Here is a 72,089-nt window from a genome sequence, read left to right as displayed (position 1 = left end):
GTTCCAGATGTCTTTGGCAGGTTCAGAGACGAACAGGGGAGTTTTGCAGCAAACAATCCAAGGGGTCTACTGAACCTTTACAATGCTGCTTGTCTCAGGACGCATGGAGAGATAATACTTGATGAGGCTATTTCCTTCACGACGAAGTGTTTAAAGTCAATAGCACCCTACATGGAAACATCATTAGCAAGTGAAATAAAGCGTGCGCTTGAGATCCCCGTTCCTAGAAGTGTAAGAATTTATGAAGCCAAAACTCATATAGCTGAATATGGAAAAGAGACTGAAGCTAATGAACTGGTATTGGAACTAGCAAAGCTCAACTATAATCTTGTGCAGCTCCAACATCAAGAAGAGCTAAAAATCATAACAAGGTGAAGTGACAGTCTATCCATTCAAAATTAGAGTAGGTCACTTAACAATGTCGTTAGTCAAACTTCTCTAACTTTGACCAAGTTTATAGAAAAAGCACCAGCATTTAGAACATCAAACTAGTTTTATTAAATTCTCCATAGAATTAATATATTTTGATAGTGCATAGGTGTTAGTATATTTTTTTTCTAAAAACTTAGTCAATATTAGAGAAGTTTAGCTTATAATAAAACTAAAGTAACATATAATTTAGAACTGAGGGACTTTCTCTTTAAAATAATTACTATCGTGAAGCACAATTATATATATGGATGAGTGACACCAATAGATAGTTCTAGCTCAGGTAGTTCAGGTATACCCAATTTCTTTACTTTATATCTGTAGAAGTTCAATTTCATGCGCCGTGGGTCACCTAATGGTCTACAAAACAGAAGTTGCATTCCTAGTCACAACAGAAAATATGGAGACAACCATGATATCAATTTTTTTGTGGGCATTATTAAACATTTCATATTTGAAGTTGTGGTTTAATTAAGAATTAGCAGGTGGTGGAATGATCTAGAACTTCAGTCAAGGCTATCATTTGCTCGAGACAGAGTTGTGGAGTGCTACTTTTGGATGGTGGGAGTATACTTTGAACCAAGTTACTCACGAGCTCGAATAATATTGTCAAAAGTTCTTGCTATTGTGTCCTTATTGGACGACACTTATGATGTCTATGGAACTTCACAAGAGTGTGAGTTATTTACCAAGTGTATAGAAAGGTTTGTGTTCTTGTCTTGATGATTGAAATTGAACTCTTTATCTACTCTGAATAATACTAGAAGAAAATAACGTAGCTAATACATGATGAAAATTGCTTTGGTCCAGCTGGGACCCTGCAGTCACCGAAGATCTCCCAGAGAACATGAAGTTCATTTTAGGGAAAATTTTGGATACTTGCCAAAGCATTGAGGATGAGCTAGCACTGGAGGAGAAATACCGCATGCACTACCTAAAAATTTTTGTGGGTGAAATTTTCCCATATTGTCTGTATCTTTAGTACTTAGATTTTTTTTTGCGAGTATCTTTAGTACTTAGTTTACATCTCCTATGCTGTCAATTAATTGACTACAAGCCATATATTCGTTATCAACACAAAAGCCCAGTTTTCATTCATGTCAGCTGCCCCATACATGGTTTACCTACATCCTTCATACTAAGGGTGCGAATGTGCAGATGTTTCTGGACCACTGGACCACTCAGATAGTGATTCAGAGCTCTTTTTTTTAATATCTAGATATTTTCTAGAATATTGGACACAAATTAAGATAGTATCACCTCAGATATCGTTCAAATATAAGAACAATTAACAATATCTGTCAAATATCAGATATCTAGTTGGACAATTTAGATAGTTAGGTCGGATATTTCATTCGAATAATTTGTATCGGATGGCCATGGTTGTATGCCCAATTTTAATAAATCCTAAGATGAATTTCAGCCCAAAAGGATAAGTAAAATAGAGTTTCTTATTTTTTTTCCTTATGTATTTATATGTACGAGGTATAATTAATTATGAGGTATCACTTACCGACGTTTATTTGTCCCATAATATGCAGATTGTAGATCTAGTAAGAGCCTATAATAAGGAGGTAAAATGGCGAGAGCAAGGGTATGTCCCTGCAACCATTGAGGAACACTTGCAGGTTTCAGCAAGAAGTGGTGCTTGTCACCTCTTGTCGTGCACATCATTTGTTGGAATGGGAGATGTGGCAGCTCAAGAAGCTTTCGAATGGGTATGTAGTGTGCCAAAAATAGTACAGGCGCTCTGCATTATTCTCAGGCTTTCTGATGATCTCAAGTCATATGAGGTAATATTTATTTTGGTTTTGCAACCTATATGATCTCATTGTTTCAGACTTCAAGTTATAACAGAAATGGGTTTACTCTTTACTGTACCATATCGTAAAGCTACATTTTTTTGGTACTGACTATTGTTAGAAATTAAAAAGAATAGGAGACATTATTGCACATGCATACTGCCTAATATAATATTTACAGCTGCTGCCTTCCCGGAAGTATAACCAAGCAATTGCATATATATGTGTGCAGCGAGAGAAAATGACCTCACATGTTGCTTCGACAATAGAAAGCTGCATGAAAGAGCACCAAGTCCCACTTGAAGTGGCACGTGTGAAGATACAAGAAATGATAGATGAAACCTGGAAAGATTTTAACGAGGAATGGCTGAACATGAACAATCACCAGCCGACAGAGTTACTGGAGAGGATCTTCAACCTGACAAGAACAATGGTGTATATGTACCAACAAGATGACGCGTACACAAATTGTCATGTCATCAAAGACACTATAAACTCGTTGTTTGTCGAGCCTGTTTCGATAGCATAGGACATTCACTGAATAATTGTGAAGCGCCATGGTTGTGAGGACGTGACTATTGCATTCCTTGTGTTCACGTACTTCAGACGACAAAATTTGAGGGGGTCTTTGCCGCTAAGGAGTGTTTGTTTTTAGCTACTAGTCGTGTTTCATCTTTAGTTGCTTCTCTTTTTTTTATGCTTGGTTTTATCTAGTCACTAAACTTCCTCATGTAATTAATTAGCTGCTATTGAACTTTGTTGGTGATTCTCTTGTAAGATTCGCCTTGCAAGGATCGTGTTGAGCTTGGTATATAACCCTGTCCTTATTAAGATATGTGTTGTAAACTTTCTCTTTCTCCGAATAAAAAGCGTGCTCAGACACGGTTGCAAAAAAATGATATAGCCATATGCATTTTATGATTTGGTTAGTTGAGGACCATAAAGTTCATACATGTTGTATGAAAAATATTCTTGTTATAAGTACAAAACCTTTTAAGAAATGTTATTTTGTCAATCTTGGAGAGGTAACTTCCAGAAAACAGAAGGTCCTTCATGCTTTCTGACAGATGTCACAGTTGGTGACAAGGAATACACATCCTTTTTCATGCCTTTCCAAAAAATAGTTTCTTCAACTTGGACACCTAGGGGCGAAGAAGAGCAGCCATTTGTCACGTAAAGGGCCTATGCTGTGCATTTGTGATTTGGACTACACTAGCTGGATCAAGGCTCGTAAGTCGGCCTGCGAGCCGCAGGGTTGTATCGCTGGGCTTTGGCCCATTTACTTGTGCACTGACTAAAACCAGCTGTGTGGGAGGTTGGGCGGACAACTAAGAACAATCAAAACATATTGCCTTCTTCCTCTGCCTTGCTCCGAGACGGCACCGCCGTGCTGCTCTGCCGCGCGCATACGCCGGCAAGCCCTCCAGTTACCTCAGATCGTAACATTTGATATCAAGAGCCTCCCAATCCGCTGCCGATCTTGGATTTGTAAAATCTCGCAGCCTGCGGTTGAATCCAGAGACGCTTCGTGGTTGAACGCGATCCAATCCACCACCGCCGCCGCCACCCAAACCATTAGCCACCACCTTTCCTCAGCCTCCACCAGCACAAACTCGATTGGCACCCTGTCGATCCGCTTTTCTCTCGTTTCGATCGATCCGCCACCACCACCACCACCTCCGGTCCATCAGCCTCTGCCACCACCACCACCTCCGGTCCACCCGCCACCACCACCACCACCTCCGCCTCCCCTTCCACTGGCGCACAAACCCAAACCCCCAACCCTAACTGCTCGTATGGCGACCGCTGAAGAGAAGCTCGATGCGCTCGCTGCGCAGATGAAGTCCATGCTCCTGCTCATGGAGACCTTCAACCGTTGGCGCCCCGAGGTCGACCACTTCTCCACGGAGCTTAGCAAGGACCTCAAGACCCTAACATCGCACGTGGAGGCGTTGGAAGCAAACACCGCTCCGCCATCGGCCCCAAAGCACGAGGAAGAGGTTCAGGCCATGGGCCACGGCGTCGAATCACCACCATAGGGGACTGATGGGGGGACCGTGGTCCTCCCTCAACCCCTGGCCAATGGTCAGTCAAATGCATCCCCCATCCACATCCCTGACTCTCATGCTCTAGTTCACTATCACCCTGCTCACACACACCATGAATGTCGTTTGCCTAAAGCCCAGTTCCCAAAATTTGATGGTTCTCACCCCAAAGTTTGGAAGGAAAAAGCTGAGAAATATTTTGACATGTTCAATGTGCCTGTTCACCGTTGGGCTTAGTACGCCACACTTCACTTCAAGGGTCATGCAGCGTTATGGTTGCAGACTTATGAAGCACAGCACGGGGTTGATAATTGGGTAGAGTTATGTATTGCTGTTGAGTCTAAATTTAGCAAAGATCTCTATCACAATTTCATGCAAGAGCTCCTTAGCATAAAACAAACCTCAGATGTCCAGGATTACTATGATAGATTCCAAACCACCATGCATAAAGTGCTTGTGCATAACAATCATCTAGATGATGTTTTCTTTGTCAGCAAATTCCTACAAGGGCTGAATCCTGATATTAGGTTTGCTATTGTGTTACACAAACTGAGAACGGTTGATGTGGTGTTTTCATTGGCACTCATGCAGGCCGACGTGTTGGAGTCACAACCCAAGACATATGGCAAGCGTCCTTACCGGGAGTTCAATAAGTACCACGGGAAGCTAACTCAAGCTGCTCCAACAGGTCTGTTGGGAGCACCACCAACTGAAGACACAAAACCAAAATGGGAAGATAAGCTTGTCTCTCTACGTGCTCAACGTCGTGCTCAGGGCTTGTGTATGAAGTGTGGTGAAAAATGGGGAAGAAACCACAAATGTCCTGACAAAATGTCCTTACATGTATTGGAAGAGTTCATGGAGATTATTTCTGATGACAATTCTCCAGACCAGGACAGTTCTGACTCAAGCGATGAAGATGAGGCATTATTCTCATTATCTCAGGTAGCAATAGTGGGAGTCCAAGGGAAGAAAACAGCCAAGTTACATGGCATTGTCAAGAATCAAGAACTCCTCATTCTAATTGACTTGGGTAGCTCTAGTACATTCATCTATGAAAAGACTGCCAAAGCCTTGAACTGCACACTTACTCCAGCTCCTGTGATACAAGTTACTGTGGCCAGTGGTGGTAAATTGCGAAGCAATCAGCAGGTGCTTAATTTCACTTGGTGGTCTTAGGGTAATACTTTCACCACAACTGCTCATGTTTTGCCACTACCATATTATGACCTGGTTCTGGGTATGGACTAGTTGGAACTCCACAGTCCCATGTGGATACACTGGAAAAGGAGATTGTTGAGGTTTACATATGAAGGCAAGAGAATCAGTCTCAAAGGCATGAAGGACAGTTTGTCTAGCTGTCACAAGGTCAAAGCTCAAAAGCTGAAAGGGCTTCTCCGGAAGGGGGGCGTAGCTCAACTGATTCATCTTTGCCAAGCCTTAGAACCAAAAGCTCCAGAACACATACCTAACACGGTCCAACAGTTGGTTCAGCAACATGCCCATCTGTTCAAAGACCTTGACTCTCTTCCACCGCAACGAGAGTTTGATCATAGCATTCCTTTGCTCCCTGAAGTCAAGCCGGTCAATGTCAAGCCCTATCGATATTCTCCAACTCAGAAGGACGAAATTGAGCGTCAAATCCAAGAAATGTTAACCAATGGCATAATTCGACCTAGTTAGAGCCCGTTTGCCTCTCCAGTGCTACTGGCTAAGAAGAAGGATGGTAGTTGGTGTTTCTGTGTTGACTACAGGTAGCTCAACAACATTACCATGAAGAACAAATATCCACTTCCTGTTGTTGATGAACTGTTAGATGAGTTACATGGTGCTGCCTACTTCACGAAGCTTGACATGCGTTCTGGTTATCATCGGATTCGTGTACTGCCTGCTGATGAGGCCAAAACGACATTTCAGACACACAGTGGACATTGGGAATTCAGGATTACGCCTTTTGGGCTCACCAACGCCCCGTATACATTTCAAGCATTAATGAATACAATATTTTAGCCTCTCCTGCGCCACTGTGTGTTAGTCTTTGTGGACGACATATTAATCTACAACCCAACATTGGAATCCCATCTGGAGCATCTTTGGCAAGTTTTTACTATCCTCAGTGAGCATCAGTTGCTGCTTAAATGGTCCAAATGTTCATTTGCTTAGCAAAGTCTCGAGTACCTCGGTCACATAATTAGTCGTCAAGGGGTGTCTATAGATCCTAAGAAGATTGAAGCAATGGCGAATTGGCCCTCACCAACTGATGCTCGGCAGCTTAGGGGATTCCTCGAACTCTTCGAGTACTATCGGAAATTTATCAAGAATTATGGACTGCTTAGCCGGCCTCTCACTGATCTCCTCAAGAAAGATACACTGTTTCATTGGACACCGCAGCTTTAGATCAGTTTTGATACATTGACGCAAGCTCTAGTTTCTGCTCCTGTATTGGTACTGCCGGATTTCACCAAGTCTTTCACTATTGAGACTGATGCCTCCTCTACAGGCATTGGCGCGGTATTATCCCAGGATCAACATCCAGTGGCTTATATCAGCAAGGCATTAGGACCCAAAGCACATGCTCTATCCACACATGAGAAGGAATGCATGGTAGTGATTCTGGCGATCAGCAAATGGAAATCCTACCTACAACACAAGGAATTTACTATTCTAGCCTATCACAAAAGCCTCATCCATCTCGGGGAACAGAGACCGTATGAAGGGATGCAGCAAAAGGCTTTCATGATTCTTATCTCCAAGAAACAAAAAGGATTTTTTTGATAATAACTTTATCAGAAATTTTTGCCCAAGTGGCTTCGATTCCTTTGCTTTCAAAGCTTCAGTTGGTGCTTCAGGAGGGATGTTGACAATTTGGAAAAGTGCATTGTTTAGTGGAACTGAAAATTTTCAGAATTAATATGCTTTATCAGTTCAATTCACCTCAAAGCTCAATAATGATTGCTGGGTTCTTACTAATATCTATGCCCCATGCACCCCAAATGGAAAGAGGAGCTTCTTGGAATGGTTTGGAAATATCCAAATGCCTCCTCACATTGATTGGTTAATTGTAGGTGATTTCAATTTGATCAGAAAGCCAGAAGATAGAAACAGGGAGGGAGGGGATATCAATGAAATGTACCTGTTTAATGAAGCAATTAGTGCCCTTGGAATTGTTGAACTGCCTCTTCTGGGTAGACATTTTACATGGACCAACAAGCAGACACCACCACTGATGGAGAGACTGGACTAGTTTTTCTCCTCAACTTCCTGGACAGTCAAGTATCCAAAGTCAGTAGTGAAATCCCTAGTCATGGAGACATCTAATCATTGGCCATGTATTGTTGAGATAGACACTAAAATTCCAAGAGGAGGAATCTTTAGGTTTGAAAATCATTGGCTGGATAGAGAGGATTTTATTCCTATTCTACTACAGGGTTGGTCCTTGGAACAGGAAAATCTAGACCCAGCAAAACCTATCACTGCAAAATTTAAGAATCTCAGGAGAATGTTAAAATCATGGCAATAAAAAAATTCAAGTTTAGCTTCTTCCATTGCTAATGTCAAGGCAGTTCTGCACCTCCTAGATGCCATAGAATGCTTTAGAGATCTTTCTCTTTTGGAATGGAACTTCAGAGATATCATAAGCACCAAGCCCATTTCTCTCCTTAAAAAGCAGAGAACTTATTGGAAACAAAGAGAAAAGATAAACTGGGTAAAAGAAGGGGATGCTGGTACCAGATATTTTCACGCTCATGCCACCATCACTCGTAGGAAAAATACCATCGCATCTGTTCAAGCCAATGCTGGTAGTGTGTTGACTCAACATGAGGAAAAGGCTAATCATTTTTGGGAGGCTTTCAAAGAAAGGCTGGGAAAGTCAGAATTCAGCGGTGTGCTATTCAATCTAAACAATCTTCTTAATAATACTAAAGACCTAAGGGGGCTGGAGACACCCTTTGATAAAATAGAGATTGATCAAGTGATTGCAGAACTCCCAAACAATAAATCCCCAGGCCTAGATGGTTTCAATAATGAATTTTTGAAAGGTTGTTGGCCTCTTATAGCAGATGATTTCTATAGGCTTTGTCATGACTTTTGCAACAACAACATATGCCTAAGAAGCCTGAATTCTTCTTACATAACCCTGATTTCCAAGAAAGAAGGGCCAACCACTGCCTCAGATTACAGACCAATATCTTTTCTAAATTCTTCTCTTAAGCTCTTGACAAAGGTCCTGGCCAACAGATTGCAAAAGGTAATAAAGAAATTGATTCACAGAAACCAATATGGCTTCATCAAGAGTAGAACAATTTAGGATTGTGTAGCTTGGGCCCTTGAGTACTTACACCTTTGCCACAAGTCCAAGAGAAATCTAATAATACTCAAGTTGGATTTTGAAAAGGCATTTGACAAGGTGGAACATGAAGCTATCATCCAAATCTTAACAGCAAAAGGCTTTGGGGGCAAGGTGGATACAGTGGATTAAAGATATCCTCTCCTCTGGGACTTCTTCTGTACTCCAAAATGGAGCACCTAGCAAAACAGTCCACTGTAGAAGAGGTGTAAGACAAGGGGACCCTCTCTCACCCCTTCTTTTTGTGCTAGTGGCTGACCTACTGCAGTCAATTCTCAACAAGGCAAAAGACTCAAATCTTCTAAATCTCCCTTTACCTCTAAAACATTCTCCTAACTTTCCAATAATCCAATATGCTGATGATACTTTAATAGTAATGGAGGCTTGTAGTAGGCAATTGATCACCTTGAAAGCCATTCTTCATTCATTTGGAGAGTCCACATGTCTAAAGGTAAACTATAGTAAATCTGTCATGGTACCAATAAATATTTCTGAGGAATGACTTGATCACCTTGCAAGAACCTTCAACTGTGAAAAGGGAAAGTTGCCTTTCACCTACCTTGGATTGCCCCTTAGCTTGACAAAGCCTAGAGTAATTGATTTCTCCCCCCTAGTAAATAGATGTGAGAGAAAATTAGCAGTCACCTCATCCTTCTGAACCAGGCAGGTAGACTAAAATTAACAAACTCTGTGTTTTCAGCTTTTCCAACATTCTGCATGGGAACTTTTGCCATCCATAACACAGTCATTAATTAGATAGATAAATTTAGAAAACACTGTCTTTGGAGGGAAGCTGATATAAATGCACAACAGAGACCAAAGGCTGCTTGGACAGGTATTTGTAGATCAAAGGAAGAAGGAGGTTTGGGGGTTTTAAATTTAAAAACACAGAATGAAGCTCTACTGCTCAAGCACTTTTTCAAATTCTTCAACAAGGAAGACATTCTATGGGTTTCTCTGGTTTGGGAAAGCTACTGTAGCTCTGGAATCCTGCCACCACAATAAAAAAGGGCTCTTTTTTGGTGGAGGGATATCTTAAAGCTGCTAGACAAGTTCAAGGGATTGGCCATGCCGAATGTGAAAAATGGAGGCTCATGCTATCTTTAGTTAGATCTTTGGAACAACAAGGTGCCTATGCAAGCCTACCCTGAGTTGTTCTCTTTTACAAAATCTAAAACAATCACTCTAGCAGCTGGAAAGGATTGCCTAGATTTGCTATCCCTTTTTCACCTTCCATTATCAAAACAAAGCTTATTCACAACTAGCTCAGCTTAGCTCAGATATCCAAATTTTGACCCTAACCGAAGAACCAGACGTTTGGACCTGCATATGGCAATCAGGTAGCTACTCAGTCTCTAAAGCTTACATGCACCTCAGTGGTCATGCTGTAGTTCATCCTGCTTTTAAGAGAATTTGGAAGAGCTCTTGTCAGAGCAAACACAAGGTCTTTCAGTTGGCTGATGCTAAAAGATAGATTAAGCACCAGGGAGCTTTAAAGAAGGAAAAATATGGAGCTTTAGGACTACAATTGCGTCTTATGCAATGTGCTAATAGAGGAATCTCTGTGTTGGGTTCATAAACCCGGGGTCCCTCATGGACCGGCTTCCACGCTAGGGCTCGGCCCAGGAGGACGACTTCTTTTCTTCTAGACCAGCCCGAGAGTGTAAATTCGACAGACCGAAGCACTCGCTTTGGGCCCTGGCCGCCTTCGGCCCATCTTACAGACTGGAGCACTCGCTTTAGGCCCTGGCCGCCTTCGGCCCATCTTTCCGACTGGAGCACTAGCTCAGGCTCAGGCCAACTCCGAACGGCCTCCCTGACCGGAGCGCTAGCGTTAGGCCCCAGTCGCCTTCGCATGGCCTCCGCTTGGAAAGCCTGACCCAAGGACTGCCTCTGACTCTGACCCCATGCCTCCAACCAGGGTTCATAGAAAACCCTACCCATCGCTATTTTTTGACTAGCGTTCCAGAACCAACTAGGGCCATCTAACCGGGGATGCTCGTTCGGAAAGAACCAGAAGGCGTACGAAGGAAGGCAAAACGGGGCTCGCAAGTCAAAACACGGCACCAGGGACCATACCCTGCGAAACAATACTTTACAACCGCCCTGCCACAAATAGTATTGTAGGCGCCGGTCAAAACACCCGTACGGTAAGACCCCCCATGTGCCTCTAGGCATCAACAGTATTGTGGGCGCCGGAATTCACCATACTAGGTGAACATGGTAAAGCCATGCCCCCAGTCGGCGAGACAACATTTTTGCAGGTACCAACGTCCTCCAGTCTTGAAGAAAGCAGCTCAACCTCCCACATGTACCTGACATTCTGCGGTGACATCAACATTATCGCGGGCACCCACCATTGTCCCGTCCCCATCGGCGTGGGCAACAAGGCTTAGAAATGTCCGTACTCTCTCTCCCTCTCATTTGTAAAGCCATCCCCTTCTTCTATAAAAGGGGATGTGCTCCCTCCAAGCACAGGCAGTTCACCCAAGTCGACCTCTTCAAGTTCAAGTTTAGGGTTGGACACTTCATTCATAGCATAGCTCCTATCGATTTCGGCCCTTCCGACTGGACCGACCGGACACCCCCATCTCTCTCTCTCTCGTTTGTACCCCCACTATAGACTTCGAGCGCCTGGACTCAGGAATAAAGTCACCGACCGACCCCGACTGGACGTAGGGCACGTTGTCCGAACCAGTATAAATCCTATGTCATTGAGCGTTAGGCCACCTCCGATCACAACGTACAACAAAACTACAAATATTTACTAGTTGGTCACTTTCTGCACCGATAGTTGGCGCCGTCCGTGGGGAAGACGCTGTACGTTCAACACTTTTTTGGTAATCGGATGGCCCATTTCTCTACCACCCTCGCCGTGGTGGGTTCGGGCGATACGATTCGCTTCAGCTCGATGGAATTTTCTACACTCTCGCCCATCGCGATGCGGGTTCCACCTGTCTTCGAGCCTTCCCAGGCCTTCTGCTTCGGAAGCCTGGACTTCACCGCCGACCGGCTCGGCATACTCCACCTCCTCGAGGAGACTCGCGATCCGGCACCCATCGGAGGGACGTCCTCCATCGACTTCGGGATGCGCGACTCCAATGGCTCGGCATCTGCGCTTCATTCTGAGCAAACTCTCTGCTCAAACCCCGCTATGAGTAATATACATGCTATTATTTACTTACTACGTTCTATCTTCCGCCAAATATTTGGTGGGTTACCGTTGTCCCCGTCGTAGCCGCCATACGGCCGGTCCCCCTATGGCCTCATGTCTCCCACGGACGTGTACACCCGGGGGCTCCAGCGGATGCCGACGCCGCCCCCTCTCATGTCTGAACTCATGGGGATGGCGGACTATGGTCCCAGCTATCTCGACTTCATGGACGACGATGTCGGGAGTGACGACTCCAGCATCGATGACGTGGCACCAAGCCACCGCCCGTCCCACGAGTGCGCTATGATGGACGCTCTAGAATGGCCGCTAGGGGTAACAGAGTCCGCACGGACTCACGCCCCCCTAGGCCCTCATGCGGAGACCCCTGGGCTCACGCGCGAGCACGGGGAGGATCTACGACGACAATGGCCGCATCAGCCACCAACTATACTAGCGCGCTCGGCGCACCAAACTACGCCCCATGTGCATAGACCGGCGAATGGCGCTTAGGGTCACGCCCGTCGGCCCCAGCGCAATGCCCTGGTTCGGGGGACCAATCCCCCACAGTTCGCTCGGGCCAGTCAGAACATTGCCGCCGCGATAATGCTCCTACGTGACCCTCGCGAACGGGCGATCCACCAGAACCTCCGGGCACTGCTGGAAACCACCGCCGTTCAACAAGCGGAGTCCTCCATATTGCGACGCCGACTCGTGACCTCACTCCCCATCCGAGGAATAGGGATGCAGCAGATGGGGCACTACACCCCATCACCGCCACAACCGACGAATGCAGCACAGGAAGCTGTAGCCGCACCTCGCCTTGACTTGACGACCGCCCTGTGCCGACCACCTATCTATGCGTGGCTCGGGCCGAACCAAGACGTGCGCAGCATCGACCGGAGTCCCAGCCCTAACCGCCTGGGACCACGGACATTTGTCCAACCACTCCAGCAAGCGCCGTTCCTACCGCGCTTCAATGGAGGCCGCGACAAAGGTAAGGCCAAGCGCCAGGGTCAAGACGAGGGCCCCTCCACACTGAGGGGAAAAAAGAATAGAAAGGATCGCCACCGACCGGCCAACTCCATGTTGGCCACCACGGTAGATTATGCGGGCACTCAGCCCCAGCAAGACCCTCCGGACCACTTTCATGAGCTCATGGAGAGCTCGTGCACCAACCACAACTATCCCATCAACCATCTCTACAAGGACTGCCAGCTCCTCAAGCGCCTACAGAGGTAGGCTGGCAGGCCAAAGGAGGAAGAAGACGGGGAAGCAGCAACCGAAGAAGGGGGCAGAACGGGCAAGGATCCAGACGACTAAAGTGATCCGACCGAAAGCCTACCGACTGAAGAATGACAACGACGACGCTCTCTCCGTGGACCTTGGAACAACTATGTCTTTTACTCTTTTCCTAAGTTTCAGTCTTACCTGTACTTAGCGAACGCTCCTATAAGAGCACCCCGACCTGAACACTTTTTGGCTCGGGGCGCTCGGGGGCTCCACTAGGGGGCTCTACTACCCCTCTGTTTTTGCTTTTACCTCAAGTACTCTTTTACTTTCGTATGGACAAACTCATTGCTAACCAAATGAAAGGGCAGTTCGTTCCTTTGTTTTACCTTACGTAGCTTAGCTTTGAAACATTCTGACTGATTGCACCCCACCTTTTCCGATGGTTACGACCAGCCGAGCCTCGCGGGCCACGCCCCGGGCTCGCAAAGTTGCAGCCTACGGAACAAATGGGCAGGTACGAGAAAGAAAGAAATTTAAAACAAAATTATGCTAACGGAAAACTAAGGAACGAAAGGGAACAAGCTTCCCTAAACAGAGCAACTCCATCACAAGAACAAAAACCAATTGTAGTCATTAAAACACACCACGAACGTCTTACACAGGGGCTCCCCCATGAACTTAAAACTTTTTACGTTTACTAACTACTTATATTCTGCAAGCTATTAAACTGACCCGACAGCATCTGCTGGCGGCGCGACCGACGAAGGCGTAGGCTGCTCACCCCCTAGCGACACAATGTTCGGCTCGACTAAGGCCGAGGTGACATTTCCCCTCGAACCAGGCTCCGGGCTATCCGCAGGCTCGGAAGCATTCTCTCCACGCATGCTTTGGGCCATGTCTTGACGGTGAACGTCCATCACCCACTCGGCGGAGACTTGCTCTGACACCGACCGCGCGTGCGGCAGCAAGCTCACCCCGATGGATTGGATGTCCTCCATGCTCAGACATTCAGCATACCCACTACAAATAGCGTCAAAGTCCAGGTTCGGGTGGTGTGTCGCCACCGAGGTCAGCACCCCCGACGCTCCATAAAATAGCCCGCTCCTGATGAGGTCCTTGACCGCGTCCGGGACCTCCGCCAGCTGGACCGTAGGCACGCTAGTACCTAGCGCAGACCCAAAGATTTCTGAGATGACGAGCTGGGCAACATTGCGGATCTGGTCGAGATCCCCTTCGAGAGCACGTCGCTGTTCATGGGACTTGGCCAGCTCCTCGGCATTTTAGCTGAAGCCTGCCTTGGATGTCTCCAGGTCTCGCTCCAGCACCTTCACCTTTTCACCCAGCTCTGGAGGAAGGGCGACAAACTCAGAAACAGGCTGAGGGAAAAATCAATACCATGAGAAAATAAAAGGGTACGCACCGATGCGAGAGGACTCAAGGGTGGAGAAATCCTCTGCCTGCCGAGCCACCTGCTCGTGTAGCCGGGCACTCGCGTCCTCCATCCCCATCACATGGCTTTGGAGCACGAGCACTTCCTCATCCGCCTCCGACTAGGCCCTCTGCTCCGCCTCTAGGGCCTCCTATGCCCTCTCCAGGGTGGCCTGCTCTGGCTCAAGGGCCACCAAGGCCTCTTGAAGCGCCGCCTCAGTATTGGCCAAGGATGTCCGTAGCCCCGCCTCGATCTCCTCATGGTGGGCCTTCGCCGCCTCGAGCCCTTGCTTGGCAGCAGTCGCTCGCTCCACCGCACGCTGCCCCTCTGCCCATGCCACGACTGCCTCAGCCGTCTGGACTTGGGACTCGCGGCAAGCGGACTCTGCCCGGTGCTCTAGCTCGGCCATCCCGGGCGTGTTCCGTCCAGAGGAAGTATGACTTGCGGGACGACACCTTCCTTATTTCCTGTGGAGAACAAGCATGCTAAAAACAACTGACGAAAAGATTCAAAGGGCAAGGATAAGTACCGGAAACTCACCTCTGTGGAGAGCTGTAGGTCGACCTCAACCAGCTACCGGGCAAACTGAGCCTGCTTCCGGGCGCTCTCAAGCTTTGCGGATAGCTCAGTGAGCTCAGACACCGCGGCATGCCCTTGCCCCCCAAAAATGTCCCAGAACTGGCGCTCCCAGAAATCCCGGAGGACGAACCTCGCCTTCGACGGGTCCTTAGGAAAGGACCACTCTAGGTCACCCTCTGATGAACCGCTGGAGGGCCCAGCCTCCGACTGGACCACCACCAGCTCCCGTGGTGACACCACCAGTTCTGCCATGGTATCCGCCTCGTCGTCAGACGGGATTTCCACCACCACGTTCGCATGGGACACCGCCGGGCGTCCCAACTCCGTCCCGGCCACGCTTCCCTCCGGCGCCTTCGGCTCCAATGGCAAGGATAGGTTGTGTAGCCCTCCACCCGGCGAGATAGGGAGTTCGCACTCCCTCGTCTCCTCCACCGCGACCGCCGAAGAAGGGGCCACGAGCATCACCTCCGCCGTCGACACCGGGATTACCGCCAACACCGACGCCGCTGCTGCCGCCTTATCAGCAGCCCCCCTAGGGGGCAACACCCCCAGGAGGGAAGGCCTTGCTGCCACCACCCCGCTACCACCTTCACTCACCACCACACGCTGCAGTGTGGGCCTCCAAACCTCCTGCACGGGGACCGAGGCGATGCTCAACCCCGGCATCTCCCGACCACTGACAAAAATCATGGGTAAGCCACACTCCAAAATACCTCAACCAGCAAGAATCAAAGAAGCAACTAAAGGAAATGTATCGGGTGGCAAGCGGCATGACCTAGAAGGCAGACTCCGACGACCATGGACCTACGGGCCGAGGACCGCTCCTAGGCTGCGACCCGTGCCCCCTCGCTTTGAACAGGGTCGGAGTCATCCTGACCGGCTCCTGCCCGGCCTTCGGGTCGCTGCGACCTCTGGCCCAGGACTCCCCGATCGAAGTAGCAGACGGGGCGTCCTCCGATTGCAAGTCGCGTATCGACCGGGCGCCAGTCTGCCCCTCAGACCGCCTGGACTGCTCGACTATAGCCGCAACAGGCAAGGCCTCTTTCGGCTGCAAGTCCGTCGTTGGCATCGGTTCCATTGCCGCACGAGCGCCCGTCCGCTCCTCGGACCGCCTGGCTCGCTCAGCCGTGCCTGCCATAGATGACGACGGGCACGGTGACCATGGCCACTTCATCGCTCGCTCACCAACAACGTCCTCACTTGCTACGTGCTTCCTTGATGCAGGAACCGCCGCACGCCATGCGGCCTCCTGCTCACCACCAGCAGACGTCGCCGCAGGGCCGCAACGATCCACTGAGGTCACATCGGCCACACCCTCTCCACCAACGTCATGGCCCGGCGGCGATACATGGTGTGAAACACCCGCACCCCATTGAGACCGCTCTTCACGAGCTTCTGGAGCTCTGCCTCGATGACTCCCACCTTGTGCTTCTCCTTTTTGGCGCAGCCTCATGCCGGTCAACACCGGGAATGGCGCTGCTACCGGATTCCTAATGTAGAACCACTCCCCATGCCACCCCTGATTGGAGTCATAGGGGAGGTACCCAGGATATGAGTCTCCTATGCCTGGCTTCCTCTGCAGGGCGAATCCTCCCACTGGCGCGATCTCAGCCAAGTCCCCCGTCGTCAAGGCTCTTGGGGAGAAGAGCCGCTGGAAGAAATCCGCGTGCAGCTCCATCCCAAGAAAAGCCTCGCAGATAGTAACGTAACCGGCGAGGTGCAGCACCCCCGTCGGATTGAGACACTACAGCTCCAGGCCCCACTCGTTGAGAAGCCCGCACAGGAACCAATGCGCGGGGTATCCCAAACCTCGCTCATGGAAGGTAAGGAATGAAACCACCTCATCGGAACGAGGTTGCGGGAACTCCTCCTTTCCAGGGACCCTCCAGTGCGCCACCTCCTGTGGCGATAGAAACCCCTTCTAGACAAAGGCCTCCAGCACCGACTTCCTCACGGTGGACGACTTCTAGTCGGACATCCTCACTCCAGATTGCAAAAAGAATCAGTAAGTTCTTCTCTTCCGCTCTCACCCTCTGCCTTCTCTTTCCTAGAGACCACCATGACTCTCAGGAATGCTCACGGTAAGAATAGCTGGAGGGCGATAGAAGAAGAAGAACAGGCAAAAGAACGGAGCAAAAACCTCTCCCTGCTCCTACTTAAAAGAAAAGGGACAACGGTTAGGGAAGGATGCGCCAATCGGGGAAGGCAGAACGACGGAGCGAGAATTTCTCTCTCTTTCCCATTTAATGCAGATGGGACGCCATCTGACCGACAGGACGTACCTAGCGCGACAAAACGGCTCCTGATCAGGCGGGACATGACCGGGACATGGCCCACCACTACCGCACGACCAACCACTACCACACGTCAAGCACAAAAACCGAAGCGCCACCACACGCGGATGACTCCCCGTCTCCCTAGGCCAGACCTAGAGAGATCCAACAGTGAAATCTCTGTTGGGAGAGATCAACCAGCCTCCTGAGTCGATTGATTCACTCAGGATAAACACCTGAGATACAGGTCTCGGTCGGACACTTCCGACTAAAGCTATCCGAACCCCGTCTCTCAGGTCACCAAGGTCCCGATCAGACGTCTTCGACTGGAGCTCTTCGAACCCCATCACTCCAAGTCACCATGGCCAGACCTAGAGAGATCCAACAGTGAGATCTCCACCAAGAGAGATCAACCGGCCTCCTGAGTCGATCGATTCACTCAGGATAAGCACCGGGACACAGGTAGGAAGTGAAGGGACGCCCCATGTGGGCCACGCCAACTCCATCACGAATGACGAGCGCGGGTCCCGGTCGAACATTTCCGATTGAAGCTCTCCAAGCCCTGTCACTCAAAACTATCAAAGGTAAACACTCCATACGAGCATTTCATACCATACGCCTGAACCCTCCGGACGGTTAGGGCATGAACCGCCCAGGGGCTCAGGAACTAAGCATCGCACATGCAGCGAAATGCATCAGAATGTTCCATGATTGCGTCACGAAGCGGCGGTTGCCTCATTCGATATGAGCAACCAAAACTGAGCCAGGGGAGAAAACCGTAGATGAGCTCCGTGCGACCCTCGCCCGGTCTAACAGACTTGGTCATCTCAACCTTCTTGTTCGATCCTGAACCTCTTGCCAAGCCCACAGAATCTCCATCGAGGGGAGGCCAAAAGGCCACCCAGGTTGGTCTCCGGAACGACCTAGGCATCTCTCAAGTTGCATGTAAAGGAGTAGTGGAATGTCACAAGAGGGCTATGCCGACCCCGTCATGAACGACGAATCCGGATTCCACTCGATCACACCCGTTAACAACTCACCGAGCTAGTCTTTCGAGCCCGAGTGATCGGGACAGGAGACGAAACTCAGCCCCTCTGGTTGTGAGGAACCGAGGATGGGGTAAACGTACATAAACTCACATCGACCCCTATGAAGGCCCGACAGGGCTCGGGGGCTCAAGAAAAATGCCAAGGACGGCAACCTCGAACTCGCCAGATCCACGACTATGACTCGCCTGGTCCCCGGCGCGCACCGATGCCTGGACCCACGAGCACCGCCTCATCTGATCTTTAACTAAACTAACAACGTCTTCGTAATGGCTTCAAACGGCTTCACTATGCTCCAAAGAAACCCTGGGACCGCGACCCTGAACTCGCGTCGACAGGATCGGCGATATCCAGCTACGGCTCCTGGGACCGCGACTCCTAAACTCGCGTAACGGCTTCACTAACTAAAACTAACTCTCTTGATCCACGGCGCGCACCGACGCCTAGGTCTACTCGCAATTCCACCTCGATCCTATCCACGGCACACACCAACGCCATGGTCCGTTCACGACTCTGACTCACCCGATCCCACAGCGCGCAACGACACCGTGGTTAAACAAAAATCCGTCTAAAAAAACACGCACACACACCCGCGGGTGCGCTCGTGCGCACCCGCCGAACAAAAAACCTCCCCCGCTGGCAACGCAGAAAAACCGCCCAGCCGGTTCTGCCCGAACCGCCCGGGGGCTCGGGGGCTCCTGTCGAGTTCATAAACCCGGGGTCTCTCGTGGACCGGCTTCTACGCCAGGGCTCGGCCTAGGAGGACGACTTCTTTTCTTCTGGACCGGCCCGAGAGTCTAAATTCGACAGACCGAAGCACTCACTTCGGGCCCTGGCCGCCTTCGGCCCATCTTATAGACCGGAGCACTCGCTTTAGGCCCTGACCGCATTCGGCCCATCTTTCTGACTAGAGCACTAGCTCAGGCTCAGGCCAACTCCGAACGGCCTCCCCGATCGGAGCGCTAGCGTCAGGCCCCAGCCGCCTTCGCACGGCCTCCGCTCGGAAAGCCTGACCCAAGGACCGCCTCCGACTCCGACCCCGTGTCTCCGACCGGGGTTCATAGAAAACCCTGCCCATCGCTATTTTCTGACTGGCGCGCCAGAACCAACTAGGGCCATCTGACCGGGGACGCCCGCTCGGGAAGAACCAGAAGGCGTACGAAGGAAGGCAAAACGGGGCTCGCAAGTCAAAACACGGCACCAGGGACCATACCCTACGAAATAGTACTTTACAACCGCCCTGCCACAAACAGTATTGTAGGCGCCAACATTTACCTCTACAGTATTGTAGGCGCCGGTCAAAACACCCGTACGGTAAGACCCCCCATGTGCCTCTGGGCATCAACAGTATTGTGGGCGCCGGAATTCACCTACCAGGTGAACGTGGTAAAGCCATGCCTCCAGTCGGCGAGACAGCATTTTTGCAGGTACCAACGTCCTCCAGTCTTGAAGAAAGCAGCTCAACCTCCCACATGTACCTGACATTCTGCGGTGACATCAACATTATCGCGGGCACCCACCATTGTCCCGTCCCCGTCGGCGTGGGCAACAAGGCTTAGAAACGTCCGTACTCTCTCTCCCTCTCATTTGTAAAGCCATCCCCTTCTTCTATAAAAGGGGATGTGCTCCCTCCAAGCACAGGCAGTTCACCCAAGTCGACCTCTTCAAGTTCAAGTTTAGGGTTGGACACTTCATTCATAGCATAGCTCCCGTCGATCTCGGCCCTTCCGACTGGACCGACCGGACACCCCCATCTCTCTCTCGTTTGTACCCCCACTACAGACTTCGAGCGCCTGGACTCAGGAATAAAGTCACCGACCGACCCCGACTGGACGTAGGGCACGTTGTCCGAACCAGTATAAATCCTGTGTCATTGAGCGTTAGGCCACCTCCGATCACAACGTACAACAAAACTACAAATATTTACTAGTTGGTCACTTTCTGCACCGACACTCTGTGTCATCTTTTCATCCACTGTCCTTTTGCAACTTCCTGCTGGAATTGGTTGCAGGTTCAAACAGATCAGCAGGATGGATTTTCTTCGGAATATAGAGTTGTTCAGAAGGCAGCTCCAAGTGCCTTTCTTCACATAGATCATAATAATCATATGTTGGACAATTTGGAAGGCAAGAAATGGACTGATTTTCAACCAAATCCAACCTTCAATTCAAGCATCCAAGAGAGAGTTCAAAGATGAGTTCACGCTGCTTCTTTTGCGCGCCAAAAAGAAATTCTTTCCCTCGATAGAATTATGGTTAAACAATCTAGTCTAATTTCTCTAGCTTGGTTGATCTTTTTTTCTTTTTCTTTTTGTTTCTTGAACTCTCCATTTCTCTCTGTATCTGCTTGTTTTAAAATTTCTTAATAAAATTCAGTAGGGGCAAGCCCCTCCTGTTCCCCTAAAAAAAAGGCTTTCATCAAATTATTGGGACTCCAATACAAAATACAGTACAAAAAGGGCTTGGAGAATAAGGCTGCCAATGCACTTTCTCGGCAGCCCGAACCTACCCAATTGACTGCAATATCCACAAGCACGCCCAAGTGGCTGGAAACCATCATAGAAGGATATACCAAGGATGATGCCACCAAACAACTGCTAACTGAGCTCAGCATCACCGGATCCAGTGACAAGGGATTTTCATTAACCGATGGCTTAATCAAGTACAAGAACAGAATATGGTTGGGTAACCACACTGAAGCTCATCACGCCGTCTTATTGGCTCTACACTCAAGTGGATTGGGTGGACACGGTGGCATTACTGCTACATACAACAAGGTTAAAGCTCTATTTGCTTGGCCTCACATGAAGAAATCAGTCCAGGAGTACATTGCTGCTTGTGAGGTATGTGCCCAGGCTAAACCTGAACATTGTCGATTACCTGGACTCCTTCAGCCCCTCCCGGTTCCAACTCATGCTTGGCATATCATTAGTCTTGATTTCACTGAGGGCCTTCTTAAATCTAAAACCTTTGACACAATACTAGTCATTGTGGACAAACTCACAAAATATGCCAATTTCCTGTGTCTATCTCACCCATACACTGCCTTATCCATAGCTCAATTATTCTTGTCCCATGTCTACAAACTCCGTGGCATGCCATCTGTCATTATTTCCGATAGGGACCGTATCTTCACGAGCTCATTATGGCAGGAACTCTTTAAACTCACTGAAACCACACTTGACATGAGTCATGCCTATCATCCCCAAACCGATGGCCAAACCGAGCGCCTCAACCAATGCCTTGAAACCTATCTACGCTGCATGGTTCACTCCTGTCCTCAGAAATGGGCACAATGGACACCATTAGCCAAAATTGGTATAATACCACATATCATTAAGCTCACGGCCACACCCCATTTGAGGCTCTCTATGGCTATCCACCCAAACATTTTGGCATTACAGCTTCCGATGCTTGCCAAGCTATGCAGCACGGATACAGATACGTGTATCGGTATCGGAAGGATACGGATACGCAGATACGACAATTTTCTAAAAAACCCGATATGCAGATACGTTTTACTATTTAAAAAAATAAATAAATAATGGCACATATTAAAATTGTGAAGTAGTTCAGTAACCACTAATTAGTAAAGTAGCAGTTCAGGTAGAAAAGAGAGGAAGAGGACAAAGGAGCACAGGACAGCCACAGGCCCACAGCCCACAGGAACAACCGTACAGGACATCAAATTCTCAAATTAGCGCGTGTTTAGGTGGGTGAAAGTTGGAAATTTGGCTACTGTAGCACTTTCGTTTTTATTTGACAAATAGTGTTCAATCATAGACTAATTAGGCTCAAAACGTTCGTCTCGTAATTTCCAACTAAACTGTGCAATTAGTTTTTTTTTCGTCTACATTTAATGCTCCATGCATGTATCGTAAGATTCGATGTGATGGCTACTGTAGCACTTTTTTGGAATTGGGGGTGGGAACTAAACACGCGCTTAAGTGTCCTGGTTGCCCCACTCTGCCGTCGACCTTATCCTCGTCCCAGCCTCCCAACGAGAGCGCACGTCTCCCCCGTCCTCCCTCCCAATCTAGACACTTCTCCCGTACCTAGGTCCCTAGACATCTCCGCTGCTCCCACCACGCCGCCCACCCTCCTCCCCTTCGTATATCTCTCGCGACGTCAGGGCGCAGCGGGTGGCCGCCTCTTGGCACCGCGCTGTGCGGGCGAGCAGGCCTCGTCGCCGGCGAGCAGAGGCTCGTCGCAGGTGGCCGGCGGCCGGCGAGCGGGGATGCGGCATCACTGCGCGGGGATGCGGCGCAAGGCGCGGGCGTGCGGAAGTGCGGGCATCCGAGGCTAGGGCGTCGGGGACAGAGGGATAAGGGAGTCTACTGTTATTGGGTTGGGTTGTATCCACAAGCCAGATACGTATCGACTGCCGTATCCAATATTCGCGAAAAAAAACAAAAAATCAGATACTCCGAGGATACGTACCGGAGGAGTATCGGACACGTATCCGCGCTCCCAGTGACGTATCCGTGTAACATTGCCAAGTGTCGGATTTGGAAGAGTGGATTCAGTCCCGGAATACCATGATTCAGCACATCCAACAGAATTTAACCCGTGCACAGCAGCGTATGAAGCACCAAGCTGACAAGAATCGTCAGGAAAGAACATTTCAGGTTGGCGACTGGGTGTATGTCAAGTTGCAACCTCATGTTCAACAATCCGTCACTCGCCGAACTAACCAGAAGCTGAGTTATAAGTATTTTGGGCCATATCTCATCCTTCAGACTGTGGGTAAGGTTGCTTACAAACTACAGTTACCAGCTTCTAGCTAGATTCACTCTGTTTTACATGTTTCTCAGTTGAAAAAAGGCCCTTCCTCCGAATGCTGCCCTGTCGACTGACGACGATTTGCAGCTACTCTTCATGCTGGACTCTCTGCCGCCGACACAGGTATTGGCTCAACGCTTGCATCTGGTTGGTCATCGAGTGGTACCTTCAGTTCTTGTGCAGCGGGAGTCTTGTCCTCCTCATTGGGCGGTTTGGCAAGCTGCGTCTACTGTACCTCGTCTGTTGCCGGCGTCATCCTCTGCATCAGCATCGCGAGGGTGCGCTGCAACTTAAGGGGGGAGGGAATGTCACGTAAAGGGCCTATGCTGTGCATTTGTGATTTGGACTACACTAGCTGGATCAAGGCTCGTAAGCCGGCCTGCGAGCCGCAGGGGTGTATCGCTGAGCTTTGGCCCATTTACTTGTGCACTGACTAAAACTAGCTGTGTGGGAGGTTGGGCGGACAGCTAAGAACAATCAAAACATATTGCCTTCTTCCTCTGCTTTGCTCCGAGACGGCGCCGCCGTGCTCCTCCGCCGCGCGCATACGCCGGCAAGCCCTCCAGTTACCTCGGATCGTAACACCATTGACTTGTGATGAACAGTAGTGTTGTTGCCAAGCCAATTTCTGTTCTTGAAGCAAAGTAGTCCATCTTTCAGAGTCTAACCCAGCATAACTGAAGGAGAGATAACCAATTAGGATAAAAGATCACAAGCCATAGAATCCTTGATGTAGCTGTGCATGACCTCGGTGCACCACTAAGGAGTGTTAGAAGAAACAACCAAGCAATGGAGCTGATCATGTGACCGGTGGGACAGAGCATCAACGACACGGTTATCACACCCTTTTTTGTAGACAATGCGATAGCGAAAACCAAGAATCTTTAGTAAAGACTTTCTGTTGCCAATTGGTGTGAAGGAACTACTCGTTGAGGTGAATCAAACTTTTCTGATCCGTGTAGAGGATAAACTCGGAATGTTGCAAGTAAAAGCGACATTGTTCGATGGCAAAGATGATTCCCATGTGTTCCTTTTCATCTGTTGATAGGCCTTGAGTTTTGGGGCCATGGGGCTTGCTGATGTAGGCCAAAGGGTGACCACATTGCATAAAAATGATGCCAATACCATTTTTACTTGCATCTGTCTCCAAGAAGAAGGCCAGAGCAAAATCAGGCACCCCTAAGTCTAGGGCAGCCGACAATGCATCTTTTAGAAGCTGGGAAGTAGTTGCATGCTCATCTGTCCATGGAAACAGCTAGTGCATTTTTTAGCAAATTAGCCAATGGTTTAGCAATGACTACAAAGTGACACACGAAGCAACAATAATAGCCGGCAATACCTAGGAAACAATGCAGTTATTTGATATCAGTCAGATTAGGCCAAGTCGAAATGGCCTGCACTTTGGCAGGATTAGTGGCAATGTCGTCGTTGGAAATTAGATGGCCCAAATAGTGAATATTTTTTGCTGAGCAAATGTACACTTGGACAATTTGAAACTCCACCCCTCTATTTGTAATAATTTTGAATTGATGCCTTATCTAGAACGAGGTTGAAGCCTAAATTTACTCCATTATATCTTAAAAAATAGATATCAATAATTTTTTTACCTTAAAAAAGTACAAGCTACAGTATTGCTGCCTACTTTTCCAAACCCACCAAGCTCCTCCATTTCCAACTTCTGCAATACGACATTCAGCCCAATAAGGTATGCAGCCCAACAATGCTGTATCTTTTGTTTTTGTTTTTTCTTCTTTCTTTTCCATGGTTCAAGCCCACGGGCCCGCTAAGTGGCCGACGGGCCAATAAGAAGCGGCCAAGAAGGTTTTTATCTAAAGTAAAAAAATATTTTATTGCGAGGAAAGTACCTTTTCATTTATATTCTGTCTTTCTGGTTCTGTTTTTTTTGAATAAGGGATTTCATTACTCATTGGACTCAGCCAAATCGCTGGTCACCAAATTCTCGACAAAGCGAAGTATATCCCCCCAAGTGATTTGATCATCACTTGGACATTTACACCCAAATGCTGCTAAAGCATCAGCAACTTTATTACATAGTACACACTTGTACTCTAGCCTCAGAAAACTCCAACATCAGCAGTAAGCGGAGCTCAGTGATAACCCCCATCCAACACCGAAAATCTATGTTCATCGCCCTCTACTGCAGTCTTTTTACCAATTTGTAGAACTCAACAATATAGTAAGAAAGCTATCCTAATTTCTTACATCATATTTTTATTCGATTACAACATTTTTTGGATGAAATAGTAATTATTTTAATTAGGTACAAGAGGAACAATTCTGCTAAATCATTTAAACATTCTTTTTCATTCTTGAGCAAATGAACTGAAAGAAGTCAAAGAACTAGCGAACTGGCCCATACAAACTACGCATGTACCATGATATTCAACGTTTTTATCGCAGTAGGTGTCCCACCATCAACAGTTTGGTATAATTTTGTACATAATGGTCGTAGTGGTGAGTAATTTTATCAACATGCGTATGTGTAATTAATTTCCCCCAATTGATGTGTTAATTCGAGGCCTTAAGAATTAAAGTGGAGATCCTTTTGTTGACCAATACTAGTATAGCAGATAAACAATGCGTAGAATCAAAATATTGTACTATAATTTTGAAAAACAAAACTTTGTTATTTCTATTAATAACCTAGATGGCTATACATACATAACATGGTGGAAGACGGTGGGTGGTGTGTACGTAATTAGCTACTCTCTCAGTCAGGATAAGCAGCATGCAATTCTAGAGTTTGCATTGGAGCGTCTCCTAGAAAGATTACAACTTTAGGGATGTGAGGTAATTGTGAAGTAACTAGGGTAGGGCTCACTGAGTAAAAAAAGAAAAGAAATCAACTCCATCTGTTCTCTCTCCTGCCCTCCCCCATTCATGTTCTCTTTGGCGCTCCTCCCATTCATTTTCTCTATCATGCACTCATTTGCTCGTGTGTGTGTGAATAAGAAGTTGTGGCTGTAGACTTGGAGTGGACATGAATCCAGGGACACTTGCGTCATTTCCTCTCTTGTGCACTTCTATGCATATGTGTGAAAAGAAGTTGTGATTGCATAGACTTGTAGTGGATAGAAATCTAGGGACACGTGCGTCATTTTCCATCTCCACCAACTTGTCCTCGGTAACCTGGCTAGACTTGCGTTCTTTCACGAACGGGGTTTATTTTTTCATGGACCGAGGGAGTCATGTACGTACTAGGTGTGAATGCTAGAGCCTGAAGTGTGAATATATAGGGCCTATATACTACTGGAGGCGCCCTCTTTGCCGAGGGCCCAGGGCACTCGGCAAAGGCCCAAAAGCCCTCGGCAAAGGCTTTGCCGAGTGCCGTCCTCGGCAAAGAGCCCTCGGAAAAAAATTTAACGGCAAAGAGGCTTTTTGCCGAGGGCCATTTGTCGGGCACTCGGCAAAGCCTTTTTCGAGTGCCAACGGCGGCACTCGGCAAAGAAAAGCAGCCGTCAACGGCGCTGCTCCATTGATGGCGCCTTTGCCGAGTGCCGACAGTTAGGGCACTCGGCAAAGACATTTTTTATTTTTTTTCAAAAACTCTTTGCCGAGTGCCGCGGCGGCAAGGCACTCGGCAAAGACATTTTTTTTAAAAAAAAACTCTTTCCCGAGTGCCACGGCGGCGCGCACTCGGCAAAGCCATTTTTTAATTTTTTTAAAAAGCTCTTTGCCGAGTGCCTCCCCAGCTTGGCACTCGCCAAAGATTTTTTGCTTTTTAAAAAAAAAATCTTTGCCGAGTGCAATGTCCTGGCACTCGGCAAAGTTTCCCAGCTTTGCCGAGTGCCATGACCATTGCACTCGGCAAATCAACCGAAATTGCAATTTTTTTTTGTTTTTTGCATTCCACTGACACAAACCGTTCAAATATATATCACATGTCACATATATATCACAAACATCACAATAATCACATATATATCACAACGAAACCATTTTCACACATTATATCACAACCACAACTCAAATAACAACATATCACAACCACAAGTCAAATATCACAACCACAAGTCACAAATTCACAACCACAGTCCATCAAGTCCAAGCACAAGTCACAACCACAAGTGAAGCTCAAGTCCAAGCACATGACGAAGCACAACTCCTCAAAAAGGCGGTCTATGACACGATGGTGAAGCAAAGGCTCCATCATTCGGTGACGCATGAGCGGGGTTATTCGAACCCGCCGACAGAAGCTGCAAAAAGGATAAGAGGTTGTATGTGTGAGATTCATCTAGTAAGTTTCTATGTGAAGCATTGGTGTATGTCATAGCTAGTGCAATCATCTAGTAAGTTTCTATGTCAAGCATCTAGTAAATTGAGAATGTCAAGCATGGTTGTATGTCATAGCTAGTGCAAGCATGTAGTAAGTTTCTATGTCAAGCATCTAGTAAGTTTCTATGTCAAGCATCTAGTAAGTTTGTATGTCAACCATGGTTGTATGTCAAGGAAGCATCTAGTAAGAGTGAACTTTCATACTTACAGGAGTGGCTGTAGGAGTAGGCGGTGGAGGAACTGCCAACGGCAAAGGTACACCCCCTTGATGGACACTCCACATGAAGGCCTCCATTTCTTGCATCCTCCTCTCCTAGGCCATGAACGCTTCCCTCTAGGCCTGCAGCTGTGCGCTCTGAGCCTCGACCACGAGCTTCTGGGCCTGCAGCTCGGCCTGCAATACAAACTTCAATGTTTTAGTAATGCAAATGTAACTTAGGTGTGCAAAGATAAACGTACGACGAGTAAAACAGGACGTACCTCGAGAGCGTCGACTCGCTGCAGTGACGGAGTAGGCCGTGGGCATATGGGCTAGCTGGAGCTTGTGCTCCGTGCTCGGAGCACGTCGAGAGAGGGAACAGTGGTGGAGTTGATGGCGCCATCTGCAATCCACAGCCACCCATGCTTCTTGCCTCTTCCTAGCCTCATGATGGTCTCTGCATCAATGGGCTCAGTGCGCACATCGTAATCTTCCCCATGGACCTCCCTCACCTTTGAGGTGTACTCTTGGACCTTAGTGTGCACGGTCAGGTCGGAGTACACCTCGCGTGGGGCAGACAGGTCGAAGGAGATAGAGGAAGACGCCCTGCCCATGTGGGACATAGCCCACGCAGAGAACTCCGAGACCTCCACGCCCGGGTGTGCAGCCTCCTACGAGTAAGACGGCAAGATGGTGAGAAATAAGGCAGAACTCAGCGTCAAATAAGATAAAAGAAATCACTTACATATGCTTGTTTATAGGCGGGGAGGTTGCGGCTGCCTTGATGGTGAGTAGCACCTCGCCTCAGCAGACGCTGGTCCTGCTGCCTCGCGTGGTTCTCAACGAAGTCGTTGGACAACCACCTGTCCATGATCATCTCCCAGCACACGGAGTGGGATCGGCACCACCAGGGAATCACCTACAAGTCATCGATTATTTGACATAGAAAAAGATAAAATTAAACTGACTTAATCTCAAAACGAATCATTATTAATATTTTTCGTCTACCTCAAGGTACTGGGCCCAGGACAGCTCCACCTGTCTTGCATCAGGCTTGCTGATGGACTGCTTCAACACCACGGCATAGTAGTCTATGTGGGCCTGCACGCGCGCCTCGTGGTGCATGTCGGTGATGTACTTCCTACAGGCGGCGGCAGCCGCCTGATCCGTCCGGGCCTCAAGTCCTTCTTCTGGCTTGAAATACCTCTGCATACAAAACCGATGTATCCATTCATTATTTCAATAAAAGACTTGCCCAATGAAAATGTTGTGCGAGAGAGACTTACCCAAAACTCCGCCAGTACCCGCTCCTGCTTGTTGCGGTACCTGTCGTCAGGGGCCAACTGGTACCTGTCCCACGTGTAGGCCGGCTCCCGCACGTCCTCGGACATGTTCACAAGGCCGGGGTACCATTTCCTGCACAAAACACTAAGGATCCTCGCGGGGGAGCGTGCAGGAGTACCCGACAAAACCAACCAGGCCCTGCACAAGTGATTAAGAAAATTTACCAGTTCCTCTTTTGATTTCCAACATTATCATATGAAGTAGTTGTGATAACATCTATAGTTACTTACCTCTTTGCCATAGGGCGAATCAGTGCCCAGTTGTGAGGAAGCGGAGGCTGAGGGAGGCTCGCGGGACCTTGCTGGTAGACAGTCGAGGGTAGCGGAACTGTCGCCCTCGGCGGCCTCGTCCTCGGCTGCCTCGTCCTCTGTCTGTCGGACGTCCTCATCCTCGGGCGTGGCCGTCACGTGCTCCTCCTCTATCACCTCATCTGAAGGTGGCGGGGAAGGAGTCCGCTGCCTCCTGTTGACCCTGGTCCTCCTCCTCTAACCTCCTGTGGATGCTACCCCTGACCCGACCCCTCGTCTAAAACAGGAGGGCATGGTCTCCCGTAAAGGGAGACCGTCTCATGTCGTGGACGGCTGCTCGCCATCACCTGTAATCACAAAGAATGAACAAGACTTATTAGTATATATATTAGAAATAGATTCAAAATAAATAAAGAAAACACAAACTAAAACAAACGTAGTATTACATGTATTAGGAATAATCTTCATGATTAGGATCATAGGTGTCGTCATCACTGTCAAAATTGTCCAAATGGGCAACACTATCTGAAGGTTCTATGTTGTCTTCGTCGTCATTGCCTAGCCTTAATCGGTCAAGCATTTGTATGTCCTTGGCATTTTGCACCACATCTCCATCAACCTCGTCATCCTCCATTTCGTTGTCTACATCCATTTCGATCGCTTCGGGTAAGACTATCTCAAATGTGCCTGGTAGCCCATCTTCTTGATAGAACTGTCCATCAAATGTGTTTGCGTTGAAGTTGTAATCATCATCGTTTGGGGCAGGTAGTTTACCGTGTGGAGACACCTGGTCCACAATAGCCCAACCCTTAAGATCCGCTTTGTCTTGGTTGGCATATCGCGTATAGTACACCTGCATGGCCTGTTGAGCCACAATGTAGACATCTTTTCCTAGATAGACGGAATCTTCTCGAATCTCGACTAGCCCAAGATGAGGGGTTCGTCTCGTTTCTCGAGGATTAAACCAGTGGCATTTGAACACGACAGGTTTATGTTTGTAAACATGAAATGAGAGTTCATAGATTTCCTCAACTCTACCATGATAGTCGAGGCCATCAGTGCCGGGCGTACAAACTCCGCTATTTGTGGTTTTCCGTTTGGGCTGAGTCTGCTCATATCTTGTTGTGTGGAAGTGATATATGTTCACGTCATAACCGGTAAATGACTGCACCCTAACGTCATAGCCGCCTGCAACCTGTCTCAACTCCTCACTCATGGACGAGTCAGTCTGGGCCTGCAAGCTCAAGCATGATAGGTCGTTATATTAATCGAATGAACGAGAAACTTGGAATATGGAATGTGGGAGCTAAATTGGACATTACCTTTTGTTTGAACCAAGAAATGAAATCAGACCTCCCCGCACCCGCACCCCGAGAAAGAAGGGTGTCATGTTCCTGCGAGGTAGGATCCCTTGATTGATGCCAGGACTCATGAACAAATTCCCTGTCCGAACGAGAATCAGTGGGGTTGCATGAAGAATATTTAGGGCGTATTGAAATAAGTTCGTTGAGAACTTACTCGACGAACGGCTGCACCTTGGGAAGGTTGGTCAACACATATAGCATGACACTTCACCACTCTTCATTTCCCAATATCTTATTGGTCGATCCACTTGCGCTGCCGAGTTGGCCTTGGAACAGGCTAATGGTCCATTCATTTTCGCCAACATTGTAACGAGGGAGTGGATTATGATTGCTAGGAAGTTTCGGCTTGTAGTATAGTGTTGTGAAGTTTGCCACCTCCTCCCTTAGACTTGCCTCTGCAATGGAAGCCTCAATTCTAGCTTTATTTGTATATTTCTTGCGAAGAGTCTTTAGACATCTCTCGATTGGATAGCACCACCGGGCTTGCACGACCCCCCAAACGTGCCTCGGACGGGAGGTGCACAATCAGATGCTGCATGGGCAAGAAGAAGCCGGGTGGAAAGATCTTCTCTAGCTTACAAAGCAACACAGGTGTCGCTTTTTCTAAGTCCCGAGCGACGGTCCGAGATATCTCCTTGGCACAAAGCTGATGGAAGAAAAAGCTCAACTCTGCCAGCACTTGCCAGACATGGTCAGGGACATAGCCTCGGACCATCGCCAGAAGAAGCCGCTCAATCCATATGTAGTAGTCATGACTCTTCATCCCGTTGACTCGTAAAGTGCCTAAGTTCACTTCCCTGCTCAGATTCGCTGCATATCCATCTAGGAACATTAACGTCTTGATCCATTTTAGTACTTCCCTCCTTTGATTGGGTTCCAAGATGAAATCGACCTTAGGTCTTTTCCATTGTTTGTTTCGGCCACTAGGAGGCTGCATCTCTTGCTTCGGTCTATCACACAATGTCGCTAGGTCCACTCTAGCCTTAACGTTGTCCTTAGACTTGTCAGTGTTCATGAGAGTTCCCTAAAGTGCCTCGGTGATATTCTTTTCGGTGTGCATTACATCAATGTTATGTGGTAGAAGAAGGTCATTGAAATAGGGGAGCCTCATCAAGCCAGGACTTATGAGTCCATATATGTTCCTCACAATATCCCACAAAACCACCTCCTTCATTGGGCACGAGTGCATCTATCTGAGCACGCACCTCAACACCACTCTTCATGCGCGGTTTAGGGTCTATCACTGCAACACCTTTCGTAAAGTTCTTGATGTCTTGTCTGAATGGATGGTTAGAAGGGAGGAATTGACGATGCTTGTCGAACGACGAATACTTGCCACCCTTCTTCAACCAAATGAACCTCACAGCTTCCTTGCATATTGGGCACGGGAACTTCCCATGGACACACCAGACGGTGAATAACCCATACGCTAGGAAGTCATGCAGGGAGTAGTGGTACCAAACATGCATCTTGAAGGATGATTTTTAGCTCGGTCGTATGTCCATACCCCCTTCTCCCAAGCGTCGATCCAATTCATCAATCATAGGCTCCATGTACACACCCATATTACTCCCCGGGTGTCCAGGAATTATCAACGACAAGAAGACGTTATGCCATTGAAAGGAGATGCCGGGGGGGAGACTCAGGGGGATAACAAACACGGGCCAACATGTGTATGGGGCAGACAACTGTCCATAAGGATTGAACCCATCTGTTGCCAGCGCGACACGTACATTACGAGCCTCAGCTGCTTTGTCAGGATGTTTGTCATTAAAGTATGTCCATGCTTCGGCATCGGACGGATGCACCATCGTCCATGGCTTGTACCATACACCTTCTTTATGCCATGTCATCTGTTTCGCGGATTCCTCGGTCATGAAAAGCCATTGGATCCTCGGCACAAACGGAAGGTGCCATAGGACTTTCGCGGGGATCATAAGCTGCCTCTTCTGGCCATCTCTAGAGTCTACCTCTAGGTACCTTGAGGATTTACACTTCGGATAGTACTTTGCATCCTTGTGATCTTTCCTAAATAAGACGCACCCCTTCGGACAAACATGTATCTTGTCATATGGCATCTTAAGCATATGAAGTAGTTTCTATGACTCGTGCAAGTTCTTTGGCAGAATGTGCTTCTCCGGTAGCATGCTGCCAAACACGGCCAACATCTTATCAAAGCCTTCGTGACTCAGATTTAACTCGGCCTTCAACCCCATAACACGTCTAATGGCATCCAGCTGAGAAACCGTTGTACTCTCATGAAGGGGTTTCTATGCTGAGTCCAACATTTCGTAGAAGGCCTTAGCGGCTTCCTCCATCTCCTCCTTCTCACGTCCTTCTGCGAAGTGAGCTTGGTGAGTGTCATCTAGCATGTCTGCTACTCCAGCATCACCATCAAAAGCCTCGAGGCGTGGTCTCACCACCTCCGCTCTTATACGATCTGCTTCACCATGGTGGATCCACCGGTGGTAGTTAGCCGTATAACCATTGTACACAATATGTTTACCCATGGTCACCTTGTCTACCCTTCTGTTGTTGTCACATTTGCTACAGGGACACCAAAGTTTAGAATGTCCTTTAGCTACACCCGAGCTCCATGCATGTTCCAAGAAAGCATCTGTCCCATTCACCCACTCAATGTCAAAGTCACTCCTGCTTCTCCGGCCCGTGTACATCCACTGACGGTCTTCCATCCTTCTACATATATAGCACATAGTAATGTAACCACCAATTGCATCTACGCGGTGTTCCTACTCTCTAATAGGTGAGGATAGGTCCTAATCCCACCCACGGATGCATAGATGAGGTTAGTTTCCATGCTCCGCTCCCTATCCAAGATAGAATTTCGGCAGCACCTCCCCGCCATTCTCCCGATACATGTCCTGCAAGGGAGAGTGTGTATCCAGAGAACAACAAGGAGGTGATGCCGAAAGTCTGCCTCGGACCGGAACGGACCATGGAAACTAACCTCATCTACGCATCCGCAGGCTGTCCAAAAAATGTGGACAATCCGAAACAGATACGGTCGCAGATATGCAAAGATCCGCATACCTCCGACCGTATCTGTTCGGACGGGAGACGCCTAACTGGGTTACGCGACCTACGACCATGATATGGATAGAGGCATTATACCTAAGGTGCCGGTGAGGTTAGGCTAGTGGGGGCGGTGTCGAGTCGATGCAGTGGCGAGGCGACACGGTGCAGGCAGACCCGCAACGCCCACGAAGACGATCGGGGTCCTCTGGTCCCCTCCGACGGATCCTCTGCAATATAAAAAGGCAACATGTTAGTATTTGTTAAAAAATTCGGCAGCACCTCCCCTACACGGTGAGGTTTCCATAACCTGCAAAAAAGAACGGCACGAAGGCCGACATTCACAACGGCACGAAGGCCGACAACGACAACGGCACGAAGGCCCTCATATCGACATACAGCACGAAGGCCCACACAACCACATGGCACGAAGGCCAATTACGAGAGTTTTACCTAGTGTTGCGGCGGAGTCGGGCGTCGCGGTGCGAGGTTCAGTTATTCTCCGGTGAGGTCGAGGGCGCCGGAGTACTCCTCTCCCCCTTCCCTTCTCTCTTCTCCGCTTCTCCTCCTCCTCCTCCTCTCCTTCCTCTTCTCCTTCTCCTCTCCTTTTCCTCTTCTTCTCCTTCTCTTCCTCTTCCTCCTCCTCTTTTCCTTCTCTTCTTCCTCCTAATTCACCTCTGCCTCCTCCCCTCCAACACCAGCCGGCGACCAGGCCGAGCTGAGGGCTGGCCTTCGGGGTGGCGGGTGGGGACGGGGCGGCCAGGCGCAGGGGGCCACCGATGGGGGCCGGCGCGGGGCAGGAGGGCCGGCACAGGGGGAGGAGGGCCGACCGGGGCGCGGGGCGGCCGCCGGTGGAGCCGGGCGGCCGGGCGCAGGGGCCACCGGTGGTGGCCGGCGCGGAGGGAGGAGGGCCGGCCGGGCGCGGGGCGGCCGCCGGTGGAGCCGGGGGCGGCCGGGCGCAGCTACAGGGGGCCACCGGCGGTGGTGGCTGGGGTGGAAGAGGGGGCCGGCGTGGGGAGTGGGGCGGCCGCCGGTGGGAGCTGAGGTCGGGGGAGGGGCCGGCCAGGTGCGGGGCGGCGCGGAGGCGGGGCGGGCGGGGCGGCTAGCGGCGTGGCGGGGCGGGCGGCGAGGTGAGCGGGCGGTGGGGGTGCAGAACCGAGCGCGGGCGCGGGCCGGAGGGAAAAAGATAGGGATTTTGGGGATTTTGGGCCGACCCCGGTTTTTTAGGTTTTGGGCCTTTGCCGAAGGCCCAGATCTAGGGCCCTCGGCAAAGATGTTTTTATTTTTTTTAAAAAAATTCTTTGCCGAGTACCCCTGGCCCAGCACTCGGCAAAGACAGTCTTTGCCGAGTGCCAAGCTGGCACTCGGCAAATTTTCAAATTTTTTTGTTTTTTTGACCCCAAATTTTTTGTTGGGCCCGCCTACATTGTTTACAACTTCATGTTTAAATTTGGTGCTTTTTCTAGTTTTTTTGTTATATTTGGTTGATTAATTTGATTATGTTGAATTTTTATATATAATTCAAATTTGAATTGCAAGTGCATGGAATATTGTAATCTAGTGCTTCGAAAAATGTTATTCATGGTATTTGGTGTATGTTGAGTCTCTATCCACGAACTCACATCAAATTTCGCGCATCCTCTTCACGTAACATGACGAGCCATTTGCCAGACTTCGTATGGACTTTATATAATTTTAAAACACTTTTCCGGCAAGTGGCTCGTCATGTTACGTGAAGAAGATGCGCGAAATTTGATGCGAGTTCGTGGATAGAGACTCAACATACACCAAATACCATGAATAACATTTTTCGAAGCACTAGATTACAATATTCCATGCACTTGCAGTTCAAATTTGAATTATATATAAAAATTCAACATAATCAAATTAATCAACCAAATATAACAAAAAAACTAGAAAAAGCACCAAATTTGAACATGAAGTTGTAAACAATGTAGGCGGGCCCAACAAAAAATTTGGGGTCAAAAAAAACAAAAAAAAATTGAAAATTTGCCGAGTGCCAGCTTGGCACTCGGCAAAGACTGTCTTTGCCGGGTGCTGGGCCAAGGGTACTCGGCAAAGAATTTTTTAAAAGAAAATTTTCAAAAACGGTTAAAAAGTCTTTGCCGAAGGCCTAACGATGATGCCCTCGGCAAAGATTGACGACAGGGGATGGACGTCGTGTCAGGCGGTGTTGCCGAGGGCCGGTCCTTTGCCGAGGGCTTAGCCCTCGGTAAAGATGCTCTGTCCGGTAGTGATACCGTGTACATACCATCCATGAGCATATAGCTAGGTGTGAATGCTTGAGTGCGAAGTGTGATGGGCTATATCGTGTACCATGTGTGCAGCAGCATGCATGTGAATGTGTGATGGATCGATGCATCCACCCGGCACCAGCTGCGGCAACGGAAAAGGTTTGCATTGCAGCTTGTTATTTTCTGCAGGGAGACGAGGCAGTGGCAGACAACTCTAGTGCGAGACGTGGGTCATGGCTCACCCTCTCCTATCCAAATTTTGGCAAAGATGGAGATGGTTGAGCACAGAGCATACACTGTATGAATTGCACTGCACATGCATGCATGTTACTAGTTGGCAAATGCTTCGTGCCTTCGTGGCTGGGTAAGGTGCATGCATGGTAACACATATAGTAGTTAGTAACAAGTTGGATGTGGTAGCTCCGATCCTACATACTACTCCAGTTATAATTTTTTGGAGGAAATTAAACTATAGATTGATTAAATTAGATTAATTACAGTATATTGTATTCATACGTACATATATACCAAATTACAAGCAGAAATGCAAAGTAGTACAGGAAAAAGCGTGCAATTTTCTCTCTGAAAATTGAAGTGAATGGAGAGAGAAAAGATAAAAAGTGTAAATATGCTATCACAACAAAAAAGTTGAATGCGTATACGTAGGTGCTTTTTGCTTTGCTCTCTGCAAACCGGCCAGGCATGCAAGGGCGAACTTGTAATGCTAGCTGATGCATGAATAATGGAAGAAGAGCAGGTAGACACAGTAACAATTCATATAATGCAAAGTAGTAAGGGATTTACTTGAGATTTCAGGATTGCACTTGGAGCCAGCTTAGTTATACCTAGCTCGGGCTGCTCGGCTAGCAGGGAAAGTGATGGATCATACTGGCGTTCGTCTCGCACCGACGCGTACTACGCGTGTCGACCAGTGTAAGGCCATAGCAGCCACAGTGCTTCATCTTGATTCTTGAAGCAGCAGTCGATTCCGGCGATCTATATTCCAAGCAACGAAAGGCGCCTCCGATCGAGCTAGTCGCGGCCCTGCAGCCGCCGGTGAGTCCCTTCCCTTCCGGCTTTGCATGCATGCATCATTTTCCGTCCCGGCCGTCGTCCCTCTGAAAACTCCCGCCGGTCCTCACGTGTCCGGCTGCATGCAGGGTGAACGATCGACAACAAGCAGCAAGAGCGGTGACCATGGCCGACTACCAGGTGAGCAACAAGCTGGCTGCGGCTGCCGCAGCTGCTTCGCTCCCAGTGTCCAAGGACGACAAGGAGGAGGTGTTGCCTCCGCTGCCGGCCATGCACGACGTCGTCGAGCAGAAGATCAAGCCACCGCAGCGTCCTCTGCGGCCGGCAGCAGCCGTGGTCGTGGAAGTGAAAGAGCCGCCGCCTGCTTCTCCTCCTCCGGTGGCCGCCGTCTTGCCGGCAGACGCCGACGACAACAAGATCAACAACAAGAAGAAGAAGACTCTCCTACTCACGGTCTGCCTGTGGGCCCTCGTCCACGCACTCGCCTTCGTCGTCGCCATACTCATCGCCGACGGCACCCCCTGCACCAAGGTAGAGCAGTACATTCATCATGCATAAATTCGTCAGTGCTGCACTGCATGCCCTCCTCGTCACCATATATATACGTGCGTGCACTTGCACGCATGCAGTTGACGTGGCTACTCCCCCCATGCGTGGCGCTGACCGACGCGGCGGCCGCAGAGCTGAGCGGTGAGCGCCCTGCTGCACGGGGAGATATGGTGCATCGCGGCCGTGGCGCTGGCGGCGCCGCCGCTGCACAAGCTGCTGACGGGGAGGACGACAACGACGGGCCGCTGGCCCACCGGCGCCGTCGACGCCCTGGCCTGGGTGACGCTCGCGGCCACGGCGGGCATCCACTACTTGCAAGTCGCCTCCGAGCGCATTTACCTCGCCGCCGACCCCGGGGAGAGCTACTTCTTCGTCAACGTCGTTGTCGTTGTCGTCTCCGGTTGTTTGTGTAACAACCCAAAAATACCGACTTTCAAAATTTTTCCTAAACTATCCCCTGAGTGATGAGTGGCATGTGCATTTATATATAATCAACTTGCACCTAGATTAAATAGTATCTTTTGCAACATGTGCTAAAGTTTAATCACATATAATAATTGTTAAACTTGATTTAACCTTGCTAGAGAGAATCTTAGGAATGAAATATTATTGCAAATAATATTGTTATCCCATGCATGCATTTTAAAGTATGAGTTGGATTTTACCTTGATTTATGTGTTGCTAAATGAAAACAACCAAGTAAAAATAAATTATAATAAATTATAATTTTATTTCTAGACACCACATAAGTAAGTGGGAGATACAAGTATATTTTGAACCGCATCAGCAAACTTGAACCAGATTCAGATTCAAATGCCATTTGAATTTGGAATTGAAAAACAGATGAGAGAATAAAAAGAAAAAGGAAAAGAGGACCAGGCCTCGCAGCCCAGTGGCCTGCTCGGCCCAAGCCAGCGCGCCAGCCCAGCACCGCGGCCCGTCCACGCGCGCGCGCCCCGCACCCGCACGGCCGGTCTGTCAGCCACATGCCCGCGCCACAGCAGCTGACCGGCGGGGCCCGCCTGTCATCCCCGACCTCCGGTCCCCCCCCCCCACGCGAGCTCTGCTTTCCACCGTGGCAGAGCAGAGGAGGAAGCGGGGGCGGCAAGGCAGCGTTCCTGGCCATCCGATCCGGCCCGCCCGCCAGCGCGACGGCCAGGATGCGCCACCGCCGCGCCCGACACCCTCTGACAGGAGCACGCCCGCGGCGTGAACTGCCCACGGCCGCGAGGCGCCCGTTGTTCCCCCGTCGTTTTCCTCCTCGACCTCGGTCGCCTTATGCCCACCCGACCTCACCTAGCCCCCTCACTGAGCGTGGACCCGCCCTCGCACGCAATCGGGGACCGCCCGATCAAGCCCGAGCCGTAGGCACCGCTCGATCGCCGTCCGCCATTGCCGACCTTCGAGCTCGGCTATATAAGCAACCACCGCCCCCCTCCTTCTCTTCTCATCCCATTCGCCGCCGCCGTTGGCGGAACCGCACCACCGAGGGCCGTGGAAAGGAGTGGAAGGAGGAGGAGCCGCTGCTGGCACGGACGCCGGAGCTGGGAGCGCCGCTGCCGCTGCCGGAGGCACGCCGGAGCCGCTGCTGCGCTGTACCAGGGAGCGAGGAGGAGGCGAGAACCACCGTCCCGGCCCTTCTTCTTCGCCGCACGCCTCGCCAAGCCTGCACCGAGCACCTCCCGGTGAGTTTCCACCCACCTCACCGCCGGAGAGCTCGCCGCCGACCACGCCGTAGGTTTTCACGCTAGGATAGTAATCGCCGCGGCCATACTTGCCGCGGTGAAGAAAACCCCGAGCAGCGCCCCGCGCTTGCCCTACTTTGGCAAGCCGGTGAGCACCGCCGGCCGCTTTGTGAACCGACGTCGAGCACGCACGCGCCATGGACACCGCACGGCCATGGCGAGCCCGAACTCACGCCACCGCGCCGTGTAGCCGCCGTTTTCACCTCGGAGAGGTCCGCCTTGCACTGGAACACGCCACGCGCACCCTTGCTCACCTGGAACTACACTGGAGCACCGTTGCATGAACGTCATGTCGCCGGCGAGGTCGCGCCGCGCCGCCATGACACGGTTACCGCGGCCGGAGCACTCGGTTGCTCCCGTGGCCTCGCTGATGCGCCCACAAGCACCGCCACATCTTCGCGCACCCGAAGCACAGCCGAATCGCACCGCTACACCGCCACAATCATCACGGACACGCTCACCGGCGCCGCCGAGTCGCCGCCACCATGGCCGGCCCTCTGAGGCGCCGAATCCGCCGCCTTGTGTGCACTGCTACGCTCGCCCGAGCTCGGGGAAGCCTCTCCCTAAGAAAATTGCACCACAACACTTCGCCTTGTCCGGTTTTCACGAGCACCACCGCCGGCGAGCCGCCGACCACCGTGGCCAAGCCGCTACGCCGCGCGGTCCGTCACGATTCTTGCGCCAATCACTTCACGAGGTCACGCAGCACCGAAAGCACAGTTTAATCGAGGATCGGCGCAGCCGGAAGGCTCGCCGCGGAGTTCGCCGCCGGCGGGATCCCGCCGGGGAGCGACGGAAGGGGAAGCCCCCCTTGCCAGCCGCCTCTGTGGACTTGGTCCACCGGCGTACACACACTGACACGCGGGCCCAATGGCTCGGGGACCACCGTGGACCGACCCCGTGCGTCGGGCGGCTGAGTCAGCCGACTGACCTCCTGGCCCCACTGGTCAGAGGCACAGGGTCGCGGACCCACCTGTCACCGAGATGCGCTGCTGGCCCCGCATGTCAGCGACACTGTTTCACCTGACCCACTAGACAGACTCACAGATCGCCTGGCCCCGCATGTCAGTGATACAGTGGGCTGGTCCCACCCGTCAGAGGGCTCTCACGCCCTGGATGACGTCACTGCTGACGGCATGCGGACGTCAGCAGTGGGGCCCACATGTCAGACACACAACACCGGATGCTGACGTCATCGCTGACGTCATCCGTTGACCGTTGACCGTTGACCGTTGACCGCTGACCGTTGACCGGGCCCACACGTCAGTGGGGCCCATTTGTCAGCCGAGCACCGTGTGCTGACGTCATGCTGACGTCAGCAAGGCTACGTGGCGCCACCACGGACTGCCACGTGTCAGCACCAGAATAATCGACCCTTTTTCTTTTTCAGGAAATAGAATAAACTTCGGAAATTCATAACTAATTCATGCGAACTCCGAAAAATGTGAGACAAGAACCAAAATTCATCTAAAATCGAGCTTTACGCAATGAACCCTTGTTTGAGTGCATTTGGCTCTTTTGAATTTTCATCGCTTCTTTGTGCTAATCTATAGGGGTCGCTAACGCGGCTATAAATCGATCTTTTGCAGAGTCGGAGGGGAATCAGACTGACGAGGACAGGGAGTACCGTGAGGAGTACGGAGACGACACCACCGGAGGTGCCACATCCCACCCAATCTCGTAGCACCTATTACGCATGGCTAACATAGAACTGCTATTGCTTTACTTTCTGCAAAGATGGTGCACTGTGATAGGGCTTGCATGGTAGTATGCTTTACTTGATGGCCTTTACCTTGACGCAACCTTACCCCTGCTCACCCTGCTTTGCGCATTTCGCTCACTTACATATGCTTACTTGCCTGCTTGCTTGCATATTACACCACTTACTTATTATTTACTCCACTTGGCGTTATATCGGGGATGTGATGCTGGTGGTGAACCCCTGGGAGGGTTTGGCACTGGGTGCCAGACTTGGTGGTGAGTGAGCGTGCTGCGTGTGTGCCTTGGGTGCGTGGAGAGTGAGGGTTGTGTCGACCGAGCTGGAATGTACGATGAGCCTGGGGCGAGTCTTGCCATGTGGTGCTACCTGGGCACTTGGATATGGATTACCTGTGGCGGGTAAATGGTACTTGGAGGTGGTCCTGGGTGTGAGCCTCGGAAAGGTGGAGCCCAGGATGGAGGTGCTGTGGTGGCACGGTAATCGGAACCCTTGTGGGAGATATTCTGGCTTGGTCAATACCTAAGGACTTGACTAGTACCGCATACACTGGGAAGCCCGTACATCCCACCTGCGCTATATGGTGTCGCGACGGTTGGCTACTTGGTAGGCAATGCCACTACTGCTAGGCGAGCGTGTGCAAGGAAGGTACGGGGCGCGCGGATTCCCCCCACACCCTTCCGAGACTTCAGGAGACCTTGTGGAACCGGCTCCTTGACATCCGGAGGGCCCCGGCACTGTCTGCGATTCACAGTATCAGCCACTCCAGACTATACTTGGGGTGTTCCAGGGCTGAGAGGTAGGGTGGCATTGCCCTAGGCTAGCAAGCGGCCGGTATCAGCCTAGACGGGGCACCGTCGAGGATGGCGATCCTGTGGGTGTGTACAACCTCTGCAGAGTGTTATGGTTGATCGATCGATACATATGCTGACTTGTCAGCTATGGACCTTTCCTGGTTACTGCGGTCTCTGGATAGTGAGATGAGTCCTTCTCTTCTTCCCCCTGTGAGAAAGTGTTCGGCCATAGCCAGGGGCTATGGGCCATGAGATAGTGCCGAGAGGGAGTCGGCCTATCGACTGAGCGATGGTATGGTAATGGTGTGAAGATGGTGGTGTGATGGATCCCAGGATCGGAACCTGGCTCCGGATGGATTTGGGGTGGTTATGGGAGTGGAATGGTGTTAAAACTGGACAATTTATTATTATATACTTGATATACATTTGCATAGGAAAACCCCAGCCTTACAGGTTCCTTTTGTATATCCATATTGCATCCAATTACCACAAAGCAATGCTCATAGGGTGGGAGTGGCCAGTACAAATCGTACTGATAATTTTTGGCGCACAGGTTCTGCTGGAGAGTTTAGCTCTGAGGAGTCGGACGGTTGAGGGGTTCGTTCTGCGCTCGAGTTGGCGATCCTTTCTTCAAAGCTGTTCTGGATGAATGCTACTTTTGATTCCGCCAATGTGGCGATGTAATAATTTAAGTAATTCCGCACTATTTGTACTCTGAATTATCGTTGTATGGATATGGTATTCGACTGGAAATTTGGGTAATATGATCTACAACGGTCTTATTACACTTCGACTCTGTGGATTTCCCTTCGCGGAAATCAGGTCGTTTCAGTTGGTATCAGAGCCATACTTGACCCTAGGACGAAACCCTCAGAAATGGACGATAGAATAGGACGAAAACAACCTTTCTTTCGGTTATATACCGACCCTGCATTACTTTACATGCAAGGCTTACCTAACCTTGAACTTTCTGACACCTTTTTCTTAAAAACTGCAGATGGAAATGAACGCTGAGTGGCCGTCTCTAGGACCACTACCTTCCGACAACGTCAGGCGTACCTTCGACCTACGAGAGCTTGGGAGTTTCGCACAAACCCTCTGCCGAGTCCTTGCTACACTAGGAGTTCCAGACGAGCAGATCAAGGTCACCTGTTCCGGGAAGCCAAACCAGAAGGGTGAAATTGAAGGACTAGTTGTCACCTCAGTCAAGTTCCCAGCCAGCACCACCTTGCCTTCTGTCCTACCTTTCACCGAGTTGACCATAGAGGACACTGTTGAGGAGGGGCTGCGAGCTGTTACACACCAGGCACTTCGCACTATACTGAGGGATCACTACCAGCACCTAAAGACGACAGAGTTCCGTCTGCTTCCACAGGCCCTTGACTACACACTCACCCCCAGTGAGCAGAGTGGCGCAGTCGGTCGAGTGATCTTTGCCGAGGAGGACAGTTGTCTGCGCGCCTCAGCTATACACCTTATCGACCAGGACAGGTACTTGACCCAGCTTGAGCAGAAGACACGTCAGGACCGTGCCCGTCTGTTGGAGTACCAGGAGCGAGTCTCACAGGGAGCACAGGTGCAAGCCAGTCTACTTGAGACAGTTGCCCAGCTACAGGACGAGCTCAACCACCGTGAGGAGGCCCACAGGGCCGAGGTTGCTGACCTACAGGACAAGGCAGCTGACCTTGGCAACAGAAACTGCTACCTCGACAGCAAGGTCCTAGAACTGCAGAGAGACCTAGACGACAGGAAGGCTGAGTCCAGTCGTCGAGGAGACAGGGAGGGGTCCAAGGGGATTGATACACTGAAGATCCAATCACAGAACAAGACCCTGACTCAGGAGCTAGAAGAGTTCAGGAAGAAGGCTGTTCGCAACCAGGGACACCTGATCGAGGCACTCAGGCAGAAGGAGTACCTGCAGGAGAAGTGCGAGAGGACTTGGCAGGCTTGGCAGAAGTCTGACAAGAAGCGTCTCCGAGAGATGAAGGGTATGTGGGACCAGCTGCCCAAGGAGGTTCGCAGCAAGACGAGACCTAGAATAGAGGAGTTCGAGTTACCACCGACTCGCCTCAACTTGGACGCTTGCCCTACCCTACCTGGAGCCAGACCTACTGAGGAGTTAGCCGAGGCCCTGCAGTACGTGTCCCGCTTGCACAAGTCCAACGAGGAGATCGAGGTCGAGAACAGTCGTTTTCCCGCCGCAGTCTACGAGTTAGACTAGATGACCCTGCGTGGTCATGTGTCATGAGTCTTGTACCATGAGTTAGTGGCTTCCATGAGTTGTTCCCATGTGAGATGTTTTGCGTAGTACGATTCTCGCGAATCTTCATGTGTAGATCTGGGAGATGTCGCTATGTAATAACAACCCATGTAATGAATGTTTCGGATCTTATTGCATCTTATGGTTCTTATTGCTTCTTTGTAATGAATGTTGGATAGCATAAATGTTTTTCTTTAAATCGTTGAAATCATTCTTAATTATATTTGAATTATTATAAGCACCTACACGAGCACTGAACATTCCTATGATCCGTCTTGCAGAATGTCCAATCGTCGCTCAGCTCGCCTCATGAATCGCGAACGTGAACGTGAGCCCTCTTCGGAACCAGCTGGAGGACGTGGTGGCAACAACCGCGGCCGTGGACGTGGCCGTGGCCGTGGACGTGGTCGTGGCCGTGGTCGTGGAGCGGGAGGGATTCCTTTCAACCTGGAGGCTACCCCGCCACCTGCTGAGAACGTCATGGAGAATGCTGAGGACGACGTCCAGCAGAACGCCGGAGGCAACGAGAACAACCTTCCCCCACCACCACCGCCAAATCTGGCTGAGGTTATGGCACAACAGACACAGCTTCTTGCAGCACTGGCCGAAGGGATAAACCGTCGCCAAGGAGTGCCACAGAACGACTTCCAGAGAAAGCTTGAGGGATTCCTGAAACTGAGGCCACCTACCTATGATGGCACTGACCCTGACCCGCTTGTGGCCGATGACTGGCTCAAGGAGACAGAGAAGAAGCTGGACCTCACCACTTTCACCGATGACGAGTGTGTCGGAGCTGCCGCACATCAGCTTACAGGAGCAGCACGCGCCTGGTGGGACAGTTACAGTGACGCACACGAAGACCCTGCCAACATCTCGTGGAATGAGTTCGCCGAAGCATTCACAGAGTATCACATCCCCAAGGGTATCATGGAGTCAAAGGCTGAGGAGTTCCGCAACATCAAGATGGGAAAGGATCGGGTTGCCGAGTACACCACTCGCTTCACCAACCTCCTGCGCTACGCACCTTCCTACATCGTGAACTCTGAGAAGGAGAAGCTGTACTACTATCGCAAGGGGCTCAACCCGCATGTCAAGCTGAAGTTTGGGGGTATTGAGAGTCGCACCCTGCGTGAGCTTGTTGATCGTTGCATCCAGATTGAGAAGGATCGCGCTGAAGCCGGGGAAGAGTTCAAGGACAGGAAGCGCAAGCCTGAGGAGTCTTACCGTGGTCGTGAGCGCAAGAGGTTCCGTAGAGATGCACCATCTCGGGAACGCTCTCGCTACAACCGGGAGGAGAACCCTGGATCAAGCAGGGGTGGCGGAGGCTACACCACCAAATACTCCCGCCCCTCCCAGGATCGTTACTCTCGTGACCGCTACTCTCGGGACCGCTCTTCCCAGGACCGCAACACTCGGGATCATTCTTACCGTCCCCGCAATGGATATGATATCACTGCACCGACCCGCACTGCACCAGCTACTGGAGACCGGAAGGCAGCCGCGCCAACCCCAGCAGGCGGCAAGCCTTTCACCTGCTTCGCTTGTGGCCAACCGGGTCACAGAGCTGCTGAATGCCCGCAGAACTCTGCTGCACAGAAATCTCAGTACAAGGGATCTGCTACCCGTGGACGTCTGAACCATCTCGACGCCGAGGAAGCACAGGCTGCCCCAGATGTTATCTACGGTATGTTTTTAGTTAATGGCATTACAGCATCAGTTCTATTTGATTCTGGAGCTACATGTTCATACATATCATCCCAGTTTGCACGTGAGCATGGCATACCTATAACCCCACGTCGAGAACCTATCGTAACCAGCTCACCCTTAGGAGACCTAAAATGCACCCACATATGCAAGGGAGTGAAACTTACCATGGAGGGTTTAACCTTTAAAGCCGACCTAACCCTGTTACCTTCGACAAACCTAGATGTCATCCTAGGGATGGATTGGTTAACCCGTCACCAAAGCATTATATCTTGCTCCCCTAGATACATCCAAGTTGTCCACCCATCAGGCCAAGCCATTAGATGTGAGCCCCAATCCGGGAAAACCACCTCTATCCTTTGTGCCCTAAAAGCAAGTATGGAGTCCCAGAAAGAAGAGAAGAGGTTACAAGATGTGCCCGTGGTATGTGATTATACTGATGTGTTTCCTGAAGAGCTACCGGGTATGCCACCGGACCGTGATATAGAGTTCATCATTGATCTTTTACCGGGAACCGGACCCATTTCCAAGAGGCCTTACCGTATGTCAGTCGACGAACTAGCTGAGCTCAAGAAACAGCTTGATGAGCTTCTAGAGAAAGGATTTATCAGACCCAGTGCATCACCTTGGGGATCTCCTGTCTTGTTTGTCAAGAAGAAGGACGGCTCTATGAGAATGTGCATTGATTATCGGAACTTGAATGCTGTCACCATCAAGAACAAGTACCCTCTGCCAAGGATTGATGATTTGCTTGATCAGCTTAGAGGGGCTAAGTTCTTTTCCAAGATTGACCTCAGATCTGGCTACCATCAGATGAAGATTCGGGAGAGTGACATTCCGAAAACAGCCTTCGTGACTAGATATGGACAATATGAGTTTACCGTGGTGTCCTTCGGACTCACAAATGCCCCTGCATATTTCATGAACATGATGAACAAGGTATTTATGGATGACTTGGATAAGTTCGTGGTAGTATTCATTGATGATATCCTCGTCTACTCACCCACTGCTGAGGAACATGAACATCATCTGAGGACTGTGCTTGAGAAGTTAGCCCAACAACAGCTTTATGCAAAGTTCAGCAAATGCGAGTTCTGGCTACAAGAAGTTGCATTCTTAGGTCATGTACTGACAGCTGAAGGTGTTGCAGTTGATCCGGCAAAGATAGAAGCTGTGAAAGAGTGGGAACAACCTCGTAACGTGACAGAAGTCAGAAGTTTCTTGGGATTGGCTGGATATTATCGCCGATTCATTGAGAATTTCTCCAAGATAGCCCGTCCGATGACCAACCTGCTAAAGAAGACTGAGGAGTTTGATTGGACGCCCGAGTGCGAGAAAAGCTTCCAAGAGTTGAAAGAAAAGCTTACCACTACTCCTGTACTAGCACTACCTGATATCAGCAAAGACTTCGTGGTCTATTGTGATGCATCCCGTCAAGGACTTGGCTGTGTTTTGATGCAAAGTGGAAGAGTGATAGCCTATGCTTCCCGTCAGCTGAAGGAGCACGAGAACCGTTATCCTACTCATGATCTTGAACTAGCAGCAGTTGTCCATGCATTGAAGATTTGGAGGCACTATTTGATTGGCAACAAGTGTGATATCTACACTGATCACAAGAGCCTGAAATACTTTTTCACTCAGGAAGATCTGAATATGAGGCAACGTCGATGGCTAGAATTAATCAAGGATTATGATCTAGAGATTCATTACCACCCGGGAAAAGCCAATGTAGTCGCAGATGCACTCAGTCGCAAAAGCTATTGTCACACCTTGATCACAGAATCAATACCACCAGAACTCAAGGAAGAGATTGATGACTTTCAGCTTGAGGTACTACCTCACGGACTATTGAATGAGCTCCGCATTGAGTATGACCTCACTGATCGTATCCGTCAAGCTCAGAAAGATTGTGAAGAGATTGAATACCTCCGTGGCCTGATGAAACTAGGCTTCAGGACCAACCACCATGAAGATGAACAAGGAACCGTCTGGTTCAAGGACAGAATTTGTGTACCCACCAACTCAGCTTTACGAAAAGAAATTCTGACAGAGGCTCATGATTCTAAGTATTGTATTCATCCTGGAGGTTCAAAGATGTACCAAGACTTGAAGAAGCACTTTTGGTGGAAGGGCATGAAGAAGGATATTGCTGGGCACGTAGCACGATGTGATACTTGCAACAGAGTCAAGGCAGAACATCAAAGGCCTGCAGGATTGCTGAAACCTCTTGATGTGCCTGAATGGAAGTGGGACAGTATATCTATGGATTTCATAAGTGGGTTACCCCGCACAAAAAAAAGACACAACACTATTTGGGTAATTGTCGATCGTCTGACCAAGGTTGCACACTTCGTACCGGTGAGGATTGACATGGACGCAGAACAATTGGCAGATATCTATATCGATCAGATCCTCAGATTGCATGGAGCCCCTTCCAGTATTGTCTCCGATCGAGGTTCACTGTTTGTATCCAGATTTTGGGAAGCTTTACACCAATCCATCGGAACTAAACTTGATTTCAGTACAGCTTACCATCCACAGACAGATGGACAGACCGAGAGAGTAAACCAGATCTTGGAAGACATGCTTCGCGCTAGTGTCCTGAATTTTGGCAAAGATTGGGAAAAGTGTTTGCCCTATGCAGAATTCTCTTACAACAACAGTTACCAAGCTAGCATCCGGATGTCACCTTTTGAAGCCCTGTATGGTAGACCCTGTAGAACACCCCTGATGTGGTCACAACCAGGTGAGAGATCATTCTTTGGGTCTGCAAAAATTCAAGATGCAGAAGAAGGAGTAGCACAAGTAAGGGAGAATTTGAGAATAGCCCAAAGTCGTTACAAGAGCTATGCAGATAAAAGGAGAAGAGACATCGAGTTTGAGGTGGGAGATTTTGTCTATCTTAAGGTATCCCCTCTTCGTGGGACCGTCAGATTCCACGTGAAAGGAAAGCTAGCCCCAAGATTCGTTGGACCATACAAGATTTGTAAGAGAATCGGGAAGCTTGCTTACAAGCTTGAGTTGCCTGATGAATTGGCAGGTGTACATCCAGTATTTCATGTCTCACAGCTACGCAAGTGTTTGAGAGTACCTGATGAAGCAGTCCCGACTGATATACTCGACATACAAGACACACTTGAGTACAAAGAACACCCCATCAAGATTCTGGGAAGAGACACCAAAGAAACCCGAAGCAAGACCATTCCTATGTGCAAAGTGCAGTGGAGCAATCACACTGAAAGAGAAGCAACTTGGGAGAAGGAAGCAGATCTTCAGAAGAACTATCCTTATCTCTTTGAAGGGTACGTTCCGCTTTAATCTCGGGGACGAGATTCTGTTAAAGGGGGTAGGACTGTAACAACCCAAAAATACCGACTTTCAAAATTTTTCCTAAACTATCCCCTGAGTGATGAGTGGCATGTGCATTTATATATAATCAACTTGCACCTAGATTAAATAATATCTTTTGCAACATGTGCTAAAGTTTAATCACATATAATAATTGTTAAACTTGATTTAACCTTGCTAGAGAGAATCTTAGGAATGAAATATTATTGCAAATAATATTGTTATCCCATGCATGCATTTTAAAGTATGAGTTGGATTTTACCTTGATTTATGTGTTGCTAAATGAAAACAACCAAGTAAAAATAAATTATAATAAATTATAATTTTATTTCTAGACACCACATAAGTAAGTGGGAGATACAAGTATATTTTGAACCGCATCAGCAAACTTGAACCAGATTCAGATTCAAATGCCATTTGAATTTGGAATTGAAAAACAGATGAGAGAATAAAAAGAAAAAGGAAAAGAGGACCAGGCCTCGCAGCCCAGTGGCCTGCTCGGCCCAAGCCAGCGCGCCAGCCCAGCACCGCGGCCCGTCCACGCGCGCGCGCCCCGCACCCGCACGGCCGGTCTGTCAGCCACATGCCCGCGCCACAGCAGCTGACCGGCGGGGCCCGCCTGTCATCCCCGACCTCCGGTCCCCCCCCCCACGCGAGCTCTGCTTTCCACCGTGGCAGAGCAGAGGAGGAAGCGGGGGCGGCAAGGCAGCGTTCCTGGCCATCCGATCCGGCCCGCCCGCCAGCGCGACGGCCAGGATGCGCCACCGCCGCGCCCGACACCCTCTGACAGGAGCACGCCCGCGGCGTGAACTGCCCACGGCCGCGAGGCGCCCGTTGTTCCCCCGTCGTTTTCCTCCTCGACCTCGGTCGCCTTATGCCCACCCGACCTCACCTAGCCCCCTCACTGAGCGTGGACCCGCCCTCGCACGCAATCGGGGACCGCCCGATCAAGCCCGAGCCGTAGGCACCGCTCGATCGCCGTCCGCCATTGCCGACCTTCGAGCTCGGCTATATAAGCAACCACCGCCCCCCTCCTTCTCTTCTCATCCCATTCGCCGCCGCCGTTGGCGGAACCGCACCACCGAGGGCCGTGGAAAGGAGTGGAAGGAGGAGGAGCCGCTGCTGGCACGGACGCCGGAGCTGGGAGCGCCGCTGCCGCTGCCGGAGGCACGCCGGAGCCGCTGCTGCGCTGTACCAGGGAGCGAGGAGGAGGCGAGAACCACCGTCCCGGCCCTTCTTCTTCGCCGCACGCCTCGCCAAGCCTGCACCGAGCACCTCCCGGTGAGTTTCCACCCACCTCACCGCCGGAGAGCTCGCCGCCGACCACGCCGTAGGTTTTCACGCTAGGATAGTAATCGCCGCGGCCATACTTGCCGCGGTGAAGAAAACCCCGAGCAGCGCCCCGCGCTTGCCCTACTTTGGCAAGCCGGTGAGCACCGCCGGCCGCTTTGTGAACCGACGTCGAGCACGCACGCGCCATGGACACCGCACGGCCATGGCGAGCCCGAACTCACGCCACCGCGCCGTGTAGCCGCCGTTTTCACCTCGGTGAGGTCCGCCTTGCACTGGAACACGCCACGCGCACCCTTGCTCACCTGGAACTACACTGGAGCACCGTTGCATGAACGTCATGTCGCCGGCGAGGTCGCGCCGCGCCGCCATGACACGGTTACCGCGGCCGGAGCACTCGGTTGCTCCCGTGGCCTCGCTGATGCGCCCACAAGCACCGCCACATCTTCGCGCACCCGAAGCACAGCCGAATCGCACCGCTACACCGCCACAATCACCATGGACACGCTCACCGGCGCCGCCGAGTCGCCGCCACCATGGCCGGCCCTCTGAGGCGCCGAATCCGCCGCCTTGTGTGCACTGCTACGCTCGCCCGAGCTCGGGGAAGCCTCTCCCTAAGAAAATTGCACCACAACACTTCGCCTTGTCCGGTTTTCACGAGCACCACCGCCGGCGAGCCGCCGACCACCGTGGCCAAGCCGCTACGCCGCGCGGTCCGTCACGATTCTTGCGCCAATCACTTCACGAGGTCACGCAGCACCGAAAGCACAGTTTAATCGAGGATCGGCGCAGCCGGAAGGCTCGCCGCGGAGTTCGCCGCCGGCGGGATCCCGCCGGGGAGCGACGGAAGGGGAAGCCCCCCTTGCCAGCCGCCTCTGTGGACTTGGTCCACCGGCGTACACACACTGACACGCGGGCCCAATGGCTCGGGGACCACCGTGGACCGACCCCGTGCGTCGGGCGGCTGAGTCAGCCGACTGACCTCCTGGCCCCACTGGTCAGAGGCACAGGGTCGCGGACCCACCTGTCACCGAGATGCGCTGCTGGCCCCGCATGTCAGCGACACTGTTTCACCTGACCCACTAGACAGACTCACAGATCGCCTGGCCCCGCATGTCAGTGATACAGTGGGCTGGTCCCACCCGTCAGAGGGCTCTCACGCCCTGGATGACGTCACTGCTGACGTCATGCGGACGTCAGCAGTGGGGCCCACATGTCAGACACACAACACCGGATGCTGACGTCATCACTGACGTCATCCGTTGACCGTTGACCGTTGACCGTTGACCGTTGACCGCTGACCGGGCCCACACGTCAGTGGGGCCCATTTGTCAGCCGAGCACCGTGTGCTGACGTCATGCTGACGTCAGCAAGGCTACGTGGCGCCACCACGGACTGCCACGTGTCAGCACCAGAATAATCGACCCTTTTTCTTTTTCAGGAAATAGAATAAACTTCGGAAATTCATAACTAATTCATGCGAACTCCGAAAAATGTGAGACAAGAACCAAAATTCATCTAAAATCGAGCTTTACGCAATGAACCCTTGTTTGAGTGCATTTGGCTCTTTTGAATTTTCATCGCTTCTTTGTGCTAATCTATAGGGGTCGCTAACGCGGCTATAAATCGATCTTTTGCAGAGTCGGAGGGGAATCAGACTGACGAGGACAGGGAGTACCGTGAGGAGTACGGAGACGACACCACCGGAGGTGCCACATCCCACCCAATCTCGTAGCACCTATTACGCATGGCTAACATAGAACTGCTATTGCTTTACTTTCTGCAAAGATGGTGCACTGTGATAGGGCTTGCATGGTAGTATGCTTTACTTGATGGCCTTTACCTTGACGCAACCTTACCCCTGCTCACCCTGCTTTGCGCATTTCGCTCACTTACATATGCTTACTTGCCTGCTTGCTTGCATATTACACCACTTACTTATTATTTACTCCACTTGGCGTTATATCGGGGATGTGATGCTGGTGGTGAACCCCTGGGAGGGTTTGGCACTGGGTGCCAGACTTGGTGGTGAGTGAGCGTGCTGCGTGTGTGCCTTGGGTGCGTGGAGAGTGAGGGTTGTGTCGACCGAGCTGGAATGTACGATGAGCCTGGGGCGAGTCTTGCCATGTGGTGCTACCTGGGCACTTGGATATGGATTACCTGTGGCGGGTAAATGGTACTTGGAGGTGGTCCTGGGTGTGAGCCTCGGAAAGGTGGAGCCCAGGATGGAGGTGCTGTGGTGGCACGGTAATCGGAACCCTTGTGGGAGATATTCTGGCTTGGTCAATACCTAAGGACTTGACTAGTACCGCATACACTGGGAAGCCCGTACATCCCACCTGCGCTATATGGTGTCGCGACGGTTGGCTACTTGGTAGGCAATGCCACTACTGCTAGGCGAGCGTGTGCAAGGAAGGTACGGGGCGCGCGGATTCCCCCCACACCCTTCCGAGACTTCAGGAGACCTTGTGGAACCGGCTCCTTGACATCCGGAGGGCCCCGGCACTGTCTGCGATTCACAGTATCAGCCACTCCAGACTATACTTGGGGTGTTCCAGGGCTGAGAGGTAGGGTGGCATTGCCCTAGGCTAGCAAGCGGCCGGTATCAGCCTAGACGGGGCACCGTCGAGGATGGCGATCCTGTGGGTGTGTACAACCTCTGCAGAGTGTTATGGTTGATCGATCGATACATATGCTGACTTGTCAGCTATGGACCTTTCCTGGTTACTGCGGTCTCTGGATAGTGAGATGAGTCCTTCTCTTCTTCCCCCTGTGAGAAAGTGTTCGGCCATAGCCAGGGGCTATGGGCCATGAGATAGTGCCGAGAGGGAGTCGGCCTATCGACTGAGCGATGGTATGGTAATGGTGTGAAGATGGTGGTGTGATGGATCCCAGGATCGGAACCTGGCTCCGGATGGATTTGGGGTGGTTATGGGAGTGGAATGGTGTTAAAACTGGACAATTTATTATTATATACTTGATATACATTTGCATAGGAAAACCCCAGCCTTACAGGTTCCTTTTGTATATCCATATTGCATCCAATTACCACAAAGCAATGCTCATAGGGTGGGAGTGGCCAGTACAAATCGTACTGATAATTTTTGGCGCACAGGTTCTGCGGGAGAGTTTAGCTCTGAGGAGTCGGACGGTTGAGGGGTTCGTTCTGCGCTCGAGTTGGCGATCCTTTTTTCAAAGCTGTTCTGGATGAATGCTACTTTTGATTCCGCCAATGTGGCGATGTAATAATTTAAGTAATTCCGCACTATTTGTACTCTGAATTATCGTTGTATGGATATGGTATTCGACTGGAAATTTGGGTAATATGATCTACAACGGTCTTATTACACTTCGACTCTGTGGATTTCCCTTCGCGGAAATCAGGTCGTTTCAGTTTGGCGGTGGACCTTCTGCTCGCCGGCTTCCTCCTCTGCTGCCGGTTTCCCCGCCGCCTGGGGCTGGGCGAGCATCAGGGCGACAACGACGGAGAGGTCTAGTGGTCCGGCCGGCCGGCCGGCCTTGCATGCATACATCACAAGACAGAGGAGTATTGGAGCATCATGGAAGCTAAGCTACCGTAGAATAGACTGTAATAAGTACGTACGGGTCTGCATGAGATGAGATTCTCCGTACGTATAAGTACGTATCTAGCATTAATCAAACTGTTATTACTACTGGTGTGTGGATTCGATCACTTAATTATTACTCCACGGAACATGCATAAACTTACAGATTACTGGAGTATTGCTGTGTATGTATTTCACCGTCGTCTTGCTGGCCGGGTCAGGGTCACAGACAGGCAGATATGATCCATGTGTGACCATGCAGCATATGCATGCATGCCACTGCTGAGTGACAAACAACAGCAGGTAGCCGATCGATTGCACTACTGTGGAGACCAACAATGTCTGCGTCGCAGCGCTCTCCACGTCTCCCACAATGCCATATCCATCACAACATCACATGCATGCATGCCCTACATCCATCACGTTCGTGCATTCCTGACTTGACTTGCTAGCTTGTTGCCTTCTCCGATCTATCGAGTCAATCAATTCTTCCCAGCCACAGTACGTATGTCGTTCACACCACTCACCACCAATCACCATCAGTGAGCTGCTTGTTGTCAGTGAGATCGATGTAGCACGATTATGCCCCATGCCCAGACGTAAGAGGCTCACGTGAAACTTGCCACTAATCCAGCCCGAGGACATGAACATGACATAGGCCACGTAGTAGGTAGTACTACTAAGCTCGGCCTAGCTACATAAAGACATGCACATGCGTGGTTGTGCCATTGTGGCGCAAATTGTAGCTGCAAGCATATGCGCCAAGAACATCGCTGGAAAATGACAGGCAGCACCATGAACATGAAGCTAGCAGCAATCTGCAGCGAGCGGTGGTGGACACCACAGCCGTCCTGCCGTTGGCCCCTCGGCCGGAGCACCGCCGCCAGTGGTCATGCATGGCCGGCGCCGTGGCGTCGCCCGGCAAGCAAATGCTGCTGGTTCGACGGCACCTGGCCTCCGGGGCCCGGGAGGCATCTGCCTTCACTTGGTTGGACTAGCAGGGCCGCCGGTGCTCAAAGATCCAGAAAATGTAGTCCACTTTCTCTCTCACGCACCACTCCTCAAATCCCTTCCAAATGATGAATCCAAGCACTAAGAGCTCTAGAGAGGGAGCAAGGAAGCTCTAAATGATTTTTGACAAGTGTTAGGTCTGGTGGGTGTCCAAGTTATGAAGATAGAGGGGTGGAAGGGTATATATGCTTCACCCCTCTCAACTAGCTGTTACTGTGCAAACTGGGCAAGGACCGAAAATTCAGAGCCCTGGGAACTTTTGAAACTGTGTACAAAGTATGTGATAGAAAAATGTCAGGTCCTAGAAATTCTGACCTGAGATCAACATTTCTAGTATTAGGAAATTTCCCGTGAAATTCCGACCGGTTGGAAATTTCCTCTGAATTTTTGACCGGTTGGAATTTCCGATTATGATCAAATTTTCGACCATAGAGAGAAAACACTCATTTTTTAAAAAAAAATTTGGGTCAACTTATATTGTGTCTAGGCCTTTTGTTAGAGAATTTTGAGCACTTAGACAATTGCAAGTAGTTAGTTTTTGTCCCCTTTTATAGTACCGCATACCTATTACACGAAATAACTTCAAAAGAACTTAGAAAACAAATAGTGCTTCCAAATGTATGCCCTTTACACTATAGCCTTTGTTGTGCATGAAATTGGGGAAGGGGGTCCCTTTTTTCTAATTGCACTTGTCATTATATCACCAAAACCTATGATAGGATTAATTAAATGCACTTTCAGCTCCAGGCACCGGTGGAACTACATGATCACAACTATGCTTGGGAGGAAGCCTAGTAAGCCCTGAGAAAACATTAGTGAATTCCTTTAGTAAGGTTACTATAACATTATTAGGAACCTCTGGACTTATGGCAGATGGATGTGACACTGGTAGACAACAGAGCTTTACTCCCGGTGGAGAACCCCCTCTAGTCCCGGTTCCCCACCCAGGAGCAAGCATCCGGGACTAAAGGGTGGTCCTTTAGTCCCGGGTCAGGAACCGGGACTAAAGGGGGACCTTTAGTCCCGGGTCAGAAACCGGGACTAAAGGAGGACCTTTAGTCCGATGGGTAACACCAACCGGGACTAAAGATGCCTCCTGACATGCCACGATGGCCGGCACCCTTTAGTCCCGGTTGGTAATACGAACCGGGACTAAATATTTTTTTTTCTTTTTTCTTTTCTTTTCATTTTTTTGTTTTCTTTTCAAAATAGGTTTTCGAAGTCGTATTGTACGCTGCTAATTATACATTTATACACGCGTATAGTATGTTTCGGTTCAAGCACAATGAACGTATTAAATTACACAATTCAAGCATATATATATATATATATATATATATATATATATATATATATATATATATATATATATATATATATATATATATATATATTTACATGCATGCATGCATATGTGTATTTTACATTATATTATTTCATGTGCATATATTACAAAAGATTGCATTACAGTTGTTGTGATATAACAAGTTTCCTCTCATCCTCTAGCTTGGCTTCAATGGCAGTGTTGGGTCGAAGTAGAACTCGCCCTTGGAATCGATGACCTGCTCATTAAAAAATCCGGCTATAGACTCTTGAATTGCTTTGATTTGGTCTTGCCGTATGACCTTTTCCTCCAACCATCGAGCCTACAGGTTTGAATTAAAGGAAAATAAATTAATATATGTACAAAAAAAAAATATATAAAGACATAGTAACACAATCAATAATAATAATTAAATGAATATATAGTTTATTTTTAACGTACTTTGAGTCTCTCTGTAGGAGTTCTTTGGGAGACCACCTTGATAAACTTGCAAACATAGTAACCACAGTAGCTGTTCCCCTGTTCCTGCCTCAGACACCACTTTACGAGAAAAAGATTTATCATCCAATCTGGTGATCTGGTGAAAGCTATATGTTTAATTAATAAAGATGATGCGATTCAGGGGACTTACTTTCAAAGGGATTACATTCAGTGGCGCTTTGCATTTTTCCATGTGTTGCTTCTCAATAAAGATTTTCCAAACACTGCCCCATAAAAAATTTGCCACGTCATCAGATATAGTTAATCATCATGTTTGTGTGTATATATAGTTGCTAGAGATACCGAAATTACCTCCGGATAATATCTATCATATCTTGGTAGTCTTGTTGTGGTTTTCTCATCGAGTCATAGATTATCAAGTGACTTTTCACCAGATCGATGTCCATCAATATCCAGTGATTGCTGCATGTGTTTATAGGATATAACGCATAACACTCATTAATTAACTAGAATCAACATATGAGCCATTAAGGATGATCGACATTATTAACACCCACTTAAAGTTGTAGGGAAAGAGTATATCCTTCTTGTGGCGTTGGTTCACTAAGAAGTTCATGATGTTACTCTCTGACTCAGACTTCCAATTAGTCTTTGGAGTAACTGGGTCTTTGAATACTATATGGGGATCAACAAAACCAATTTCATTGCAGCCTTCCTTTCTGAGCTCTGTCATTGTAAATCTGCATATATATAGTACTTGTTAGGATAATTTATATGCATATACACACATATGATGAGTTTAATAATAGATCGAAAGAATTATTACTTACAGGCAATAGCAGCTAATGATAACTTTGTCCAGAGAGGTCAGGTGGCATAGTTGATAAAATTCTGCAAAGTCAACATACATAACATCATCGCCACGGAACCAATGTTCGTCTCTAATTCTGACACCAACGCAGAAGTCTCCACCGGTAGACGCCTGCATGTACCACTTGTTTAGCAGGTACATTTGCGTCCCCAGATCAGATAAGGCTTGAGGGTTGTATAGACTCTGGCCTAGTACAAATTTTTTCTTCCAAATATCAACCTCCGCCGCACTCTCAATGTTTCCATCACCAAACATCTGGTAAAGGTCGAGACCAATCTCATCAATAAATTCACCAAGGTGATCCAAATCGACATCCGGAGGTATGTTTGCCTGATGCATTAATCCTAAATTCGAACCATATTCATTACCAACAACTAGCGGGGGGACTGATTAGTGCGATTGTTGTCCGAGTTGTGCAACTCCTTTCCCTGCCCGCTTCTTTTTCTGTGCCGCCTCAATTGACTTGGTGAGAGTGCGGTCATAGTCCGTTAACGTTGATTTGGACGGCTTACGAGATTCTTGCTGTTGTTGCTGGTAAGAAGCCACCTTTTTTCTAAGAATATCTAGAGCTACGAAGAAGTACGGTTTCTCCGGGTTTCTCCTTGCTTCTTGATTCTTTTTAAGTTTGTCATAGAATCTGGACATATCTTTTTTATATGCATCAGTTACTTCTTCCTTCTGTTCAGATATTATTTTGGGAATAGCCCTTGGTTTCACGGTGGCTTTCTTTGTCGGTGGGGACTGGTTCTTCGTTTGTGGGGCTGGCCTCTTGGTACTTGGCTTCTTGGTAGGAAGGGGCGGGGGAGGCGTTGGAGACCTCCTTAGAGGTGGTGGCAGCGGCGTTGGAGACCTCCTTGGAGGTGGCGGCTGCGGCGTTGGAGACCTCCTTGGAGATGGTGTGGATGCAGCCTCGCCTTCCAACACATTGTCATCGTACAGAGCACTATGATGATCTGGCGATTGAACAATTGGATTTAGGTTGGGGGAGGATCTGCTACAAAAAAAGGAATGACATATTATTATGAGCAGATTGTTAATTATTTAAGCCAATATAAATTAATGATGTAGTGTTTTCATCCGCACCTATGGTGAGGTAGTTCAGGAGGAGGTGGAGGCGACATCCCGGGAATGATGATGTAGCGCTTGCGCCATAGAATGAATGTCTTCTCTGCTTCTCCTAGAGTCTTCTCGCCATCACCTCCAGGAATGTCAAGAGGCAAATCACTAAAACCTTTTTCAGCTTTATCTACCGAGATGGTAGCATATCCTTCTTGGATTATATTCCCATGAATCCTTGGTGTCTTGGTTCGGTCGATAGGATTAACAAGACCGATAGCCACCTTGATTGTGGAATTCCCCTTCAGAATGTGTAGCTCACACGATGTAAAAGGTTCAGTGACGTCATCCACAGGGAAGCACAGTCCTGTGTCCCCTTGATTTGGTATCTCTGTGGAAGCGCAGCTGCTTTTCAACTGAACAGATTGGCTAATGTTGATTCCTGGCTCTGATGTCTGCTTGCTTGCACTCACTACTATTTGCACTTGCCTTCTGATTTCCTCCTGCATTCTCGCTTCAAGGTATTTTTCCCGCTCCTGTGCTTCACGCACCGCTTCCTCCAACCTCTGGAGCCGCTGTGCCTCTTCTTCCTTCTTTCTCTGGTGGCTTCTGTCGGAAGGTCTGTCCTAAGGGAATCCATGCTCCCACGAGACACTTCCTTTGCCTCTAGTTCGGCCACCGTGTTCAATAGTCCCGATGGCGTATGTGAGTTCATCCTTCTCTCTGTTGGGCCTGAACGCACCACTAGCAGTAGCTCTCTGAGCATAAAACAATCTTTCTGCTGCTTCTTGCAGTCTTGCGCCATAAACACACTTCCCTGTCTCCTGGTCCAGTGTTCCCCCATGAGCAAAAAACCAATTCTTTGCACACTCTCCCCACTCGAGTGATTCTGGTGTGATACCCTTGGCAAGAAGGTCTGCTTCTATTTTGTTCCACTTCTTCATGGCAGTCGGGTAGCCACCTGATCCCAAGTTATGGTGGTATGTCTTCTGTTGGGCATTACGTTGGTTCTTTATCACCTGACTCACACCCTCTTCCGACGTCTTGTACTGTACAAACTCATCCCAATAGGGCCTCTGCTTTGAGATCGGGCCTGGGACAGTAAAATCTGGTGCTATGTTCTTCTTGACATATGTCGTGTATAAGTGTTTCTTCCAAGTCTGAAACTGGGTGGCCATCTTCTTCATTGCCCAATCCCTAACTCGCTCCTTCAATTCATCACCATCTATTATATCACCATAACCATCTGTTTGGAGCGTGAAATGTTCCAAGACATCATTCCAAATTAATGTCTTGCCACGATCGGAGACAAAACTAATATGAGGAGCATTGGTCTTCTTCTTCCATTCGCGGGTACTGATCAGGAGCTGGTCCCGTACAAGATAACCACAGTGGTGCACGAATTTCATTTTATTTGGCCCCCCCGGTTCGCCTGTATCCACATTGAACTCCGAGATGATGAAGCGGCCCTCCAATGGCTTTTTTGGGACCTCGAACATTTTTACTCTTCGTTGTAGTTGTTGATGTCGATCCAGAGGGCTACAAAACATAAACATTATTTTTAATGTCATGAGCACACATAAGACATATGATAATATATATAGCTAATAATAAAAAATATATACTTGGCCAATATGTTGTTGCTCATTTTGTTCAAGAGCTAAGTACTGACTCCCGTCATCTGCATCCTCTTGCACGTTATTGTTAGCACCATCATCGCTGGCAACTTGAGTGCCAATGTTGATCAAATTCATCATCAACTCCTCCTCATCCATGTTTCTCGGGTCGGCCATCTAGCTTCAAAAAACAAAACCAATATATAGTACGTCAAATCTTTGCTTACATGCGTAAAATCTACGAACAATATGCATTATTAAATCTTGCCCCTCGGTCACGGACGCAATTCGCCACACTAGGTCGAATTAGGGCTATACATAAACGGCCGAGGGCGAATTGCGTCGGTGACTAGGGCGAACCACGTCGGTGACATCAACAACGCGGTTCGCCCTGGTGTGATTGTTTAGCGTTAACGATAACGATAATACGAATGTTGATCGACTAGGCCACAAGAGAGGGCGGTGTGACAAGAGTGGCGGTGCTCCACTCCGCCGTATATATGTTTGTACACATGGGTGAACGAGGGCGGCGGTGCTCCGCCGTATACATAGAAACGCATGGGCGAACGAGGGCGGCGGTGCTCCGCGATGTATATATACATGCATATGAATACAAATGATGTATATATACGTGTCGGCGCGGGGGCCAGTGTGCTGACGACGACGATGTGAGGCGGGCCGGCGTGCTGACGATGACGACGTGAGGCGGGCCGGGGCGGTGTCGGGGCGGTGTCGTGATCCTATGTACCATGTGAACCATGTAGTCATTCATCATATGAGAAAATTCTATGCTGATAATGTAAGTATAAGTCATTATGAAATGTAAGTATATGTGTCTTATTGCTAATATAACCATTACTATTTCCGAAATGATAAGAATTTATTTTCTTCTTCTACAGGCACAGTACTTCGTCTCTGATGCTATGATATAAAGTTTGAAGATAGTCTTCCTGAAAAAATATGTAATGCTCATATTACTTTAGCAACATTAATATATTATATCTGTATATTCAAAGTTCACAAATGAAGAAACGTTGAAGTTTTCCTTCATTTTTATATGATATTTGCGTATATAAAATCTAGGACATTTGTAATTTACTTTAGAACATCTATATTCGGTATCACAGCAAAATATAAAATTTTTAGAAGTTTTCCACCGTCTGAGAGAGACGAACTGATCACCTCGAGCTCGGCAGTGGAGGGCCTCGGACGCGCGCGTAGGAGGGCGCGGTGGAGGGCCATGGGCGCGTGCGGAGGAGGGCCACGGGCGCGTGCGGTGGAGGCCGCACGAGGAAGAAGAGGGCGGCGGTGTCACGGAAGGCGAACGGACGGCGGCACGAGGAAGAAGAGGGCGGCGGTGTTCGACGAGGAAGAAGAGGAGCGGATCGATCTGCGCTAGGCGCTGGCGGTTATATACCAGGGAGATTTACTCCTAGTGCCAGCCACCAGCCGGGAGTAAAGGGTCTTTACTCTCGGTGCGCGTTACCAACCGGGAGTAAAGGTCCCTTTACTCCCGGTTGGTAACACGCACCGGGAGTAAAGGGTATTTTTTGGCAGGCCACGAAACTGCAGCCCACCTTTACTCCCGGGTGGGCTTCCCACCCGGGAGTAAAGGTGGCCTGCAGTTTCGTTTCCCGCCTGTTTTGAGCAGACTTTTTTAATAGAAATATGGATTTTCTTGTTAAATACATAGTAAATTAAATAAAAGGCATAAAATTATTTTGTTAAAAATATGGATTTTCTTTTTCTTTATTGCACATAGGAAAAATCTATAACCTAACTTTTTTTATTTTTTGTTATAATTGTAAAACATAATGTAACTAATATTTATTATTTCGTTAATGCAAAAATGAAGTGTTTAATTAAAATTATTAAAACTATTGGTTTTGGACAGGAAATTTGTTCACATCATTTTAACGTTAATATTTTAATTTTTTCACTCAATATCCTAATTTTACTTTTCGAGAGAGAAATCCCACCAAATCAAACATTGATTTAATTTGAAACACGACATAATAAACATCTGAATTCACAATTATTACATAATATCTCAAACACACACTACATTAAATCACTATATCATCAAGTGGGCACAGCAGTGAACTTCTTCTTTATGTATGTCCTTTGGTTATGATCGCGTCGTAACCATGGAGCGTCCTCATCATTTACCAAGATGCTAGGGTCTTTGTTCACTTTGAAGGGCGGAATTCGGTCATACTTTTCATAATCTTCTGACATGTCCGACTTGTCCTCGATTCCCACGATGACTCTTTTCCCTGAAAGAACTATGTGGCGCTTTGACTCTTTGATTGAGTCATTATCGTTTTTCCCTCTTTTTGGTTTGGTAGACATATCATTGATATAGAACACCTGATTCACATCCTTGGCAAGGACGAATGGTTCGTCTTTGTACCCAATATTACTAAGGTCTACTGTTGTCATTCCATATTCGTTGTCTACTGTTACCCCGCCTCTGGTCACCTTGACCCATTGGCACTTGAACAATGGGATCTTCAAAGTAGGTGCATATTCTAGTTCCCATATTTCATCTATGCGGCCATAATATGTCTGCTTATTCCTGTTCGGGTCTGTGGCATCTATGCGGACACCACTATTTTGGTTGGTACTCCTTTTATCTTGGGCTACTATGTAGAATATGTTCCCATTTATCTTGTACCCTTTGTATGTTACGATATGCCATGATGGTTGCATAGCCAATAAATACAGTTGCTCATGGATGCTCTCATCACCTTGACATTTTTTTCGCAACCAACCGCCGAAAGTTTCCATGTGCTTACGCGTAATCCAAGCTCCAGTCTTCCCTGGAAACTCGGATCGTAAGAGATCCTTGTGTGTTTCAATATACGGATCTACCAAAGAGGAGTTCTGTAGAACTATGTAGTGTGCTTTATTGAAATAATCATCCTCCGTACCAATATATGTTTTCCTCCCTAGTGTCCCCTTTCCGCTTAGTCTCCCCTCATGTCTCGATTCAGGAACACCAATCGAGTCAAGGTCAGGAATAAAGTCAACACAGAACTCAATGACCTCTTCTGTTCCATAGCCCTTGGCGATGCTTCCTTCTGGTTGAGCACGGTTGTGAACATATTTCTTTAGGACTCCCATGAATCTCTCTAAGGGGAACATGTTGTGTAGGAACACAGGACCGAGAATGAAAATCTCCTTGACTAGGTGAACTAGGAGGTGTGTCATGATATCAAAGAAGGAAGGAGGGAACACCAACTCAAAGCTAATGAGACATTGAACCACATCATTCTATAGTTTAGCTAGATCAGTTGGATCAATTACCTTCTGAGAAATTGCATTGAGGAATGAATATAGCTTCACGGTGGCTAGATGTACATTTGGAGGTAGAATTCCTCTTAATGCAACTGGAAGTAATTACGTCATGAGAACGTGATAGTCATGGGACTTTAAGTTACAGAATTTCTTCTCTGGCACATTTATAATACCCTTTATATTCGAGGAGAATCCAAATGGTACCTTGATGTTGTTTAAGCATTCAAACATGATTTCCTTCTCCTCTTTGCTTAGAGTGTAGCTGGCAGGACGTAAGTAATGGTGTCCATCATCTGTCTTCTCTGGATGCAGGTTGTCTCTTTCTCTCAAACAACGTAGGTCCTGTCGTGCTTCAAATATGTCCTTAGGCTTTCCATACACACCCATGAAGCCTAGCAGGTTCACACAAAGATTCTTCGTTAGGTGCACACGTCGATCGAGCTACGGACCTCTAGGACTTGCCAATAGGGTAGGTCCCAAAATATGGACTTCTTCTTCCACATGGGTGCGTGACCGTTAGCATCGTTCAGAACAGGTTGGCTACCATGTCCTTTTCCAAAGACGACTTTCACATCATTGACCATATCGAGTACATCCTCACTGGTTCGGTTGCGAGGCTTGGTCAGGTGGTCTGCCTTCCCTTTAAAATGCTTGCCTTTCTTTCTTACGGGGTGATTTGCAGGAAGAAATTAACGATGGCCAAGGTACACGACCTTTCGACATTTTTTTAAGAATACACCTCTAATATCACCGAGGCAGTGTGTGCATGCATTATATCCCTTGTTTGACTGTCCTAAAAGATTACTTAGAGCAGGCCAATCATTGATTGTTACGAACAACAATGCTCGCAGATCAAAGTGTTCCTGTTTGTACTCATCCCACACACGTACACCTTCTTTATTCCACAAAATGAGAAGTTCGTCAATAAGTGGTCTCAGGTACACATCGATGTCATTGCCAGGTTGCTTCGGGCCTTGGATGAGCACAGACTTCATAATGAACTTTCGCTTCATGCATAACCAAGGAGGAAGGTTGTAGATACTTAGAGTAACAGGCCAAGTGCTATGACTACTGTTCTGCTCTCCAAAAGGATTGATACCATCTGTACTTAAAGCAAACCTTAAGTTTCTTGCGTCATTTGCAAACTCCGGGAATTCTCTGTCGATTGCTCTCCACTGGGACCCATCAGCAAGGTGTCTCAACATATTGTCTACCTTACAGTCTTCTTTGTGCCATCACAACAATTTTGCATGTTCTTTGTTTTTGAATAGACGTTTCAAGCGTGGTATTATAGGAGCATACCACATAACCTTGGCAGGGATTTTCTTCCGTGGACGTTCGCCCTCAACATCACCAGGGTCATCTCGTCTGATCTTATACCGCGATGCATAGCATACCTGGCATGCATCCAATTTCTCGTACTCTTTGCCATGGTACAGCATGCAGTCATTAGGACATGCATGTATCTTCTCGATTTCTAGCCCCATAGGACAGACAACTTGTTTTGCTTCGTAGGTAGTGGCGGGCAATTCATTGTCCTTCGGAAGCATCTTCTTTTGGATTTTTAGTAACTCTCCAAATCCCTTGTCAGATACACCATTCTTTGTCTTCCATTGCAGCAATTCTAGTGTGGTTCCCAACTTTTTCTGCCCTACATCACAAGTTGGGTACAACAATTTGTTGTGATCTTCTAGCATCTGCTCGAACTTGATCTTCTTCTTTTCACTTTCACATTCTCTTTGTGCGTCATGAATGACCTAACAAAGATCATCAGCAGGCTCATCTTCTGTGGCTACCTCTTCTTTAGCTTCTCTCATTGTAGTATCATTGAAGCACGCACCATCGGGAATAATATCATTATCGTCCCATTGTTCTTCTTCACCTTCTTCCATTACAACGCCGGTTTCTCCGTGCTTCGTCCAACAAATATAGTTTGGCATGAAACCCGACTTGAACAAGTGTGAATGAAGAGTCCTTGAGCAAGGATATTCCACCATATTCTTACATATGGCACATGGGCAGCACATGAAACCATCGCGTTTGTTTGCCTCGGCCGCACGTAACAAAGAATGCACGCCGTCAATGAACTCTTTGGAGCGGCGATCAGCATTGTACATCCAATGCCAGCTCATCTGCATTACATGACATAAATACCATATTAAAACCTAGATCATAATTAATTATTTATACAACATGTGTGCCACCACAAAAGGTACAAATTTATGAAAGCATCGCTACAATGTAGACAATCCCAACTACAACTAAAAGAACTAAAGCTAAAATACATTTCAGGAGCACAAGGATTTCACGACCAATCTCAACTAAAACAGACAGATCCCCTGATTGTGCAACATCTTTGGGCTTCTTCGGCTGGATCACTGCCTCATTAGCCACCGTATCTGCCTGTTGTGCAAGATATTTTTGCACGAGTTCAACATACTCTTCCTCCCAGTAGAAGCCTGAACATCATCCACCGCCATCCCACTGAAATTAAAACAAAAAATTAGAACTTTAATCACAACCATCATGAAAATAGGTATAAACTAACCATAATCATTAAATACGATAAAATAACTCACACTGCGATCTGGACACTTGTAGAAGATACGATCCTTGTTGGGACCCTCCTTCTTCACTCGGTACTCCATCACAATCTTCGTCTCATCACGACACTTGGCGTATGGAATGAGAGAGAGGCCCGACCTAAGTCGCTTTGGAAACCCATGAGAGGCCGAGGACCCGGAAGCAGTTGCCATCTACTCTCTAAACTCATTTTTTAATACACTATAAATTTCTCATTTTATAAACAAATAAAATTAAGAAACTATAAAATTATCTATATCTCTAAACAATGAAGCAGTTGCCATCTTCTCTCTATACTCATTTTTAATACACTATAAATTTCTTATTTTATAAACAAATAAAATTAAGAAACTATAAAATTATCTATATCTCTATACTCATTTTTTAATACACTATAGCTCAAAAACATGTTTTAATAAATAACCATCCGTACTAGTTGACCTTGCTTACGTGATCATCTCGGCGAGCATTTCTCCACCGGACGGCACCGTACTTGGTCAAGGAAGAGCTCCGATTCTACGAGGAAGGGAACACGGTCTTCCACGACCATTGTCGCTCTCCCTCGTAGAATCAAAGCTCCTCCTTGATGTCCGTTACCGCTCAACAGAGAACATGCTCGCCAAGCTGAACACGGTCCGCAAGTTCAACTAGTACAGATTTTCTATAATTTTCTAACTAGTTTCTAAGTTTTTCATTTCATAAAAAGTTAAAATAAAAAGTACGGTGATTGACAGACTACTGCGACGATATCGGGATATGTGAATAAATAACCATCCGTACTAGTTGAACTTGCTTACGTGATCATCTCGGCGAGCATTTCTCCACCGGACGGCACCGTACTTGGTCAAGGAAGAGCTCTGATTCTACGAGGAAGGGAACACGGTCTTCCACGACCGTTGTCACTCTCCCTCGTAGAATCAAAGCTCCTCCTTGATGTCCGTTACCGCTCGACAGAGAACATGCTCGCCGAGCTGAACACGGTCCGCAAGTTCAACTAGTACGGATTTTCTATAATTTTCTAACTATTTTCTAAGTTTTTCATTTCATAAAAAGTTAAAATAAAAAGTACGGTGATTGACAGACTACTGCGACGATATCGGGACATGTGAATAAATAACCATCCGTACTAGTTAAACTTGCTTACGTGATCATCTCGGCGAGCATTTCTCCACCGGACGGCATCGTACTTGCCACGGAAGAGCTCCGATTCTACGAGGAAGGGAACACGGTCTTCCACGACAGTTGCCGCTCTCCCTCGTAGAATCAAATCTCCTCCTTGACGTCCGTTACCGCTCAGCAGAGAACATGGTCGCTGAGATGAACACGGTCCGCAAGTTCAACTAGCTACTTTAACCTTCTTTCATGTAAATATGCAAGCTTGAAGTGATTTTGAGCTCAAATTGCTTACAAATGAAAAAAACCACAATAAAGAACCATATATATATAGTGAACAAAATGAGATAAGACAATGGTGAAAAATGAGAGTATGAGATTGGTAACCTTTACAACTGAAGAATCGATGGAGAAATCGAAGAAATCGATGGAGGAATCGAAGAATGGATGGAGGAACAATGGAGGGAGGGAGGAAGCAAGAACACTACTGCAGTGAGCTTGAAAATGTGCTGAGCTCGGGCTCGGGGAGGAAGGAGACGGCCAGGATATAAAGGGGGGACCTTTAGTCCCAGTTGGTGGCTCCAACCGGGACTAAAGGTAACTTTCCAACCCCGGGCGCAGCCATGGCTCGGGAGTAGACCTTTACTCCCGGTTGGAGCCACCAACCGGGAGTAAAAGTATACCTTTAGTCCCGGTTGGTGGCTCCAACCGGGACTAAAGGTACCTGCCACCTCTGTCTAGCGTAGTAGCCGTTGGGCAGGGACCTTTAGTCCCAGTTGGAGCCACCAACCGGGACTAAAGGTATCTCTAGTCCCGGGCGCACAAAATTCCAGGACTAGAGCCCATTTTGGCCGAGGATCAAAGGTCTGTTCTCTACTTGTGTGAGAAACCTCAAAAGAGCATAAATGCACCAACAACTCAGTATGCCCAGCATCAACAAGACCTTGAATAACAACCATGGTATCTTGGTAGGGAATAGACATCCAATTGATACTCCAATGCACTTCTCATGGGTTGAATCATTCCAGCTAACTGAAAGGTCCTAAATGGCTAGGGGGATGAATAGCCTAATAAAATTTTCTACAAAGCACTAGAGCAACTCGTTAATCAATTAAATGGCGTAACTTTTTGCTCTAGCTCTACTCAAATAGGCAAGCCACCTATCCAATATACTAGTTGATTACAATCTCTATAGCACACAATTGGCTTTGTCACTACTTCTACACTAGTTGAGCTAGCTAGGTAACTAAAACAACTAAAAAGCTACTCAACTAACTAGCTAACTAAACAACTAGCTAAACAAGACTACCTCTACACAAGATACATAGGAAAGTAATGCAAGAGAGGTAGAGGGTTATACCGAACCGGTAAGTGACAATCAACGAATACCAATGCAAGAGAGATCGAAGGGGACAAATGACACATGATTTTTCTCCTGAGGTTCACTTGCTTGCCGGCAAGCTAGTCCCCGTTGTGTCGACCGTTCAGTTGGTGGTTCACGAGCTAATAGGCGTATACAAGCCCAGCCCTACACAAGGGCGCCACAAGAACCTACACAAATAAGGGTACTCAACGACACGAGCAATTTACTAGAGTGGCTTTTGACGCTCCGCCAGGGAATAAGCCCAAGAACCCCTCACAATCACGATCGGAAGTTGTAAGTGCAATCAAGGCCTAATGTGGGTTTTGATGTTGATGACCACCTAATTAGATAACTAATGAGATTTATTAAGATGACAAGCAGAGAATTCATTATAGAGGATGTTACATGGAAAGGAGGAGCCCCCAATTACAAATAAGGATGACATCGCGCTCAAAGGAGTTTTGAATTCTTTTGTCTTTTGAAATTGAGTATGGGAAAAGCCGTACTATAAAGGGGGACACTACAACTGGTTAAAAGTGTGCAACCAAATGCTCAATCTTTACACAAAACATCCTCACACCTCATCCAAGACAGTCAACTTAACAACTCCTTCACCCTTGCTGTCTTGCTGGGTGCGGCAGTGCCACACCTAGAGAGAGGCATTGTCGCACCGTGGCACTACCGCACTTAGAGCGGCACCGCCGCACTTAAGTAACCATTGGGAGGCAGGGGGTATTTATACTTTTCCCTGTCCTCCAAAACATCTCTCTCTTCTTTCCCAATGGTTCAGACCGATGAAAATCAGCAAGTGCTCATCTCCTCTCTCTCTTCCATTGGTGCCCTTCAAGCTCTTAAGCTTTCCCTTTGACTTCCCCATCAATCCTTGAGAGAAAAAGGTGCCAAAAGTGATTAGAGAGCAGCTCCACTGATTCCCAAAGTCTAAAGAGCGTTTGGTTCATGTTTTGGCCAGCGGTTGTGTTTGTTACTATCGGGGACCTAATACCGGGGTACCCCAGAAGGTGGAACCAATAACCGCCGAACGTGAAAAACTTCTGGACGCATAAGGGCGCCGTTTCATCCCTCGTTCGGGTAAACAGGAGTTTGGTTCTGCCTCGCCCGATGCCTTTGGGAGATAACTCTGCCTCACCTGAGGGCTCAAGGTTAATCTCTGTCTCACTCGACGCCTTGAAGACAGGCTCGGTCTCGCCCGAGGGCCAAGGGATAAACTCCGTCTTGCCCAACGCCTTGAAGGCGGGCTCGGTCTCGCCCGAGGGCTGAGGGATAGGTTCCGCCTCGCCCGACCCCGGAGGGGTGAGGTCGGTCTCACCCGAGAGATAGAAATTGGTCTCCGTTTTGCCCAACGGCGAGGAACGAGTCTCACCCTGCTCCATATCTAAAGATTGGATTCATCCTCCCTAACAACTTCTCCCCATTCTCTCAAGATGATAAGTACAGGGCAAGACAAGACGTTCGGGTCAACTGTGGCTCCAAGGACCATACCCTGCGCCCTGGCAGGAAAAGTACTGCCAGGGGATGATAGGACAGGTGCTTTAGACCCTTCCGGGTGCCGTAGAGCCCGAAAGGTTGTACAGGTGCGTGCTCCTCGCCCTATAGAGTTGTAGGCGCTGCCTTCAGCCCTAGGACACGCAACCCGACGAAGATATATGACAACCGCTACGCTCCAGAAAAGGACTTAATATCTCCACGCACGACGGACATTCCATCATCATACTATGGACCCAAGGGAGCGACACCCACTTCCCGACCCCTCAGGTCTGCCAAGTCAGAAGGCCTTGACCACGTCGTCGCTCCGGACCCTGACCCCTCGTCCCTCCGACGAAGACTCACAGGAACCAGAAGGCGTGCGGAGCAAGGCTGGGAGAGGCCAATAAGTCAAAACCACAGTACTATAGCCCACACCCTGCGCAGGGCAGCATTCTGTAATCAACCTGACATTCTACAGAGACATCAACAGTATTGTAGGCGCCTATCTTCCTTCGCACTCACCAGAATAAAGGAGGAGGATTGGATAGACGTGAGCCACAAGACTAAGTAGAGTATACATCCTAAACCCTGGCCCTTGTAAAAGCCACCCCCTTCCTCTATAAAAGGGGATGCGCTTCCTCCATCAGGGGGACGGACAAAAAAGACCGAAAAGAAGACCACGCACTCATACACACAGTCAAGCGGCCACGAAGCTCTTGACCTCCTTTCAACCCATCCATCAAAGACTTGGGACCAGTCCCTCTCTCGATTGTTTGTACCCCTTACTGCAGACCATTCACGGTGCTAATAACATGGGCAGTAGCAAACTAGACATAGGGACATTCAGCCCAAACTAGTATAAATCTTGTGTCCTTTAGCGCACCATCCGAGCCTAACGCGCATTACTATAAATTTACTTGCCGGTGCTTGTACGAATCACCGACAGTTGGCACACCGGGTAGGGGACTTGCGCGTTCCAAATCAGGCCCTGGATGGCCACCCACGCAATCACCTGGGCCCCGGGCGCACATGTGCGTTTCGGTGACCTAGATTTCATGATCACACTAGGAGGAGAGCTGGCGCTAACTCACTCAGCCGCCTCATCTCCCCCTTCCATCAACCTCAGCCGTCTTAGGCTTGAGGGCCCACCAGGCAACTCCCAGGGAGTCCCGTCATCAAAGGAGGCCTCTCACAACGCCACCCTGTGTCCGGAAGGGTCCATACGGAGCGCCCCGACAGTGTTTCCGTTCGGTCTCCGTAAATCTACGGCGACCGCTGGCCGCCTTCTGACGCTACGTATGGTTCAATCACCCATAGACATCGAGTTCGTGGGGGCGATTGAGCGGGATACGGAGACCCTCTACGAGCTCCTCAACGAGGAGCCAGGATCGTTCTCTAGCTCGGATTCTAGTAGGGGGAGCCACCACCCTTCTCGGGAGTGCTTCATGACGTAGACCCCCGAAGGTCACGTCGAAAGCGCCTCCAGGGAAGAGGTCACCCCTACAAACAACCCTGACAGTAGATCTAGGGAAGAGATGACAGCCCCATCTCACCTAAGGATGGAGCAGCTGAGGGCCCGTTAGCAAGAGATCGATGAGGCCAGGCAAGGGCTCGTCCAGGAATACGCGGACATCAATCGCGAGATTGAACGCTGCAAAAACGGGGGGCACGCGCATGCCATGGCCTGCACCGTACATCAAAGGATCCTCACCGATGATGGGGCCCTTCCTCACTTTGCCCAAGCCAGCCAGAACATCGCCGCAGCAACCGCCTTGCTGCATGGCCTTCCGGAGGCCACGATGTCCGAGGATCGCCGTGCTCGCCGGGAGATTCGCACGTTGCTCGAGCGTGCAGCGGCGCAGCAGGCAGAAAGTTCGTTGTCTCGACGACGCGAACCCGACACTAGCGTGCGCCCTCAGTGCGTCCCACCAAGGACGCATCCGTACACCAAACACCGCCAGCCGGCGGGCAGCCCTCCATCGTCCCAGTACATCAACACCTCGGCCATGGCCGCGACGTACGTAGCATCATCGATGCTCGGAGACATGCCCACGGCGATGATGGAG

At 49.0% G+C, this 72,089-nt stretch overlaps 3 protein-coding genes across 4 annotated transcripts in view; all 3 read left to right on the top strand.

The window, feature by feature from the left end:
* LOC136522349 (alpha-terpineol synthase, chloroplastic-like) overlaps positions 1–2,953 on the top strand; it is a 3,834-nt gene extending 881 nt beyond the window's left edge. The window contains exons 3-7 of the mRNA XM_066516179.1: positions 8–371; positions 915–1,133; positions 1,240–1,375; positions 1,971–2,222; positions 2,464–2,953. Of these exons, the coding sequence (XP_066372276.1) occupies positions 8–371; positions 915–1,133; positions 1,240–1,375; positions 1,971–2,222; positions 2,464–2,760 (1,268 nt within the window). The 3' untranslated portion in view covers positions 2,761–2,953. The remainder of the gene's footprint in view (positions 1–7; positions 372–914; positions 1,134–1,239; positions 1,376–1,970; positions 2,223–2,463) is intronic.
* Positions 2,954–34,379: 31,426 nt separating this feature from the next.
* On the top strand, positions 34,380–34,706 carry LOC136523600 (uncharacterized). The gene has a single exon (XM_066517228.1). The coding sequence runs from the start codon at positions 34,380–34,382 to the stop codon at positions 34,704–34,706; it is 327 nt and encodes a 108-aa protein (XP_066373325.1).
* A 1,873-nt stretch (positions 34,707–36,579) lies between these two features.
* On the top strand, positions 36,580–43,850 carry LOC136522972 (uncharacterized). Of its 2 annotated transcripts, XM_066516757.1 has the most exons (5): positions 36,580–36,911; positions 37,016–37,418; positions 37,517–37,836; positions 40,771–40,839; positions 42,690–43,850. In XM_066516757.1, exons 2-4 carry the CDS (start codon positions 37,053–37,055, stop codon positions 40,790–40,792), a joined length of 708 nt encoding a protein of 235 aa, XP_066372854.1. In that variant the 5' UTR covers positions 36,580–36,911; positions 37,016–37,052; the 3' UTR covers positions 40,793–40,839; positions 42,690–43,850. The 2 variants fall into 2 exon arrangements, with proteins under 2 accessions (XP_066372854.1, XP_066372853.1); XM_066516756.1 differs by having other exon boundaries at positions 36,580–37,418.
* Positions 43,851–72,089: the final 28,239 nt, after the last annotated feature.

Source organism: Miscanthus floridulus, chromosome 18 (genome assembly GCF_019320115.1).
Source record: "Miscanthus floridulus cultivar M001 chromosome 18, ASM1932011v1, whole genome shotgun sequence".
NCBI lineage: Eukaryota > Viridiplantae > Streptophyta > Magnoliopsida > Poales > Poaceae > Miscanthus > Miscanthus floridulus.
Note: the sequence above shows the minus strand (reverse complement) of the source record. Positions and strands in the feature narration are given on the sequence as shown.

Bases quoted from the DNA above. Each gene is read 5' to 3' on its own strand.
- LOC136523600 (XM_066517228.1), top strand. From the start codon at position 34,380: ATGGGGGCCGGCGCGGGGCAGGAGGGCCGGCACAGGGGGAGGAGGGCC.
- LOC136522972 (XM_066516757.1), top strand. From the start codon at position 37,053: ATGGCCGACTACCAGGTGAGCAACAAGCTGGCTGCGGCTGCCGCAGCT. The intron at 37,419-37,516 runs GTAGAGCAGTAC...GCACGCATGCAG, and splicing joins ACGGCACCCCCTGCACCAAG to TTGACGTGGCTACTCCCCCC. The intron at 37,837-40,770 runs GTTGTTTGTGTA...GATCTTTTGCAG, and splicing joins CGTTGTCGTTGTCGTCTCCG to AGTCGGAGGGGAATCAGACT.